Genomic DNA, 60948 nt, shown 5'->3' with positions numbered 1-60948 from the left:
AAGAGTTACTTAATTCCAGACAATGAGACAACCCATCATTCATTTTCAGAATCAATATGATAATTTTTGCATTGATTAAATTTCTACCTGTGGAAGAAAGGCTGTCCCATGACATGATCACTGTCTGTGTTGGGAGCTAGACCCAGGCAAAAAAGAAGGTTGTTTTCTACAACACCACCTTAGAGACTTTGTGATCAGAATTGATGTTCATTCTGACATAAATCAGCACCCCTGCACTGCCTCCTGCTGTGTGCCAGTTCCTGGAACAGGCTGTTGTCCTGACCTAGACAAGAAGGTAATTTCTGCCCCTGGTAGCATTCAGGTACTAGTATCCATGAGTGTCCCTTTCCCCTATATAATTCTCTGGTAACTGCCGAGCGCTGTGGGAAACTATTGCACCTTGCAGCTATCTAAGACATGCCTTGCATGAAAGTTTCCCTTAATAAACTCCATTAGTTCCCAGACTGGAGTGGCCACCCTATTTCTTTGCTTTTTCCTTGCCTTCCTATACAGAGGTAGAGTTTTGGCTTCTGCATATATTAACACTACCTCCTAATTCTATCATTTTAGATGGATGTGGCCAAGAAAGCTTTACAAAGATTTTCATTGGACCTGGGTCTGGAAGGTTTGGGTTGCATTGGGAGAGGCAAAAACCATACTGAGAAAACTTTTAAGGACACTGGTGAATTCTGAACCAAATGTCAGAGACAGGAAAGCCAGGGGCTGGCTCTGGCGCCATAAGCAAAGAGATCTGAGGCCTCAGACTTCAGCGAACAATGATTGGTTGGTAAGGGCAGTCTGGAGATTGAGGTCCAGCTGGGAAGATCTTGAATGTCAGTTCTTTTATTCAGCTGACACTGTGTATAGGACACAGCTCTCAGCCAGGCCTTTGCTGAGCCCTGTCATTGTAAGAGTGGACAGGGCTGGCACTCTCCCAGACCCCAGTAGGGGACCACTTTTGCAGGAACATACATGTGTAAACCTACAGTGTCCAGATGCCCAAAACAAACAAGGTCTTGGCACAATGCAAATAACAGTGTGTGCCAGAAGTGTGTCTTCTCTACTCTTTCCATCCCTTAGACTCTATGACTTCTGAATGATTGGTGGAAAACACGCACTTCGCTTCCCTATGAGATGGCTCACACCCCATCCATCGTGAACATCGTCAGTCACACAGACTTGCTTTACTCAGGATGTTTAGCACCTGCGCTGAAGGATTTGTCTTTTGTTCCTGGGGGCAGGCAGAAATAGGTGTCCTTCTTCCATCTCGGTGGCCTGAGACTCCTACCATCACCACCGTCAGGTATCATCCTTCTCCAAAGCATCTGTGCCAGGACAGGTGAATGTAGCCTGGAAAGCCTCCAGGCCGGAGCAGACCTTCTTCAGCCCCTTTGTGCAGGGGAATCTGTCCGCTTAGCCCCCGCCTTTGGATGACAAACTCTTAAAATGTCGTTGTCAACCAGAATCCAGATGGAGAGGTAGGCCCTGAAACTTCATGGAGACCATATTCTTTAAGCTGCACTAAGGCCCTTAATGGCTGAAATTAAACACTCCTCCCCTTCAAGAAAGTAAATAAATGGAGAACAACAATTAAAAACATTCTCTCCTGTATTTTTTCTTAAATGTTGGTACTTGTCATGATTTCTTTGCTGGAGGTGAAAGCCATGCTTTTTTCACAACTAGTGTGATCTGTTAGGAAGCACTGTAGCACCATTTACTAGATTGAAACTTAGCAATGGACTCCTTCAGTCACACATGCATTTTCAAGGGTGTTGCCCTGTACCTTTCCCACTTGCCATCTTGTTTCTGCTGTGGCTGCCTTTCAGGATAGGGACCTCCAACCATCGTCCCTTCATGGTTTTGGATTCTGAGGGAAGGCGACATTATAATGAGCACTTTTTCTCCACAAATAACCAATTGGTGGACTAGTGGCAGCCCAGACACCACCTACATCTGTTTCTCTGGCTGCACAGAATTCACTGGAAAGGTCTCTGCCAGCGAGTCTCTGTGTTCAGCCTCTGTCTAAAGGGGGCCTGCCCCTCCCAGGCTGCCTGACTGGGACTTGTAGGCTTTGCTGTCATGAGAAAAGAATCTACCGGTCTGTAAACTAACTATTTTTAGGCTTCAGTGGATTTGAGCCAGCTTCCCAAATGCAGTAATTACCCAAATATTTTATTGAATAGGGCCTTGAAAAATAACACGCATCTTAAATCTACTCAGAAATTTAAACAGGTTTAAATTGCCATGCAGTTAATTCACAAATGACAGCCCCCTGGTCCTGATCCCACCTACCCCTGTTCCTCTGCTCTAGTTGCCCACTGGGTGAGCTCACCCAGAGCTGCAGGTTACTTGCCAGCAGGAAAGTGTTCGCTTCCAGACATTCCTTTGCAGACCAACTCGTCTTCCAAACACAGGACTTGTGCATCCAACTGCCTCCTGGATATCACTCCAGGATGTGAAGGGACATCTCAAACCTAATGTTTCCAAAAGAGACTGTTTCCTGCTCCCCTCAGCATGCTTCAACCTGGGGAAAGGAAGACCTCCTTCAGTCTCTCAGTCCACCAACCAGGCATGAACCCCTTTTTCTTCCCTTTGCCTCACTCCTCATTTGATCCTGATGACTCTACCTTCAAACTCCAGGCTGAACGTGCCTCATGGTCCCCCTCAACCCTCTCCCTCTTCCCGCCTTCATACCAGTGCCTGTCTCTTCCTGTGGAATGGCCCTGGGCCCAAACTGGCTTCCTGCCTCCCACTTCCCCTGTCTAGTTACCTTTCACATAGTGTGCTAATGATCTGTTTGAGAATGAAAATTCCACCTTGTCTGATGAGCTCAGAATCCTCCAGTTTTTCACCTCTAGTCCTGGCCTGTGATGAAAGACACTGGTCTATGGGTCCTGAGTGCGCTCTTGTCTCTAGTTGTCAAATGTCAGGTACAGAACCTTATGACTTGAGTGATGGTTCAGCAAGGTAAGAACTAAAGATGCCTCCAGCCTCCTCTCTATGTTCTGGTGTGCTCAACAGAGCAAAACACTCCCAAGGGGGGTTCAGCTGAGAGTAGGGAATAGTCAGAGAAATAGAAAAATTAATTGGCTCATTAGACCTGGGGAGCAGTAAGATACTCAATTCCATCATCATGGGAGCTGGAACCTAAGAGCAGCGGTAGACAGCAGTGCCCTCACTGTGTCCCCCCCTAATTAGAGGAGGAGATAAGCAGGAGACAAAAGATGCAAAGAGAATTTTAACATCACTAAGAACCTCGGAGAAATAACATCAGAAACACTACCTGTAGGACTGGCAGTGTGTGCTGGGCACTCCAGTAAGCCCCTCATGTCTTCACTCAGTGCTAAGCATAAGTTAGAACTATTATCCCCACTCTGCAGATAAGAAAACTGAAACCTTTGAGGTTAATCAGCTTGCCCAAGGCCTCACAGTTAGGAAATGACAAAGTGATTGCAAAGTAAACTGGCTCTGCAGTCTCTGTTCTTAACCAAAGAAACATTTAAGTTTGAGAATGGGCTCTGTGCCCTGATTCAAATCCTGAAACAGAGGGAAATTTTAGCAAACTCCATGAGACAGATAGTCAGGGTTTGTTTACCTAGATCTGCTTCCCTGTACAGAGCCAGGGCTTACTTAATACCTTGGCCTCTGGCAATAAGGTTTGGCATGCCTGCTAACGACCTCAGTGGGAGGGGTACAGCAGCCCAGGGATGTCTCTGGCTGCAGGCAGTATCTGAGATGGCAGCGCCAACTGAGGAGCTGGTGTGTAAACAGTAAGTGCTTCTTGTTGTAAAGGTTAACGTTAGGGTACAAGGAGAAATCATGAAGTGAAGGGGTCTTTACTAGATAAGAATGAAAAGTGAGAATTTTCCTGTTTCATAATGTCTTCTTAAATCATAGGTTTATATTCATTTATATGATCCCATTATATCTATGTAAATAAGATCCCTACCTTCAACCAGGCCCTCCACAATTCCATCTGCTAAGGTAAAGTAAGCTTCTCAAATATATATATATGGAAGCATTTCTCCTATAAATGGAGTGCAGGTCACACAGTAAAACAGGCAGTACATTCTAAGTGTTCTGTGGTGCTTTTAAAATAGACCTACCATCTTCTTTGCTAAGGCAGTGGCTCTCGGGTTGACCATTCAGGGTATCCTGCTCTAAGCTCCTTGGTGAAAACCTGGACACTCAGGATTCTCCCCTTCCTCCACATGGAATCAATTATGGGGCCCTGATGATTTTACCTCTCAAACATTTTGTGGCAGAGTCAGTGCTGTGTTAGTCAGACCCATTTCCTTTTTGTCTGAGCTCTCAACATTTGCTAGCCTCCCTCATTGGGTGGGGCCACGAGTCTGAGTTCTGACAACCGGGTGTGGGATGGAGTTGTGTGTTGGCCTGTAAGTCAGGGGAGCCCCAGATATCTGTATTTTATCTAACCAGCGTATCTAATTCTGGTGCAGGCAGTCCATGTCAGGCCACACTTTGGAAACCCTTTGTGAGAACAAACCATTAAAACCATAATTAATCTCTACTATTACCCCTCCTCTAATATCAGGAGAGAGAAAAGTAGGTTTTGGCCCAAAATGGAAAATGCTGGGTGTGTTGCAACCGTTCAAGGCCTGACAGGTTCATGGTATTTGGGCAGATGGAAGAATATTCACAGAGCCATTGGGATGTCTGACATGCCTTTATTCACGAGTGGGAGGGCAATGCATGCTGCAAGCCACATGCCCCCCTGCATGTCTTCACGTGGAACACGTTGTGGCCCTTGCTCCCTGGCGTGGCACCCAGCAGGTAGTCCCTACCTGCTTAAAGTACTAGAGGCAAACGAAGCCGGGTCCGAGCCAGAAAATTACATAACATAGTATAATTCTGTGCATGTGAGCCTACTTCATGTTATGGGAACAGTTTATCTGGCCCAGGCTCAAGGCTGTGAGAACACTGGTTATTAGGCCCATTCAAGGCTATGGGGACACAGCTTCCCTTAGTTACCCAGATACCTGGGTGAGGAAGCCAGACTGCGTCCATTTACCCTACACTGAGCTTATCTGCGAAACCAGGTAAGCAATGAGAAAGGCCTCTCCTGCCTAAAGTCTTAGGAACTGCATTTTACTCTCAGTAGTGCTTCTCGATTTATGTTAAGAAATACATCACTTCTAAACTACATTAAAAGATTTCTGGCCAAATAAATAAATAACAAAATGCTGAATCTAATTACAAGAAGTTGACTGATAGCTCATGAATCAAACTGAGATTAGCTACAGGCAAACAGCAAAGATGGAACAGGAGACCATAGGCAAGAAAGCTTAAAATGTTGAGAAGATGTAAACAATGACAACCCACGTAGTAGATCTGGAAGCTGGCAAGGCAGGTGCCTGGCCTGCCCACTGGATCAATCAGCAGACCCTTCATCACTATACCAGTGCTCACTGAGGACGCCATCCTCAGGCTGACCCACAGCAAGGAGAAGGACAGATACAAATTCTTCTCTTCGGAGCTTACATTCTAATGGAGTGAGGTGACACAGATGATAAAAAAGATAAATAACATTTATATTATTAGATGGTGTAAAGGGGTTGAATTGTGTTTCCTGAAAAGATATGTTTAAGTACTCAACTTGGGTACCAGTAGAATGTAACCTCATTTATTTTTAAAGATTTTTTAAAACATTTATTTTTAGACAGAGGGGAAGGGAGGGAGAAAGAGAGGGAGAGAAATATCAATGTGTGGTCGCCTCTCATGCGCCCCCTCCTGGGGACCTGACCTGGCCCACAACCCAGGCCTGTGCCCTGACAGAATCAAACCAGTGACCCTTTGGTTTGCAGGCCTGCACTCAATCCAGTGAGCCACACCAGCCAAGGCAGAATGTAACCTCATTTAGAAAAAGGGTCTTTGCAGATGTAGTTGAGTTAAGGTGAGGCCATTAGGGAGTCCTAATCCAATATGACTGGAGTCCTTAAACAAAAGGAGAATATGCAGGCACAGGGAGAACTGCATGCACTGATGGAGGAGGCAGAGACTGGAGATTAGAGTGATTAACCTATAAGCCAAGGAATGCCAAGGATTGCCCCAGCACTAGAAGCTATGAGAAAGCAGGGACAGATTCTCTTCTACAGCCCTTAGAGACAGTGTGGCCCTGCCGAAAACTCGATTTCAGACTTTCAGCCTCTAGAACTGTGAATTTCTGTTGTTTTAAGTCACCCAACTGGTTGTATATTGTCATAGGGCCCCAGGAAACTAATGGAGATAAATGCTAACAGAAAAATATAGTAAGGAAGGGAAGTAGAGGGTGTTGAGAGTTAGGTGTTGAGAGTTAGGTTTGTAGTTTAAATACAGTCACTTGGAAGTCCTCACCAAGGCCTGAGATGTGGAGGTGGTGGAGGTGGGGGGAGCATGTGGATGTCTCCGGGAGGAGTATCCCAAGCATGGGACAGTAAGTGCAAAGACTCTGGGGAGGGTATCAGCTGTGCTGTGGCTGGTGTAGCCTGGGTTAGGGAAAGAGCTGGGAAAGGAGGAGGATGGGAGAGGGAGAACCACACGTCGGGACTTGCAGGTCACAGTAAGGCTGCTGAGTAAGAAAGAAAGCCCCTGGAGAGTTTTGAGCACAAGAGAGAAATAATCTGAAATTTTAGAGTAACATCTTTTAAAAAAAGTATCACTCAAGCTGCTGTTTTGAGAAAATGCCAAAAAGAGACATGGATGGAATATGGGAAACTAGCTAGGAGGCACTGTTTTAAAATAGGCTAGAAAAAGTGGTGGCTTGAAAAGGGTATAGGTGGGGGGATGAAGGGGACAGATAGCTGTTGGGTTTTGGCTCTTTCTTGCAGGTGGAGCCAAGAGGATGTGTTGGTGTGGACTGAGGGGGGCCTGCTATGACTGCTAGGATTTGGGCCTGAGTCAATGGAAGCAGAGTTCTAGAATAGTGACTGAACTTTGTGTAAGTTTCTGTAGTTTATTTAAAGCACACGTTCTAATCCTTGTTATAATTTCTACAGGTACAATATATAACTACTGAAAAACATGAACAAAAACATTAATTTTTAAAAAATATTAACACCATTTGCTGAAAAGCTATAGTATGCAACATAGGATATTTCATGTTGGTACCATGTTTGAAGCGTCAAGCACTTAGCATATGTACTCACCTGGCAGAGGCAAGGAAGAGACGGGGAAGACAGCATTTAAAACAGAATGCTGTTAAAGAGACCTTGCTTAGGCCATGAGTAAACGCAATGGTGCCCCGTGCTGCGGCGCTGTGGAGCAAGGCAAACGGTTTTAGGGTACTGGCTCTGGTTTCTTGAAGTTGGTTGCCAAGAAGTGCATTCATTGGGCTCAGGCCAGAGAGGGCGGGGTCACTGTGTGGTCCGGGAGTCGGGTGGAGACAGTGGTGTTCCTTCATACCCTCTGGGCTTTCCTGGCACGTCCAGGTTTATGTGAACGCTGGCGTTTGCTTTGGACTTCACAGAATGTGTGGTTAGTTGCGTTCCAAATAATATCATTGTCAAATCAGGCTCTCACAGCATCCTCTGGACACCAGGATCTCAAACAGCAGACAACTGGGTGATCCGCTAATTAAAGTCCTGCCAACACTGTGCCAGCTTGAAAAATCGAAGCCACGAGGCCTCGCACCTATGTACACCAGTTATTTCTCTGATGGGCAGCACTGCCAAGTTTAACTCTGGAAATCGCACCAGTGAGCAGAGTTGGAAGTCTGAGTTTCGTGTAATGCACACAAAACCATTTATGTAAAACAAACAAACAAACAAACAAACCAAACCAGTAGGGAGATCGGAAGAGAAGGGCACTGCCAGGCCACCCCCGGGTCCTGCTCTGGCGCAGTGCCACCCAGGCCGTAGCGCGTAAGACCGTCTCCTCCGGGAAGACGCTGGCGAGCACGTGGATGGGCAAAGGACACGAGTGACTAGCGAGACCGGCTACACACAGAAGGGCATTTTTGTCTTTTCGCCGGAGCAGCGGACGCAGCACCGTGAAGCTGGCAGGGCCCTTACGTAAGTTGGACTGGCGGAGGGCACAGCCCCAGGCTGCGTCCTAGGTCCCCACCCGACTGCGTGGAAACTTCCACCCAGCGGTAGCAGCCTCTGGCTTCTGCGCCTGCGCAGCATGGCCTAGCGGATGAAAGGGAGCCGTAGCACAGCGCGCAAATCTTCAAGTCTCCGCCTGAGCACAGCGGTGGCAGATAGGACCGGCGGAGCAGCCGGGCCAAGGGCAGCGCACTGGACTTTTTGATACTTTATCAGCACAGCTAAATCTAGGCTAGAAAGGCCGCACAGCACCACCACTGCCAGCCCTTCTGCTCCTCCCAGTCGCAAATCCTATCGACGCACTGCTCTCCCCACCCGCACTGAGGAGCACCCAGTGCGCAGGCGCGGTAACCAAGGCGGCGGTGTCTAGTGAGGGTTTGAAATTGCCCGCGCGTGCGCACTGACGTGCCGGCCTCGCTAGGGAGGCCGTGCTCCCCCGGCGCCTGCCCCGCCCCCGCCCCGCTTCCTCTCCGCCCCTCATTGGAGCGGAGGCGGCGGCGCCCCCTCCTTCTCCAGCTCCCCGTCGCCGCCGAGAGTGTCTTTTCACCGCCACCGCTGCCGCCGCTGCAGGAGCACGGAACCAGCGGCGTGAGCGTGACTGAGGGCCCGGCGCACAGCGGCGGCCCTCCCTCCGGTCCCGGTCCAGGGTCGCGCGGCGCCTGGGCCCGCCCCCTCGGCCCGGCTGCCCGCCCCTCTCCCATGGCCTCTCCCCGCGGCCCTTGTGGAACGCCGCCGCCGCGGCCCCAGCGCCCGCCCCGCACCGCCTGAAGGAGCCCGACAGGCCCGAGCCAACCCGCGACCTGCTCGGGCCGATCTGCGCCGCTCCGGAACCCCGCGAACCGCCACCGCAAGCCGGCTGTAGCCGCAGGGCAGGCCCGTCTGCCCGCCCGTCTGTCCACCCGCAGCCCGTCCGTCGGTCCGTGCACGGCGCGGCCGGGCTCGGGGCGCGGCGGGGGCGGGGCCGCGGCGGGGCGGGCGGGCGCGCGGGCCCGCGGGGCGGCGCGTGGATGGATCCGCGCGTGGCCTGGATCCAGCCGGAGCAGAAGGGGCCGGCCAATGCCCTGTGGATGCAGATCTGGGAGACCTCGCAGGGCGTGGGCCGCGGCGGCTCGGGCTTCGCGTCCTACTTCTGTCTCAACTCGCCCGCGCTGGACACCGCGGCCGCGGCGGGGGCTGCTGGGCTGGGCGGCGGCGGCGGCCTGGCCGGGCCGGTGCTGCCCGCCGCGTCGCCCCCGCCACCCGCGCCTGGCCCCGCCGCGCTGCCCCCAGCGCTGCTGACGGCGCTTGGGCCCGCGGCTGAGGGTGCTCGACGCCTACACAAGTCGCCGTCGCTGTCGTCTTCGTCCTCGTCTTCGTCCAACGCTGAGTCGGGCACCGAGAGCCCTGGCTGCTCCTCGTCGTCCTCAAGCAGTGCCTCGCTCGGACGAGCGGGCGGCGGGCGCGGCGGTGCCTTCTTCCACTTTGCGGACGGCTCGCCCAGCACTCCCGGCGTTGCCAACGGGCACTCCGGGCCGCGCGGCCCCGCGCCCGCCGGCTCTCCTTCACAGCACCAGTTCCACCCAGGCCGCCGGAAACGCGAGAACAAGGCCAGCACGTACGGCCTCAACTACCTGCTGTCAGGCAGCCGCGCGGCCGCGCTGAGCGGAGGGGGTGGCCCGGGATCCCAGGCGCCACGGCCCGGCACTCCGTGGAAGAGCCGGGCCTACAGCCCAGGCATCCAGGGGTGAGTGCGTGCGGCGGCGGCGCTGGGACTTGGGGCGGGGGAGGAGGAGAGGCAGGGCACCGGAGGGGCGGGGAGGTAGGGACCCCGGCCGGGAGGGTGTGCGATCCTTCGGTAGGGGCTGCGGACGCTCAGACATCCCCTTCTGGGCTTCCGTTTTATTTTAGAGATTTAAGTTGGAGGTTAAGGTTCTTTGCTATAAGGTTTTTATTTATTTTTTAAATATTAATTTTCAGATACTTGGTATTGCCTAGTTGTGTTACCATATTTGCACATCCTAAGACCTTTGAATAAATCTTTATTACTTATTCCTAAAAAATCCAATTTGTGCAAATGTTTGCCTTTGCGTCTTGAGATTGGAAAGGGGGATCAGATACTTACCTTCTTTTCCTCCCCCCCAAGACACACCATGGACCCTTTGTCAGTGTAGGGTGAAGAAAGGCATTGCGTTTTATGTAAGTTGCGCATGATTTAGTATTGCCAGGAAGTTGAATCAAGTTGAAGGTAAATATTGTTAACATTTTTTCTTTTTGGCAAAGATTTTTTAAAAGATGACTTCTTTTTTGGTGGTGATACAATTTAACTAACTGGATTTAGAAGTGACTTTTTGGGGAGGGAGCTTGTATGTTATGGTTTAATTTTGTGCTGAAATTAACATAAACATCAACCGCGGTGTTTTTAAAAAAGTAATAGTGTTTAAATGAAATGAAAATGTTTGTTGCACATACTTATTCTTTGGAAGATGTCACCTTTTAAAAAAATGTTGCCATACCAAATTAAAGAAACTTAGAAGTTCTACTTCAGTTTAGTGCAATTACAGATGACCACGACTGGTAACAACGTGTGTGGTTGGGTGGAGCTGTCCCAGGTGAGGCTGCTCGGGTGCAAATATTACTTACCCAGTCCCTGTATGTCTTTCTGTGCTTTTCTCAGCATCTAGAAATAAAATATTTATTTATAGGTTTTATTTCCATATTTTAAGACTTACATCATAAACTTTCCTTGCACAATTGCATGCTCTTTTAAAAGGCACATAAGGATTTTCCAGGGTATTAGGGTTGTCACAAACATTAGAGCCCTACTATTTCACTGTTTTAGGTATTGGGGTTACTTTTTAAAGGAACTCTCCTTTTTATGGGTCTGGAAATATGTTGGAAAATCCATCAATCCTACTTTAAGGCATGTGTGATGCACACTAAAGCTGTGTGTTTTGCAACTTGTTTCACCTGATTTGGTTCAAAAGCATTACTTTCTTAATTCCCTGAATCGTGAGCATGCACTTCAGACCCAAGTAGGAGCTTAGTCTCCTCTTCCTTACTTCTTCCAGTTCTTGTAGAACTTGCTGAGAAGAGGTGGTAGGAGATGTTTCTTGACATATGACATTATACCTAAGAGTTCTTTGGGGGACTTTCAGGTTTCCAAGTCTGTCTATAATTGGGATTGGCTCTGTGACTTCGTACTAGGAAATAGAAAGATAAGTGGTCTTCACTGTAGAGCATTTTTGGGCCCAGACAGCTGAGAGTCCCACTTCTGAGTCCCACTTCTTCCATTTGTGAGCTTCTAGTAGTAGGAGCATCATGCCCTTGTACAAATCACTGGGGCTCTGCATGCCCTTTCCTTTCTGTAGGTTTCTACCTGGTAAGCCTCAGTATGTACCTTGCTGTTGCTTTTCTTAGTAAGTCCACTGCATGCCAGGTGCTTTGCTAGAATCTGGGCAGGGGTTGGCATGAGAGACACAGTCTTACTATCATCCCCAAACCTAGCCTTCCTCTGAGGGTGCCCCTGCCTAATGCACATGAGCACTGTTTGTCCAATATGTAGATCTCATGCCCATTATTCTCTCTCTTGTGTCCAGTGTTTCATTGCTCTCCTGTTTAATCTCTCTGTATATCATCCTCCTCATCCTTATGCAGACTGTTGTTACCTCTAGTGGAGATTGCTCAAGTAGCTCCAGGTGGTGGGTCGTCTTGCATGAAGTCTTGCTCCTCTGGGCCTTCCCCGGCACTACCAATGCAGTGATCTGCGAGCAGGTTTGATCAGGTCCCATCTCCTTGGAACCCTGTGATAGCACCCATTGCCCTTTGGTTAAAGACTAAATCCTGAAACCCTCAGCACTGCTGCTCTGGACCCTGCTCTGGTCTGCTCCTGCTCTCTGCTGGCATCCCACCCTGCCATCCTCTGTCTTCCTGTTAGATCTCAGTTTGAAGGCCATGTGGCATGGAGCTAAGAGTGGGCCTTGAAGCAGCCAGGAGTTCTCCTTATTTAAACCCATCTAATAGGGGCTCCTGCAGTAATGCTCATGTTAATTTTTTTTTCTCTTTTGCTGGCTACCCTTTTGCCGGGCAGGGTGGGATGTGGTATATGCCCCGAGTACTGACCTTGTTCTATCTGCTTCCTGTTATCTCTTCCTAGAGGAGAACCTGCTAGGATTGCCTGCCATATGCATGGAAGGGCAGGGGTGTCCTCTGCTTGGTGTGCTACTCCCCATCCTTCTATCAGACTGCTGTTTTAGAGGGGCAGGGAGGAGGAATAGTAACCAGAGTAGTGGTTGATTGAGCTGTGCCTATGATTAAAGAAGGAAGGTGATTGGTCATCATTAGTGTGGGGGCCCCCACATTAATGTGGGCTTAAGGGAACTAACCTTTTAATATCAGGAAATAGTTTTTTTCTGGAATTGCTTGCCGCTACCTTACCCAGAGTGATGGGAAAGCTACCAAAAACTATTTACTTGTACCTTACAAAGAGAAAGAACTAAGAGAGCCCCTCACCTGGCCAGCAGGAAAGGACCTGCTTGGTAAGAAGCTGGTCAGACCTACTGTATTGTCCTAGGACAGACATTTCTGGAAAGATAGTGTCTGCAGTCCTCAAGAGAGGAAAAGCAGCTGCTCAGTGTGGTGGGCGTTTGAATAGCATCAACCGAACTCAATTGGGCCTTTGCCTGGTTGTCCATGTAGCAACCTGCACTGTTTGTTCTTTTCTGGAGAGAAGGTTTCTGCTCTTGGAAACCTTGCCTGGTGATCGGACTCTGTGGGCTTGCCATTCTCCTTCCATCCTTGAGTGAGATAAAGAAAAAGTAGGGGGAGACGATAGGAATTAGTGCAAGAACCTTCAGAGTAGTGAAGGTGAAATGCTTGTTTTGGACCTGCCATTGGCTCTGGTTCTTATTTCATCTTTTGGTTGAACTTTGGGAACAGTGTGAGATGTGCTTTATACCTGGACTACTGGCATAGATATGTGGGCAGGTGTGTGGACAGGCTTGTGGGCATGTGCATCCTGGCCTGTGGTTGCTGCCACTTTCACATCCCCTCACCTTCTGACCCCTTCACCTTCTGACCCAGCAGTGCTTTGTTAGTTTTCACCTCATCAGTTTAAAGATTAAGAAAAGCCCTGCACAAGGTAGGGTGGGAGGGTTGATCTCAGGTACTCTGCCACATCCTTAGTGATGCCCTACAAAGCCCCAGACAGGGCACAATGAAACAAGGGAAGTGCCCCAGTCCCTTGGCAGACGCCTTCAGTCCTGGTCTCTGACCGGGCTTCCGCTGGGGACTTGACCTTCTGAAGGTTGTCCTCTCAGGCATGCTTGCAGTGTACAGCCATCATAAGTATATTTTCTGCATGTTCTGACAGGACTTAATCTTTGACACCTTTTATTCCTCCAGAAGAAATTCCGTTTTTTGTGTGAAGTTTGTGAGAAACTGAAAGATGCCACTCATAGTACACAGTCAGCCACATACACTCAGGGTCCCAGGCATGGGTTTTCTCTAATTCCACGTGTCTTCTCTTTCCTCTGTTCTCCTGAGGGAGCCAGGGCCTGGAGGAGCAGCTGGGGTCCCTCCTCTCTGTGTGACTCCGGCCTGACTTGGCACTACCTAAAGTAGAGCCAGTGTGATCCTTCCCAGCACATCCTGGGGGGGACCAAGTGGGAGGGCACAGGTGAGGGGAGAGCCCAGCAGGGCCTGCCTCAGCCCACAGCCATCAGCACTCTAGTTTCTTTTCTCTAACTCCAGTCTTGTCCTACAAACATCATGGATGCAGGGAGGAGTTATTGTGAAATCTGTCTCAAAAGGTGGCGGTGGCACATTTGGGCCTTGTTTTCTGTGTGTTCGTTATCAAGAGAGCTCAGAAGCATAAGGTTGTAGAGGTAAGCAGGAATAATCACACTTTGTACTTACCATTTAAGAAATGAGCTCAAACACTCCTCCCTACCTAATAATAGCATCACTCATTCCTGCCCATCGTACTATACCACCAGTCTCTGCAAATTGAGGGCACGGGCAGGGTGTGACAGAATTGGGGGACGCTATGCCTGTTCACCGATAAAGGAGGTTGGGTGAAGGTAGGGTAGCTGATGCTCGGGGAGCAGGCTGCTGATGAGGAAGAGGAGGGTGAGGGCAGGACAGATGCTGTGGGACAGGAGGATTGGAATTTCAAAGAGGCTGGGAGCGTCCTTGGGGAGAAATGGAGGCTTTGAGTATTTCTGCTTTCTTAACGCTTAGGTCCTAGAAGTCAGAGTGGGAAAGTGGGGCCCTTCTTGCTGCTACTTCATTTGCTTCCTGGAAAGAATGCATGATTGTGGCTTAATGATTTTGTAAGTAATTTTTAAGTAAATAATTTAAATAAAAAGTTAGTTTTTCATAATTTTAATTTCAAGGTAAAGTTTCAGACCTTCTTTTGTTCACCCATAGGAAATTTTGGTCCCTGTTTTAAATGCATTCCTCCTATGGGAGGGGAGATAAGTTATCCTGGAAAATGGGGACCTTTTGTGCCTTGGTTAGGTCCTTACAGTTTAGGATCTGGATTTTTTTAGTGCAGTAAAAGACTAGTCAAAACAAAACAAAAAAACCTCAAAACCCAAAAAACTTTGTTAATGTTCAAATTCAGAAACTTGATTTTGATGATGCTAACAGAATCAGGCTCACAGGAGAGGGGTGACTGAATCACACTAAGCAGATCCGTTGGAGATTGTGCAAGCCACGGTATCATGTAGAAATCGCCACCGGCCAGTGTGACTAGAGAGGCCTGTCTACCTAGAAGGCGCCAGTTAGCTTGTCAGTGGTTTCTCCTTTCAGAAGGCTGCGAGCGAGTGCAGCACCCGAGTGAGGGGCGGGGATGTCACCACTGTGGTGGAGACAGGTGTTCAAGACCCCTGCCAATGTGCCTCACAAGTGAGGTGGTCAGGGCCCATCTCCCCCAACAGTTTGGGATTTGTACTACAAACGAAATGTCTTACTCTAAGATGTCCACGCTGCGCTACTTTTCTGTGGCTGTGTAACAAATGGCCTGAAATTCAGCACCTTAAAACAACACTTGTTTACTGTCTCATACTTTCTGCAGGTCAGAAGACAGGGTGGCTAGGTCAAAGCGAAGGTTTTGGCTCCTGTATTCTCAGTTGGAGCTCAGGGTCTTTTTGCAAGCTCATTCCTATTATTGGCAGGAATCAGTTCCTTGCAGTTGTTGGCTGAGATCCCTCTTCATTCCTTGCTGGCTGTCAGCTGCAGGGCCTCCCTCAGCTACTTCAGGCCACTTGCATTCCTTGGCTTGTGGGCCCTCCATTTTCAAACTGGCAGTAGCTCCCTAAAACTCTCTGACCATGTGTTCGGCAGCTGGAGGAAGCCCTCTGCTTTAAGGGCTCATGTTGTTGGGTCAGGCCGACCTAGGTACCCTCTATCATAAAGGCATGTCGCATTAGTTTTTTTAATACATTTTATTGATTATGCCATTACAGTTGTTCTATTCCCCCCCTTCATTCCCCTCCACCCTACCCCCATCCCCCACCATTCCCCCCCTTTAGTTTATGACCACATGTCTCAAGTTCTTTAGATTTTATATTTCCCATACTATTCTTGCCCCCCCCATCTATTTTCTACCTACCGTCTATGCTACTTATTTTCTGTACCTTCTCCCCCCTTCCCCTCCTCCCACTCCCCTGTTGCTAACCCTCCATGTGATCTTCATTTCTATGGTTCTGCTCCTGATCTAGCTGTCTTCTTAGTTTGCTTTTGTTTTAGCTGTGGTTCTTAATAACTGTGAGTTTGCTGTCCTTTCACTGTTCATCTTTTTTATCTTCTTTTTCTTAGGTAAGTCCCTTTAACATTTCATATAATAAGGGCTTGGTGATGATGAACTCCTTGAATTTGATCTTATCTGAGAAGCACTTTATCTGCCCTTCCATTCTAAATGAAAGCTTTGCTGGGTAGAGCAATCTTGGATGTAGGTCTTTGGATTTCATGACTTGGAATACTTCTTTCCAGCCCCTTCTTGCCTGTAAGGTCTCTTTTGAGAAATCAGCTGACAGTCTGATGGAAACTGCTTTGTAGGCAACTGTCCCCTTATCTCTTGCTGCTTCTAGGATTCTCTCTTTCATTTTAATCTTGGCTAATGTAATTATGATGTGCCTTGGTGTGTTCCTTCTTAGGTCCACCTTCTTTGGGACTCTCTGAGCTTCCTGGATTTCCTGGAAGTCTATTTCCTTTGCCAGATTGGGGAAGTTCTCCTTTATTATTTGTTCAAATAAGTTTTCCACTCGTGGCTGTTTCTCTTCCCCTTCTGGTACCCCTGTAATTCAGATGTTGTAATGTTTAAAGATGTCCTGGAGGTTCCTAAGCCTCTCCTCATTTTTTTGAATTCTTGTTTCTACATTCTTTTCTGTTTGGTCATTTTTTTTCTTCTTTGTGGTCCACTCCTTTGATTTGAGTCCCAGTTTCCTTTCCATTACTATTGGTTTCCTGTGCATTTCCATTCATTTCAATTAGTTTAGCCTTCATGTGTTCCTCTAATTTGTGACTAAAATCAACCAGTTCTATGAGCATCCTGATGACCAGTGTTTTGAACTGTGCATCCGAAAGTTTGGCTATTTCTTCATTGCTTAGATTTATCGGCTCTGGGGCTCTAAGTTCTTCTTGAGCCATGTTTTGATGTGTGACCGTGGTCAGCCCTCAGTGAGTCTGCTGCCCCGAGCCCTCAGTGAGTCCACCACCTTGTGCCCTCAGTGGGTCCTCCCGCTTCTCCACACCTGGGATCCGCCTACAGCTGTCTGCACACCTGGGTCATGTGCCCAGGTCAGTCAGGTGGATCTTTCCTGCCCAACCCTGCTCTGCTGCTGGCTCTGCCCCTCTTACTGGTTTGGCTGAAGGGTTTGTTGTTGTCAGACTTCTGTGAAGTTCAATTTTCTGGGGTTTTGGCTGCGTTTTTGTTGCTAAAACTTTGTTGTTTTTAAACTTGGTTGTGGGGGGAGGCACAGTGCTTCCACCTATGCCTCCATCTTAGCGGAAGTCCCGGCATGGCACATTAGTGATGATGATCTCATGATAGTCACAGTTCCAGGGATGAAGGTGTAGAATTTTCTGGAGCTTTGGGCTGCATGCAGGCATTCTCCTGTAGTTAGACTTCTCCTGCCATGGTGAAATGGCTGGTGAGGAGGCCCTGTTTTCTTTTTCAACACTTCTGTCCCTTGAGTCCAACCCATCAGGATGTCTTTTGTTGATTACTGGTTTTGTCCTCTGGCTTGATTGTCACCATTGGACTCAGGCAGCCAGAGTGACTATTGCTAGGAGTTCTTTCCTGTGCTCTATTATGGGGACTGTTCTTAAAGTTTGTCACCTAAGAAAAGTTTGCATGAAAGTCATATGAATAAATACAGGAAAATTACAGTGATTGAAAAGTCCTGTTCATGAAGTATTCTGCAGTGATCAGACTAGGAGAGGTGTCATTCCTCTGCTGGGAGCCAGGGTGGTCGGGAGTAGTTGGAACCAGGATTGTGGGAGTGGGGGCTTTGCAGAGCCCCCCTTCAGAGCCCTGTGCTTCCTTCAGGAGGATAAGAAAGAAGACTCTTGCATGGTTCTCCCATGGTCCCTTCCTCTGTAGTTACTGCTGCTCTTAGGAAACTGACCACTGCTCCCCGTGTTCCCTCCGGGAAGGAGGAGCTGTGTCTCCTGCATTTTCACAGCTAAGCACATGTTAGCAGCTACCTCTGAATAAGTGTTGGATAGATGGGTGAAAAGAAGAAAGGCTCTGTCAGCTTAGATGAGCAAGCGAAGGGTGGCAGGTCTACATAGTTTAAGTAAACCAAATTGTTATTTGTCTTATAATTTCTAAACATTTGATTGTTATCTCTAAAGTTATTTGAATGCAGAATATTTAGAGCTATTGCAGTTTATTTGCCTGTTTTCCTGAAGAGTGTGGTTAAGGCAGTTTTAACCCTTGCAATATCAAATGCAAAACAAAACATGAAAAAAACCCCAATACTGTATTTGAAAGGTTTACCCACTTAGTTTTAATTGGTCTTTTTTTTTCTTATAAAAGTGGTACTAGCATGAAACATTAAAAAACTTGGCCATCTGGTAAGTGACCAGTGTCTGCATGTCCTGGGCTTTAGAGGTGTGTGTTCCTTTTGCTGGCCTTGAGGAGGAGGAGGCAGGGCCTGAACTTGGTGGTGGGCTAGGGGGTTCTTTGTGCAGAGATTTATCCATCTCCTACTGACATGTGGACTAGGTGGGGGTGGCACCAATTTCCCTTTGGCAGGGAATGTCTTTGATTAGGAGCAACATGCCTTTCTGTTGTGTGTTTCTGCTCTCTTTAATTATCAAATCAGCTGCTCTGCACAATTACTTAGGCTTTTCTGTGAGTTAAGATTGTAGTTAATTTCCTAAGTGATAACATGTGAGTCTAGGTACTTTGTATCTTTCCATGTTGGAAAGATTTCAGACTAGAATGTTTCTGGGCTCTTGGGGATCTGAAAGAATGGTTAGGATGCAGGGCCTGAAGGGCAGCGAAAAATTAAATTATTTCTTTTTTTTTGCTTTGAATCCTTTGGCTGGCATTCATTTCCCAGCATTGGGAAGCAAGCATATACCCTTGAGCTTGCTCGCACCCAACCTGCATCATGCACTCTCATAGTGTGGTTGACAGGTCTGGTTTGGGCTTTATCCTCAGTTTCCCCATCTGTGGAGCGGGGCCTTGGACATCCTCCTCGAAGGGCGGATTAAATGTAAGAGACTTGGAATTGCTGTGTGACTTGTCACATGAGGGATTAGACAAGCTTCTGCTTTCCTTTTCTTCTCTCTGAGGAAAATGAAACCAAAAATTGGGTTGTTCCTGTTGCCAGCTGGAAAGAAAAAGTCTTTTGCTTGGTTTTTGAAAGTATGAACAACTTTTCCTCTCAGACCGAAAGTTTGTCTTGGAGAAACTATTAAAGATTGAAGTTCTGAGTCTTCAGAGAAAGCTATGGACACAGCTGGAGACCAACATGAAGCTTCAGAAATGCTTTCTCCCTTTGAATCCAGATATACTTTTCTATTTTTAAAAATTTAAACAATGCCTAAGTAATGTATTCTCTAGTTTTTTTTGTTTGTTTGTTTTTTTAAATAAGACTCTTACCTCCCCAGAGCTTTCGGGCTACTCCTGAAGTATTTTACCAGCTATTTGTGTGTGGCTGTATGTAACTTGTTTAAAGTTGTTCCGGAGGTTTTCTTTGGTTTTGTGCACGTGATAGAAGTGCACGTCGTGTTCTTTCTCTGAGCTCTGTGCAGCTTCTAACATGTTCTGTGTACAGTGGAGAAAACAAAAGCGAGAGAAAGGGAAAGTTGGAGGTTCCAGCAGCACTGTCTGGTAGATGGTCTGTGAAGGTGGGGGTTTCTGGTTTTGTGCCGTCCAGTACAGTAGCCACTGCGCACTTGAAATGTGACCAGTGCAACTGAGGAACTGGATTTTAATTGTAATTAATCTGAATCAAAATTTAAATAGCCTTATGTTCGAACAGCATGAACTGGAGTAACTTTAGGCTGTATTCAAAACACAGTGTTTGATTCAGTAACTATTGCCTAAATAAATTTGAAATCAAACAACAGCAAAAGCTGTGCTAACCAGCAAGTCACCACTAGAAAGCTCTAGAAATTGTTTCTGAGTTTCTAGTGTAAGCCTGAGTTTCTAGTGTAAATCTTTTCAAAGGGCTGCTTTTCAGTAACACTCTAAGCATAAAAATTGGTTCATAGCAGAGTGCGACCTGGCACAACTTTTATGGCTTGGAGTGCCTAGTCCAAGGATGCAGGTGATAGGTCTTAGCACTTTTACACTCTGGGTTACTGACACCATCCAACAGTGTCTACCTGGTCCTCAGTCACGCAGCAGCAGTTCACAGTACACGGAGCTCTGTGGGGCTTGGTTCTGCCTTAGTGTCCTCCCTGAGTTTGCAGAGCAGGCTCATGAAATCTGCAATGTTAGCCCTGTATGTAGACACAAAACCAAAGCCTAGACAGGCTAATGTGATTTGGCAAGGTGCTGCACTGGCAAATGTCAGTCCAGTGCTGAGGAGCTCCAAGCAGTGTTAAGTGAAGAAGACATCCTCAAGGTGTGGGGGATGGAAACTAGCAGCTAATGCGACCTGCAAACCTGCTTTGAATGTGTCTGTAGAGACCTGATTCAAGCGGGGTGGGGGCTACCTCCTCTTGGAAGGACTCTGTCAAGTGCAAAATGAAGAAGACCGGTGCGGGTGGGGGAACGGATTGCAGGAGGATTCCAGGATCAGGAAGCCAGTCCTGCACTGTAGTACACTGGAACCTCCTGCTTTCCAAGGCATTCCGGAACTGCCCTGGAGGGAAGTTGGGGTAGAGGGAGCAGGACCCCTACCATCTAGATTGTTCTTAGAAATTGCACTCTACCAAAAAGGGAGAATTAGCTGAGTTGCTGTTTTATCTGAATGCAATTTAAAGGCCACCAGCAGGACCAGCGGGCATTTGCCAACTGCCTTCTTGGTATCAGGTGCTGCACTGGTGCACAACTGCATTCTCCTCATTCTTCTTGACAACAACTTGTTTTAAAGAGAGGCAAGTTAAGCCTCAGTAGATCTAAGGATTTTACTTGAGGTGCAGCCAGAAAATATTTAAAGGAACTGGGCTGGAGGGAATGGAGGCCTGCTTGATGAAAAAGCCCATGCACTTCATTACTGCCTCCTCAAGGAGGGAATTAGTGCCCTTGAGTTAAGAGAGAGAAGCAAGAACCTGGCGAATTGGTACAGGTGGGAGCGGAGCCATGGTGCAACGCTCTAAAGAGTGTTTCTGTTATGGGCATCTTCTCTAAATTTAAGCAAACAGATTGTTAAGAATTGAAGGACAAGTCTGAAGTGACAGCTAAAAATACAAAAGTGAATAACCTTGCATGGCCTGTGAGATGTAAAGAAATTCAGAAGTAGTATTATAAGTTATCTCATGGAAAAATGCAGAAGATGACTCTTGTCCAAAGAATTTGTGGCTTTATCAGAGACTGATTCACAAGAGACTGATGCACACACCTCAGTATAAGCCTAAACGATAGGAATAAGAATATAGAACTGAGATCAAATTCCAAAGAATGGGGACCTGTGAGGGTTGTAACAGAGTAAGGCTTAGAATGAACTGAAGTTTGCAAAACTGTTCAGAGTTACAGAGGACCTTTTTGGGTGAGTTTTAAAGGCCAGAGGAAGTAAAAGGCCTGTGGATGGGGAAGAGGGCTCCTTGTGCTCAGCACCTTCCTTATCTAGTGGGTGCTTCAGCTTTCCTTTAGCTCTCAGCAAGTGAGAGAGTTCAGCACCTGTCCCAGTAACAATCGTCACTGGCCCTACCAAGCCCTCACCTTCCACCAGGGCTGTCCAACCTGCATCCTGTGGGCCACATGCTGCCCAAGATGGCTTTGAGTGCAGCCCAACACAAAATTGTCAATTTACTTCAAACATTAGATTGTGTGTGTGTGTGTGTGTGTGTGATTATGTGTCACAGTGTATTTAATGTGTAGTCCAAGACATCTCTTCTTCCAGTGTGGCCCAGAGATGCCACAAGGTTGGACACCCCTGGGACTATGCAGTGTCTCCTGCAGCCCTCCCAGGACAGGGAGAAGCTCTTTTTTTCACCTAGCAGAATGCGAAGGGAGGCTTGGTGAGACGGCCTGCCCAGGCTCAGATGTTGCTGGTAGGTGCCCAAGTGGCGCTGGAGTCCAGGTGGTCTGATGACCCACAGCCCGTCTTTCTAGCCACTGGACCTGTGGAGCAAAGAGATAAATAAGAAGAATACACTTAATTACACTGAGTTCCAGTTCTTTACTGATTAGTCTTGGTTTTGTGTTTACAAAGACTCCATGATCCCCACCCACCAGGACTTTTACGGGGACTTCTTCAGATCACAAAGTTTTTTTTGTGTGGTCCCTGTTCTTGCAGGGCTTCCTGAGGGTGTGTCTTGTCTGGCAGGGCTCCTAGGTGTGGTGCTGTCTTCATTGCCTTTGTGTGCTGTGTCAGCTTTGCAGGGTCTTGTGCCTTCCTCGCTCTCAGCAGACAGTGCTCTGCTGGCTCTGACCTTGTACCATGCTTCACTTTGACCAGGTGCCATGGTCCTCACACTGAGACCTTCCAAGTTGCCCGGGGCCTGGGCACCCGTCCAGCTCCAGCCCTTCCACTTGTCAGTATCTTTTTGTTTTGTGTGTTAATCGGCCAGTTTTCTAAAGAGGAGCTAATTGGTGCCATATTCCCTGAAGCCTGCCGTGTGCCTGTGACAGGTTTCTCCACCTCAGAGCTTCTTCATGTCCCTGGTGTTTCTGGCTTTGAACGCTGTGGAGAAATCTAAAGCAAGTTTGATTTTCTCTTTGGGAATATCCACTGTGTGCATATCCACAGGCACCTAGCACTTAACCTGGGTTTTATTGAGTGCTTTTCCAGTTTTGGTGTTGTGAAAGGTAATTGTCAGCACCTCCACCACGGGTGTTTCATGGGCTTTCCTTCTCTGAGGGGCTTTGGGATGGACGACTTGTCCCATCAGGGGAGCAGCAACTGGCCCTGGTAAGAGGCTGTGCCTATCTCATTTTGCTATTAAATGGTCAGGGCCAGGCAAGTCGCTGGTAGGGAAGGAGCAGCTTACCGCGGCAGAGGTAGAGCAGGTTCGGAGACCCGGAGATCTGCAGGAGGCAGACCGGGAGACTCCATGGAGTGCTTTCAGCAGCAGAGAGACACGTGCTATAGCAGTGCCATCCGCTCCACACGTGCTGCTCAGGCAGGACGTTTAATCTCTGAGCTGTCTGTAAATGGGCGGTAACTGTGGCTGTCCGCGCATACTCTGGAGTGTCAGGTAGTGCCTAGACAGAGGAAGCAGATAGTACTTCTCAGGTGATAAGAACGTTGATGATAGTGTCACTAATAAATTTTAAGTTTTCTTCTACTAAGTCTGACTGCAGTCTCAGAATTATGCTCAGCACAGCCCTCTGGCAGCAGTGCCTTCAATGAGAGCTGGCAAAGGAGAGAAAAGCCTGTTTGTTGTAGCTGGTGTGGCGTGGCCAGAGAGATAGGGTGCTGGAGAGAACCCCCTGAACCTTGCTCACTCACATCTCCACTGGTGTCTGTCTTCTACATCATCAGAGATTTTTCTGGGATTGTGAAGTAGCTTCTTCAGGAGCTGTCTTCTTTGTGGGGGAGGTGGTGTATGCTGCTGTGAGGGATAGCTTACTAAACCAGTAACTAAGGAAGGGAGAGAGAACATGGATTGGTTGTCTCCCATGTGCACCCGGACCAGGGATCAGACCCGCAGCCTTTTGGTTCCTGGACAGTGCCCCAGCCCAGTCACGCTGGCCGAATTCTTAAAGAAGACTTAAGATAAGCACTGCCATGTCTGCCCTTTGACCTTGGAAGGTAAGGTCAGTGTTAGTAAAGCTGAAATGATAACACTTTGTTTTGGTTATGATTATAAAAGTAATAATATACTTACTGAAGAGATCTGGAAAATACAGAAAATTAATAATTTTCCTGCTAGCCCTTGGGCATATTTTGTTGTTATTTTAATGGTTCTTTAAATATGTCGCAAAGATATCATTTTGTGGGTTTTTTGTTGTCATTGTTTAAGTCTAACTCTAGATAGGTAGTTTCTCCTGTTATTGAAAAGCTATTATACACATGTTTTAAAAATATTGTATGGATGGACATTATTTATGATAAATAATTAGGAGATTATATTTTTGACTTTTCACTCTTATAAAGGGACTATAGTGAGCTTTTGCACGTGTTTCCATATGTTGGGTCACCTAACTGCGGCTTCCGACTCTGGCTGAACATTCGAGTTGGAGAGCTGTACAGCCCTGGCCATGGGATCCTGGGTCAGTTACCATTTCATAAGTAGTCTAATGAATACTTAGTTTGTACATTGGAGACAATAGTATTTGCTTCAAAGACAGTTTGGGTGGCATTAATGAAAATGCTGGTATAATGTGAATAGTAATGTGTAACATCTCAGAATATTGATTTTATCAGACTCTTACTACATCTTGCTTTCTCAAAATGTTATCCCAGCTCACCTTCCCATCTAGGGTAAGGATCTCAGTAAAGATGACAGAAAATAAAACAATTTTCATTTCAAAACCAGTTCAGCTACTTGAGGAGGTAGGAAGCAAGGCTTGGGGACCCTGGTTTTCAGATGTAGCCGTGTGGTTCCCTCTGAGTACCCCAGAGGTGGCCTGCAGTGGTTTGTAATTGTGCTGTAAATGACATGCAAGGCTGGGTGGCAGGTGGCCTGAGCCAATACAGGAGGAAGCCAGCATACTGGGTTCAGCAAAGTGACTTCTTGGTGCCTTCCTTGTGCCCCAGCAGCCGGCCTGGCTATAATTCTCTTCACTGCATTGTGCATTCCTTGAGGTACCACTGTCAGGAGACTTAGGTCCTTCGGTAATTTTTGTCCCATGGCGGGTTGGGGACATGCTAAGCAAATGGGATGCTTCTGCTATGCGTGCTCTGGTGGGTGCCTGTGGCAGGGGGTGGTCCTTGGGGTTAAAATACAAAATGGCAAAGTAATGATTCTGAGCAGTTGTAACCCCATTCTGCAACATTTGCTCACTTAGTTTGTGAGGTGCTAGAGTGGGCTTCATCCTGGTCTGTGGGAAGCTCCCAGGTGCTTCCCCGGAGTTCTTTCTGTAGAAATGTGTCAGCACAGCTTCTCTAGCACTGGTTCAGAAGAAATGCACTCAAGTAAATACTCTGCCGTGGCTTAATCATATGCTTCAGGTATCTGAGTTCCTGCTTTCTGTTCTGAGGGCAAGAGATTGTTTCTCTGGTCTCCAAGTGGATCCAGTGTGCCTTTGGCTGGCATTTGCAGTGCTTGGGTTTGCTGTGCTAGGGCAGAAGGGTGTCACTTCCTTTGCTCCTGTCACTTTGGGTTCTGAAAGGCCCTTGGACATCTCCCTATACCAGGAGTCAGTGTGATCCCAGGAAAGGTCTTGAAGGGAAGGGGAGTAAGCTCACTTCTGCTGGGGGCTGAATTGCGTGGATCAACTGCATTGATGATTCCAGAGCTGTAGAGCCCTTCTGTCCTGTCAGTGTTGTGAATGCTAGTTGGTGAAGCCTTTTCAGCCTTGGGGTTAGCCTTGCCCTCGCCTTGCTGGGCCCCGACACCAGCATTGCCCTCCCAGCTCAACTCCTGCCAGCTTCTCTTGCTAGGAGGTGCACCCTCCTCCTGTCTGTTGTTTAGCTCTCAGCCCCCCCCCCCCTTGCAGCAGCTTCTTCTGAGGGCCTCATTTTTCCATTAACATTGTAAAACTGTGCACACTTATGGCTTTGTTGAAAGCCCCTCTGAAGAAAGAGGTGCACAGGTCTGTGGGGAGTGGTGAGAGCTGAAGCAGACTGAGAGCGGGCTGATGGGAGCCCTGGCTTGGCAGCTAGCACACTACAACATACTAGGATGCTCTGGAAGCACATAAGGCCTCTAATTTGCCGTTTCAGTTAGTTTCCCTCTGCTTTTGAATTTAGCTTTAAAAAAAAACTTGAAGGTGTAATGCAGGGTTTTCTAGATAATTGGAGCAGATACTAATAGATTAAAATAAATAAAAGTGATTTATAATTAGCTCATTAACTGTTTTAGTAAATAGATACTTTAAAGAGGATGGCCTACCCCTGAAAATAGAAGTGGTTCAGCCACTCATACCTCGTTTGCTTAGCAGCCCATTCTTTCTGGTCAGTGAAGAGGGTGCTGACCCAGACTGTATCTGTGTGGTAGACTGGACTCTACTCTGTCCTCTCTCTCTGAGTGAGTACATCGAATTGTGCTTTGAAAGTTATAAAATTTTAGTAGGTAACTCCAAATATTTTAACTAAGGCATGGTTTTGCAAAAAAAGACAATGAACTTTGTGGAGCCTGAGGGAAGGGCTCAGAAGGCACCAATTTCTGAGAAATCACTGGCGTTTTAAAGCTTTTGACGTTTTTAAGAGTGGTTGGAGGAAGGGGAGAGGGAGAGTCACAGTTGAAGATAGGTTCTAGTATTTTCTGTTGCCTTTTACATCATAATGGAAAAGTTTGCTTTCCCCCAAGCCTTTCGAATTGACCAGGTTCATGGGGGATGTTAAAGGTAGACCACCTCACCTGGTTAACAGGATGACACGTGATTAAGAGTGAGGACAGGGACTGTGGGGACCAGTGTGGTGAGTTCTAGAGTTCAGCGAGGTGGAAAGGTGTTGGATGTGTTACTTCAGAGCACAGCTCCTATTTAGTGGGTTCAGGTGCCAAAACTTCTTGTGAGCACACCGGAGGAGGTTCATTCAGCTGGCTTCTCTTTCCTTAACAAAATGCTGAATAAAATCTGAGCTCTGAACGTAGTTTTGCTCAGAAGCAGCCATGGGACTTACAGTCCAGATGAGCAGGCAGACCCGCCTGTGCTTCCCCCTTGCTGAACAGACCAGACCAGCATTCCTAACTGATTGGAGTGTTTCCTTTGCCCCTTTTGTTCCTGCAGCTTTATTATAAACACATGTTGTTGTCCTCCTTGGTCAAGTACAAAGAAGTAACCTTTAAACAGCTTACAGATTAGAGGTGGGAGCTGGGAGGTTGGCATCGGGAAGCTAGCTCTACCTGGGGCTGGATACCAAGTCTTCCAGGCGGGGGGGTGGTCACAGAAACAGGGAAAAATAAGGATGCTTCCCTTCCTTGCACCCCTTCAGAACCAGCCAGACCTGCTTTGATTCCAAGTTAGACACTGTTGGGAACCATGAACCCCACCAGCTAAGCTTCTAAAATCAAAAATCATCCCCTGAAATGGTCATCCGTTTTCATCAGTAGCTTCATTAGCTATGAAATTAGATAATTTGGTTCTCTAACCAATTAATCCATCTTGTGCTCTTTTAAAACTGCTCTCAGCTGGAAAGAGGTATTCCAAGTCATGAAATCCAAAGACCTACAACCAAGATTGCTCTATCCAGCAAAACTTTCATTTAGAATGGAAGGACAGATAAAGTGCTTCTCAGATAAGATCAAATTCAAGGAGTTCATCATCACCAAGCCCTTATTATATGAAATGTTAAAGGGACTTATCTAAGAAAAAGAAGATAAAAAAGATGAACAGTGAAAGGACAGCAAACTCACAGTTATTAAGAACCACACCTAAAACAAAAGCAAACTAAAAGGACAGCTAGATCAGGAGGGAAACATAGAAATGAAGATCACATGGAGGGTTAGCCACAGGGGAGTGGAAGAAGGAGAAGGGGGGAGAAGGTACAGAAAATAAGTAGCATAGACAGTAGGTAGATAATAGATGGGGGGGGCAAGAATAGTATGGGAAATATAGAATCTAAAGAACTTGAGATGCATGGTCATAAACTAAAGGGGGGTAATGGTGGGGATGGGGGTAGGGTAGAGAGGAATGAAGGGGGGAATAGAACAACTGTAATGGCATAATCAATAAAATATATTTAAAAAAACTGCTCTCAGGCAGCTTTTATAAATATTTACTGCAACCATATACCAGATACGTCCTAGGATAGATACTAAAACATCGCTGATCTTGTATTTGCTACTAAAAGCAGAAATTAATTTAGGAAATACACCATACTAAAAATTGAGAAGTTGGTCATTACCTTTTGAATGGGTCTGTATTCTTACAAAGGAGCCATTGTAGATGAGAATGTCTAGTTTTAAAAAAATAATGCTTCAGAAGTCTATTCTTCAGAAATTTTGTGATTAAAACAAATTCACTGAAAATCTGGTCTCGCTATTTTATTTTATTTTTTATTTATTTTATTATTTTTTTTTAAATATTTTTATTTATTTATCTTTAGAGGGGAAGGGAAGGAGAGAGGGAGAGAAACATCAATGTATGGTTGCCTTTCGTGCGTCCCCTGCTGGGAACTGGCCTGCAGGGAACTGGTCTGCAACCCAGGCATGTGCCCTGACTGGGAATCGAACTGCGATTGTCTGGTTCGCAGGCCCGCGCTCAATCCACTGAGCTACACCAGCCAGGGCTCTGGTCTCGCTATTTTAAATAATCAGAAAGTTAATCATTCAAATCTGTTTCCATCATGACATGTCAACCTGAGATACTTCCAAATTGAATCTCAAAGTCATACCTGACCTGTAAGGGCAAGTAGTCATCACTAGAATCTCAGAATTCCCCTTCTGAGGCGAGCCATCAGAGGTGAGCTGTGCTCACACATCCCGGTGCTGGCCGTGCCCCTTCGTGCACATGACAGCAAACCTTCCCCCCCCACCATGCGTGTCCACATTGGTAACCTAAGATGAGGCCAAAGCCATGACTACAGAGCATTTGGAAGCTCTGCTCCCCTGGCATCGTCTCTTTCAGCCCTACAGCAGTCTGTACGCTGGCCTTTCAGCCTTCAGTGTGGTTTGTGAGTTCATGACCCCATAGCTGGAGAGTGGCAGGGCAGGCCTCACCCCAGTGGGTCCTCGCTGTTATTCTTGCTGCTTCCCCAAGATGCCTTGTGGTCAACATCTAATTCCCATATTTTGTTGGATCTAAAGTGCCATTGTTTGCAAACAGTTATCTATTTGAAATTGTGTTTAGTGGGTCAGAAATAAAAGTTTCACAGAGACAACTTCCTGTAGATCAACTGATGTTAAAAGATACATGTTTATGAAATATACCATGAAGAAAGAAAAGCATGTAATTTTAAACTGATCTGATGCTCAGCCATTGATTGTTCTCATGCATGTACCTGAAATCATACATGACATGTTTAAATGTTTTTAAAAAAGTGCATTTTAGTGATAATGGAAGAATAGTCTGTGCTTTGCTTAATTCTCTCAATTACTTTGGAAAGTGTCTTAATTGGGCGCCACTGTTAACTAACATCTAGTTAAGCTGTTAAACCATAGTTTCAAAATTGTAGCAGTAAGTATTGTGTTTAAATTATATCAAAACTGTAATGCTTATTAATTTTGACTCACATGACTCTTGTTTGTCCACATTAGGTCTGAGGTTTTAAAATGTTTATTTTAGAGAAAGCTTGGAGAGAGAGTCTCTAGACCCACTAGAAAGTGTTTTTTCACTTGATTGGTCTCCTCGAGGGTGTGAGCAGGTGATGATGAAGGGTGCTCACGCAGGCCTGCTGTTCTCTGTGGGGAGCTACTTCCTGTTTTCTTGGCTTCTCTGCTTCTAAGGATGAAAGGAATGAGTGAGGATCTGGGAGAGGAGTTGGAAGCCATTCATGTAGTTTGGAAAACTACAAGAAATGTAGTGTGTCAAGGGTTGTTAGCCCCTAGCAGGGCTGTCCAGGTCAGCCTTCTTTTGAGTGCAGAGTTACTCTGCTGTCCTGGGTCGAGTTAAGGAAGAAACGGCCAGAACTGTGCTATCCCAGATGGTAGCCACTGGCCACGTGTAAATGTTTAGATAAGGACATTAAAAATCGAGGTCCTCAGTTGCCACATTCCAAGTGCTCCATTCGGGAAGTCCTCTTCTCAGCACCCTGCTGGATTCACATGGGTTTGTCTGTCTCTTCTCTGTGGCAGCCCTGCTCACCTGTGCGTTGCTGCTCACCTTTTTGCTAGGGCCTGGCCGCCATAATCCACACCCAGGTGGAATGATTGTACTCTGTCAGTGCACGGCTTTTTATGAGCTGGAATGGGAAAGGGCATCAGGGGTTAGAAGTCTGACTGACCTGATATTCTTTACTTTTTTTTTTTTAAATTAAGGTATCTGTAGTCATTGTTAAAATTAGAAAATGCATATAGCAAAAAGGATACCAAAACCGCAAGTAATCTTGTGATGTAGAATTATAGTTGACTTGTTTCGTGTTGTATTTAACATTTTGCTATTTCCAAATGTTAAATATAAGCAATGATGCAATGAATATTCTCATGGGTGAACTTCTGCATATGCCATTATTGTTTTTTTTCTAAAAAGTATAATTTTTTCCTCTTCATTTTTAAATTTATGTGTATGATGAGTACATTCTTGTAAAAGCAACTCGAGCAGTCCAAAGGTATCTGGAGTAGGAAGTGCATGTTCTCTCACCCAGCTCATCTCAGTTCTCTCACCCAGGAAGCCCTATTGGCATGTGGTCTTTTGGACCGCTGGTGTGTTTGTGTGCATATGCGGCTGGACATTCATCTGTAAATGGGGCCGTGTCTTCCTTTTGTCTTTACATGGGGTCTGTCATGAGATGGTTCATGTCAGTGCGTGCATCTTTCTTGTTCTTAATGAGTGGACAGCATCTTTTCATGTGGGAATGTCCTTATGACCTGCAGTGAGCATGCTGTACAGATTCTTGTGTATGTTTCAGTGTTTTGTTAGCACCGGTTTCCAGAAGTGGAATTGCATGGGGCTCAGAGATGGGTAAATGGCCAACTTCCCCTAGAGTGTGCCAGCTCCAGGTCTCCATGCACTTTGTGAGATGACTGTTCTTTCTGCAGAGTCGCATCTGCCCTATTTTTGATATGTGTAGTTGCTTTTGAATTTGTTTATGCTCAACATGTTTTATGATAAAATTTCTTTGTAATTGTTGGAGTCTATCAGTTTTTGCATTGCGAATGTTGTTTTTCAATTGCAGTTGGGAAAGTCCTCATTCAAATTTGAGGTAGCAGCTCAAGGTTCCCTGTGGTTATTTTTTTCTTCTTTTTGATTTTCTGCAGGTAAAAATTTTAACTATGAGTCTGTAACATTTTCAAATGTAGAACAAGGTGGAAATCTCACTGTGTTGTTTTTAGGCTACTCAGTGGGGGGTAGTTTTGGCTACAAAGAACAGAAGTAATGGAGTAATGGTGATATAATCCCATTGGGATTTGGCTTGCCCACTGGCTGCGCACCTGACCTGTTCGCAGAGCCACATGGGGATTGTGGTTCTGGAGTCCAGCCATAGGTCAGCGCTCCAGGACTGAGGAAGGGGAAGGTGAAAGGGCTGGGGGGACTACCTCCTTAAGAATCCTTTTGAGAAAGTCTTCTGGTAGCTTCTGCCTGGAGCTGCTGGAGAGGACGATCCATGTGTCTGCCCTCTTAGCACCCCAGGTGGGCAGTCTGCAGCCTCTGCCCCCGGAGTAGGGTTGGAACAGTGTCCCAGGGCCTCCGAGAGACCATCAGAGGTTCTGGCTGGTTTTGAGATGCCATCTCTGTGGTTCATGTTAGAGATTTCTCTGGGATGGTCACAGCCTAGAAAGCCTCTTGAGAGATTTGCAGATTGAATTCTAGTGCACCGAGACTGAGCTATAAGGATGATGACTAAATTGTCTGTGGGTAAGGTGACTTAATGTAGTTTTTATGAGATATCTTGTCAGCTGTGAAATTCTTTTGAGGTTTTGATACGTGAGAAGGGTAAGCTTCCTCGTTTTTGTTTTTGAGAAGAAATTATCAAAACTTTTTATAGACATAATTCTGTGAAACTGGGAAATCGAGCGTATGGGTATATTCAATATGGGAAGTAATAGATTAATAAAATGACCAGTGTCGTATCTGATGCTGGTGGCTGGACGCATGGCTGATAGCACCCAATTCTGAAAGTGTATTGTTCTTGCCCAAATATGCAGTTTCTTAAAGTGATGAAAACTACTTGTAATGTTAGTATTGAATAAAGTAATCCAAACTGTTTTATTTAGCACTGTTTATATCTCTCAAAGGACAGCTGGCCATTTACATAGGTTCTCCTAACAAATCAAGTTAGCCACTACAGGCGTAAAATACTGTTCCTTGGAATGTTAATTTTTGATGTCATTTTGTAGGGAATGTAGTTTTAAATGACAAGGTCATAGCAAAATATGTGTCAAAACTTGATTTGATTCATTCCACACATATTTATTGAATGCCTGCTGTGAGCAAACGCTGTTCTGGTGCCGGAGACCAGGCAGTGGGCGAGTGAGCCCTTTTTCTCCTAGAGGTCGGTAGGTTGCCTTCCTTGGGTGGAGACAGACTCTAGTCCATTACCACCTACTTGGCCCTGAGGATTGCAGGGGGGTGGGGAGAAGAGGGAGTGCTGGGCTTGGCCAGGAAGAGGGCACTGCATCCCCTGTCCTGTGGCTTCTGCTGATTGCTCTGATTCCACAGCTCTTCTGGGGCTGAGCAGCAGCCCCCCCCTCACTGCCAGATCTCCCTGCCTCTCACCCGTATGGGTCCTTTCTCCTTTGAGGGTTCCACCTAGAGCCCCAGCAGGAGGAGGCAGCTGTGTCTGCCTCCGAGTGTGCCGAGAGGTCACGATGGCCGTTAGGCCTTCCTTTGTCTTTCTGTACCGAAGGTTTCATCACAGTCCAGAGCCACACAGTCCTCTGGTGAGTTCAGGAGTCACACAGTGCCTTCAAGGCCCCAGCTTGCCTTGTGGTAGGGCCTGCAGGTCCAGCCAGTTACCCAGCAGTATCTCTTCTATTTCCAGAAGGCAGAACCAAAATACTCTAACATGTAGTGTTTGTTAGAGCAGTTGCCAGCTGTGAGAGCCACATTAGTACATATCGCAGATAGGTGTATTGTCGGTGTGTATTACTGGTCAGACACGCCACTGAAATCAGGAGGCCTGTGTGTCCCACTTGGCACCTTCCTGCTCTGGGAATGTGAGCATGCTGAGACCCCATCATTTATTTATCCTAAAATATCAGGGGGGCGGTGTTAGATGACTCCTGTTATGTAATGAGCCCGTCAACAGACTTGAGAAAACGGACTGTGCTGCACAGATTGGGCAGTGTCTGCAGCATGGCAGACTGGTTCCCTTCGCACCTTTCCTGTCCTGTACATCCAGGGTCCCAGGAAGCTGAGGATGGCCTGTCTTATGTTGTTATTTCAGAAGTGTATACCTTGAGAGAACATTGACAGGATGTTCTACTCTGCAGGTGCAGACCTGCGGTGACATTTGGCAAATTGGAGTGCCCTGTTGACAAGATGATTTAATGTATTGCATTTGTGGGACATGGAGAGAATTTTAGCACACTGGTCTTACTGTTGTCTTCCATGACTTTGGGCCCATATCTTAATTACTCTAGGCCCATGTCTTAATTTTTGTCTCTATATTTCTATATTCCTGTTGTTATCAGACAGAACTAAGAGGTGCAGGGGAGCATGTGCCCTCAGTGCTTCAGGTGTACTAACTTCTCACCCAGGGCGACAGCCGGGTCGGTGGCACAGACTGTTCTTCTTACTGGGAGCCCAGTGTACCTCCCAGACGGCTCTCTACAGCCAGGTCCTGCCAACAGGGGAGGAGTCACCCATGGCTCTTCATTGGTGTGGGCACGAATCTGCTAACCAGATACATCTAGACCTACTAACAGCATTTCCAAATGGCTGGGAATTTTAGGTAACAAACACCTCAGACTTCAACATGTCTGCTGAACTGCTGGAAGAGAGGTGGTTAAATGCTTGGTGTACAGTTGGTGTTCAGTAACTGTTGAAACAACAGAAGGTTTACCCTCAGTATCTTGGAGTTAGATATTTTGGAAAACATACTTGCATGTTAGATATTTTGGAAAACGTAGTTGTATGACTTTCTACTTTTCTGGATTTTAAAAAACTGGATCCTTGCTCAGTAAATTGGTAGCATGCTTGGGTGAGGTTTTTGTTGTTTTCTTTTAAGTTAAATATGTTGAACAAAATTAGGGTCCAGTGATGGCCTGAGACTGCAGACGCACCATGAACGAGAGCGTTGAGGATTCATTTCCTGCTGGAGTTCCCTCAGTGCTTTCAGTGGCCTCGAGTAGCCTTCAGACCTGCTGATAATGTCAGGGATGGTCACTGCAAATGAATTTTGGGGGTGGGGGAGGCAGGATTTCAGGTAAGAAAATTGAAGTCAGACTTGAACAATAGCCCCATATAATACATAAGATAACATGATGCTCCTTACCGTTGTAACTTGATATTAAAGAATTACTGTTAAGAATATTGCCTGCTGTTATGTAGACTATTTTGCTAGCTATTGAGCTAACATTATTATAATATATTATAATTATAATATAACATAATATATATTAAATATAATATAATATCGATCTACTTTTGTCTTTTATTTGCCTTTATTATAATATAATAATATATAATATTATAATATTGAGCTACTTTTGTCTTTTATTTGCTTTTCTAAACGAAGTTGGAAGCAGGTAAATTTGATTTCTCACAGCTTCTAGGATTGGCTCATTCCCCTCCCTTTAATTAATCTCTAAAAGAAATGGAGGATGACTGTCTTTCCTTCCCCCAGAAGGACTCTGTGGAGCAGGTCATTGGCCCTGAAACTTAACTCCGCAAGTCATTGCCACCCCCACAGGACTGGCTTTTTGCCCATGGGGCTGAGAGTGACAGAGTGACTTTTGAGGCAGAGGTGAGGTGTTGTAAGGTGGCCTTTGGAGCTCACTCCTCTCTGCTGAAGACTTTCGTTAGGGAAGGAAGGGGGGGCCGTACCTCTCCACTTGCGTTTGGTTGTTGACATCCTTGCGTCTGAGTCGTAAGGAGAGAACACTTGAGTGTTGAGTTAAATGGGGCTTTTCTGCCTCCAGGGACAGTGTCTGTGTAACAGGGTTGGGAGGCACTGGGCACTAGATCCAGCGCATTGTCAGCGGGTGGGAGGGCAGAGCCTGACTGCTGAGACTTCGGTCTCAGGCTTGCTGAGCGTGCCTGTCTTCCTTGTCTTGCACGTCCCTGTGCCTCTCCAGTCTCAGACCATCCATGCTTAGCATGGGCACCAGAGGTGCCCACCGCTCAGAGCACATCAGAGTCAGCGGGGTAACGTGCCTGGGGGGACGTGCTTTACTGTGTCACATCAACTGGAATTGTCTTCCATCTTTCGTGGGTGGAATTCTGTTTCTCAATGTAAGGTCACTGAAATGATTCTTTTGGATAATTCTTAAAATGCCAACCAAAAGTTTTGGTAGGTGGTCTTAACAAAGTTCACTCTTGTTAATCTGGGGTGCCAAACAACTGTGTAATTAATTGGGCCATCACAGAGTGTTCATTTTGTACTTTCAGAAGAGAAGAGAAACTGGGTTGTAAGTGCCCAGAAATATATTGTAGTGTCATGCTGATTTAACGAAAGGGTGAAAAGTGTGGTTAAGTTCCATTGTAACTCTAGCATGCCTTCTCTTTTGTCTACAGACTTCATGAGGAAATCATTGACTTTTATAACTTCATGTCCCCTTGTCCTGAAGAAGCAGCCATGAGAAGAGAGGTGGTGAAGCGGATCGAAACTGTGGTTAAAGATCTTTGGCCAACGGCTGATGTGAGTATGGTCTTTGCACTCGTACATACGTGAGCACCTGTGATTGCAGTGTGTCTCTCGTGTCTGTGCAGACCTGTGTCTCCTCACTGGCCCAAGGCAGGGACTCTCCAGATGTGGTCCTGGGCCAGGTGGCAGCACCTCAGCCAGAAGTGGGTTGGCAGTGTGCCTGCTGAATCAGACCCCAGGGGTGGGGCGGGGGCCTGTGTCTGACTCACCCTTCTGAGTGTGGTCCTGATGCATTTAAGTGTGAGGACCACAGGTCTCGTAGAAGGGTTTTTGGAGTGGTGTGATTGTTTTTCTTTTAAATTTACCTTAAGGTTAGACATTTTTCCCCCTCCACCACCACTCATTGTAGTGTAAGTTAATTTTTGTGAAAATTGAAAGTATTTCCTCACATACCACTTGAACAGTAAATGAACGAGTGTCCATTGAGGTGAGGGCCACTGGCATTTCTATGCTTGGGCGCAGGCACTGAACACGTCCTCTAACCAAGATAGAACAGCCTGTCCACAGTCTCCTGTCCTAATCAGTGACCAGTGACTGTTACTGCTGACCTAGCAGGAATGGGAATGAGCTGGGCTGCTGAAAGGGCACACGTGCCCCCAGTGAGCCAGGCAGCAACTCGATTTCCCTCCTGTTTTAAAGTGACTTACATCCTAGGCTTTAAACTTCAGTGCCCTGGGATAGTCTTCTGCCTCTGTGTCCTAGCTTTGGGTTTGAAAATTGTTGGAAGGCTTGAGCCAAGTTCCAAAAAGTCCTTGGCTTTGGCAGGTGTCAGTGAGGCCAATACTTGTTTTGCTTCTTAATTTTGAGTTTTAAAAAATTTCTTCTCAGGACAGGTCTTCAATTTAAAAGTGAAGGCGATCTCATTGGGTTGTTTTTGTGTCCCCCGATGCACAGGGCAGTTTTAACTTTCCCCAGGAGTAGGAGGGAGGCCTTCCTTGCAGTGAGAAGAGGTGGCAGGATGACTGGGTTGAGACACCTGTTTTAAGACAGTCATTCTCTTTCAGGTCCAGATATTTGGCAGCTTTAGTACTGGTCTCTATCTTCCAACCAGGTGAGTGCCTGTTGTATTTATGTTTATGGGGATGGGGGATGGTGGTGTCTCTATCTGTATTCAGGGCTCAGAATAGGTTCGTTGTATTGAAATCTAAGGCTAGAAGTATGAGCTGAAGGAAAGGACTATGGAACAGGGAGGGGAAATTGCAGGAAATAAAATTTAATTTACCATTATGATAATTGATTGCTTTGTATTTTCCCTCTTGTACTTAGTTCGATGGGGCACCAAAGTGCTGGGCACTAGAGACATAAAGGAGATGAGTAAGAAGTCTGGGGGGAAATGTAGTAGAAAACATTCTGCTGATATTTTTGGATATGTCTTGAAAAATTGATCTCCTATTTTAATGAAGATTCAAGCAAAATTCTAATTAAACAGCACTTTGTTAGGATTTTTATTTAATAGAGAAATGTCGAACAAGTTTGCATTCTAAAGTCATTCTCCAGTGTTTCCCCTATCAAGGACTCTTTTAATATCCAAATCAGTTTTATGTACATTGTTTCATTAAAAGTCTATTCTTTTTGTTAACCCATTGTTAGCATTTGGAGACTAAAAAGGCTATAATCTCAGGCTACAATCTCAGGGTTGGCGTTGGCAGGGCCGGTGTGGAACTGAACAGGTTCGAGGTGTCCAGGATTCCCGGGTCAGCAAGAGTGATCCAGTGTAGACAGCACAGAAGTAAGGACACAGAAACCTCCAGAGGGGCAGGCACTTTATTTCAGTCCCTTATTACTAGTAATGTTGGGAGACTGTTGTCAGCCTTTTTGCTACCAGTCTTTATGTTACAAATCCTTCCGTAAGCTGCATTTCCTCTCCCCTGATATGCATAATGAGATTTCCTATGGCCCTTGAAGGAGGTGGGATCATGTGCACCGTGGCACCAGCCAACCCCAGACACCTGTGTTCCTGAGTTGCAAGGTAAGCAGCTCACAGCTACTTTTCTTTTGTCCAGTGACATTGACTTAGTGGTCTTTGGAAAATGGGAGCGTCCTCCCCTCCAGCTGTTGGAGCAGGCCCTGAGGAAGCACAACGTGGCTGAGCCGGGCTCCATCAAAGTCTTGGACAAAGCTACAGTAAGTGTGGGCCTGCCCCGATGTGTGTCATTCACTGAGGTTGTCTGTAACAGGTCTTGGTTACATTGCTGAAGACTTCTCTATTTCTGGTTTAAGCATGCTTTGGCGTTGTTTTGGGTGATCCCACAGTTGGGATCACCGTGTTCAATGACAGTCTGAACTGCAAGCCAAGAGAGCATCCTGCTGCTCTCCGCACTAGAGCAATTGCTGTTGACCTGTTAGGGTGTGGAAGAAAAGGATGTTAGTATCTGAAACGAGACATGTGCAGTTGCTGCCCTTTCTGGAGTCTGTAGCTGAACGACTAAACCATGGCCAAGATTACTGTTTGCTGAGTTAGACTTCAGAAAGAAAAACTTGCCTGTTCCTTGCACTGTTCTAAAACTATAGATTTATGAAAAACCTCGTATTGGGGAGAAGTTGGAAGATGAGACTGATCTTGCAGTGTACTGGTTAAGGTTCCTTTAAGTCCAAGATTAGAGACGGTGCAGGAACAAACTTACTTGCCTGCGTGTGATAGTTGTTAGCTCACCTGTTCTGCAGGCTGACATTTCATTTTTAAGTTTTGTTTCAACCTATGTGAAGTCAGAGTAAATTTTTTCAGTTGTAAGATTGTCAGAAATTAAGATAGGAGCTTTCTCTTGCTCACATAGTGAAACCGTTTGCTCCCCTGCCTTCTAGCATCATGGATTAGTTTGAGTCAGTTTTAAAATCACTCACGGGTATTATCGAATCCTCCACGCTGGTCTTATTGGCCGAAACTATCTTGCACTTTCCAGGTGAGGAAACTGAGGCACAGAGAGGGTGGTAATTAGCCCAGGGCAGGTTCAACAGCCATATCTTTTCCTGGGTGGCCAGAGGTCCACTCTCACTGGGGTCTCCTTGGCAGTGGCCCCAGGTGAGCATTCAGATCAGGCTGGAAAGTGTTTCCGATTGATTTCTAGACCTTTTAAACCTTTAACTAGACCGCAGTTGTTTTGGTGAAGGGAACTTCTTTTTTATTCCTTAGGGGCTAAATAAACAAAACATTAACTTTTCTTCTGGAAAACCACAATTTTTGACGGGGGAGGTGATCTGAGTAGTTGCTTGGGCATCTTTGATGAGGCCAGTTTTGAGTGCCTTTTGGTGATAATTTCAGTTGATGAGTATTTCCAAAATGGCCTTTTATTCTCTAATTTTTAGGGAAAAAGTTTTTTTTTTTAGTTTGTTTTAAAGATTGAAACCTGAAGTAAAATTGTTTGGAGAAGCAACATCAGTACAAATTACAATTTTAAAAGTGGCTTTGAAGTTACTTTGAATGTTTCCAGAAATTCTAGCTATCATATTTTGGGGAACAGGAGTTCCTCCCCACCGCCAGGCACTCGCGGTGGAACCAGGACTCGGCTGGCCTCTCCTCGTGGCAGGCAGGCGCGTGTGGCCTGGGCCTTCCTCCCCTCTTCCTCCTTCCCCCAGGCACCTGTTCCCCTTCGCCCCCACCCCCTTGGCCGGAGCGTACGGTGTCTGTGATTGATGCTCGGTCACTGGCGAGGTGCTGAGTCATGCCAGCAAGACTGGCAGAGCTGTGGGCAGGACTGAGTGGTAGTCTTGGGTTCCAGGGACTAATGAGGTTAATCCTGGCAAAGTCCCTTTTCTTTAATCCCCAAGCCCACTTTGTGAATAATATTTCAGAAGCATGTGTGTACAACTTTGGAAACATTTTGATGCCTGATTATGGAGACTGCTACATATTGAAGCATGGTTTTTCAAATTAAATTTTTGCAGGTACCAATAATAAAACTCACAGACCAGGAGACTGAGGTTAAAGTCGACATCAGCTTCAACATGGAGACTGGGGTCCGGGCAGCAGAGTTCATCAAGAATTATATGAAGGTGCTGCTGTCAGCAAGTTAGCACAATAAAAATAAGGGACTTAAGATGTTAACATTGGGTATTGTTTCTTCTATAAATGTCAGAAACCTTAATCTGTCAATTATAATAGAGACTGTGCAGTTGAATTACTTATCCTACAATATTATTCTAGGGCAAGAATATTGAATAATAACCTTGAAACTACTTAGCTGTTCTTCTGATTTACTACTTTCCTTGCACAAAATGACCACCCTTGCAGCTCTTTGTGCCTGATTTGCAAGGAAGTCCAGGGGCCCACTGGACAGTAATGCATCATGACGCACTTTAGATTTACTTACTTAGTCTTGAGCCTGAGGATGGCAGAATAGACTTGTTTATCAAGGGGACCGATTTTGGATGCCGACCAGTTAAACAAATGGTCTTTCCTCCTGTTACAGTGGAAGTGGTGACATCCTTGATAGAGGCCACCCAGCACCTGTAGTCTGGGTACTGCCTCTTCCCACAGTTTGTCAGGGACATTGCTCCTTTTGTTTCCCTTTTTTCTGCATCATGTCCTGTTTGAAGGCTTATTTCTACTTCAGCAGACTTGAAACAACAGAAGTTTCCGCTGTCCCCCACCCCTTGTCTAGTGTCTGCATTTCCTTGTTATCTTCACCCTGCTCTCTGCACAGGAGGACTGGGCACTCATCCTACTGTTGTCCCCTCCCTCATGAGCCGTCTCCCCTCCACCCCTTCTTGCTTTTCTCTGAGTGCCTCTGGGTGCTGAAGGTTCTTGTTCTGTCCCAGTACCTTCCCTCCCTCACCGCTGCACCACCCTCCCGACCCCTGCGCCTGCATGGACCTCCACCTGGCATGCAGCAGGCTGTAGGAAGTACTCGAAGGACTGTGCTCATTCATTTTCCGAGTTTCTCTTCATGTAGAGTAGCCCGCTTCATAACCCAGGGAGGGGCTCCTCATGGGATCTTAATGAGTCCCCCATATAACTTACTCTCAGGCTCTCTGATTTGAGGATGATTAGCCTAGAGGTTTCTAAGGGGCAGGAGGATGGAGGAGGGTTTCTTTTCTACCATGTAAGGTTGCTCTGTAAGAAGTTTTCAAAGGTATATGAACTAACCAGTAAATATTTTTTCTTTTGGAATTTACAGAAATATTCATTGCTGCCTTACTTGATTTTAGTACTGAAACAGTTCCTCCTGCAGAGGGACCTGAATGAAGTTTTTACTGGTGGAATTAGCTCATACAGCCTAATTTTAATGGCCATTAGCTTTCTACAGGTGAGTGTGCTTTCTCTCCAAAACGCTTACAGTGAGACTTGTGTAGGAGTAGCTTCCTCAGTGTTGGCCAGCTGCTGAGCGGATCCTGGCAGTCCTCCTCTCCCCTCACTATTCTGTTTTGGTTTAGGAGAGATGGATTTCTAGTTCTCATAAGAAAACCCTATTTTGATTAATACTTCTTTCTTATAGTTCCTTTATAACTTAGTTTGTAGCTGATTTAACTGTTAGAGGAGGGAGGACTTATCTGGTTGTCAGTTAAGTGTATGTTAATCTAAACTTTAATATCTTGAGAGACAAAACCTTCATACCTGTATAGACAATAAGAAACCATTTTTCTTGGTCCTTGACTATACTGAAAAATCTGTCTCAGAAAAAAAGTTTGAGCCTTGGATAGTGTGGTACAGTGGATTGGGTACTGGCCTGTGAACTGAAAGGTTGCCAGTTCGATTCCTGGTCAGGGCACCATGCCTGGTTTGTGGGCCAGGTCCCCAGTTGGGGGCATGTGAGAGGCAATTGATTGATATATTTCTTGCAAACATTGTTTTTCTCCCTCCCTTTCCCTCTAAAAATAAATAAGTCAAATCTTTAAAAAGAGAGAAGGAGAAAAGTTTGAGACCATAAATGGTAAAAAATATTGAAAAGAGCTTTTCCCCCAGATTGACAGAACTTCAGAATTTTGTCTTGAATTATATATTGCCCTTATTTTGTTGATTACCAGGGAAAATCCGTCAATAGAAAACCTATCTGCATGTTAAATACTGTCATATACTGATAAACTATACTCATAAAACTCTTTAAGTTAATTGAAATACTATCTTATTTATATTATTTTGAATGAAGGATTCTGTTCTTTACAAGATATTGCCTCTATATTTTGGCTGTACAACACTTTCCCTCCAGGTTTATTATTAATTTCATATTTGGGATTGGGCTTAAATGAGGGTTTTATGTCCAGAATTGATCATTTTCTCATTATCAGGAATAGTGCTAGTAGCACAACTCCTGGGTACACTACTTTCAGTATTTTGACTTCCTTGACCTGTCTTTGCAGAGATGCTTTAAGAATGGGGAAGATGGGCCCTGGCTGGTGTAGCTCAGTGGATTGAGCACGGGCCTGTGAATCAGACAGTCGAGGTTCGATTCCCAGTCAGGGCACATGCCTGAGTTGCAGGCCAGTTCCCAGCAGGGGACTCATGAGAGGCAACTGTACATTGATATTTCTCTCCCTCTCTCTCATTCCCTTCCCCTCGAAAGTTAAATAAATAAAATCTTAAAAAAAAAAAGAATGGGGAAGATGGAATTCCATGTGTTTCATTACAAGATTAATCCTGTTGCCTTGTTTTCTAACTCTCCCCTCCATGATGCTGCTCTTACAGCCGTTCTTCCCTGGTGTTTGGACGTGATTTTGAATTAAACACAACCTTCTCTTCACTTACTTCCTCATGGATTACTGATGTGAACTATTTACCATTCACTCTTATTGTTCTGGGCCAAGTGCCTCCTGCTGAACTACCCATGGGTCACCCCAGGCGCTTGCCCCGCAGGGCTGGGGCTGCCGTTCATGCCACATCCCTTTGTGCTTTGCCCCTTGTGCCTCAAAGCTGTGACTGTTGTAGCACCTGAGTTCATTGCACAGCTCATTGAGGTAAGAAGACCCAACCTTCCCTGGGTATTTCCCAGGTGTTTGATTTTGACTAGAAGGCGAGGAATAAGGAAGGGAGTAAGATGAGACAAAACTAAGAAGCTACATTTGTGCTTCTGGAACATGCACATCCCTAGAAGTCAAAGTCCTGAGCCCTAAAAATACGTCTAGGATTTCCTTATGGAGCTCTGTGCTGTAAATTGTACTTCTGTCAGGACTTTGACTTTCATGTGCTGCCCAGTGTAACTCAATGCAGCTGGCAGTATTCTCTGTCCAGTCCAGCAAGGTAGCCATGGGCCACTGGGCTGCAGATGCCTGTTGAGCCCTTGTCAGGTGGCTAGCAAGACTGACAAACAGAATTTTTAATTAATTGTCTTAATTTATTAAAAAATATATAGCCACATATGGCTCATGGCTATCCTCCCAGGCAGCACAGGTCTGCGTTGCTCAAATATGAGTCTCTTAAATCAGTGACTCAGGAGGGTGTCAGTAGACAGTGATTTGGGTTTGGAAGAAGTCCTTTGCCTACTTAAAGAAGTTGTGATGCTCGAGTGAGGCTGATGCCAGTGTCTGTGACAAGCAGGGATGTCAGTTTGGTATAAATTCAGTGATACAGCACTGATTCTTACACATGCTTCACATCCCCTCGCATTCTGGTTTTCTGTGATACTGTCAATCTAATACCGCCCCCTATTGATTGTATTGTGGAACAATGGAATTAAGATGAGAATCTTTAAAATTACTTCTACCATCTAGATCAGTGACTTTCAGGCTGTCCCATCTCCTGGCAAACATTAACTAATTACTAAAATTCTGCAGCACTGCAAGAAGTATAGATTTGGTCAGTTTGACCCCCGAAAAGGCATAATTTTGATTCATTCACACCAGACGGCTAGTGTTATGTTGGCTGTTGTCATTTTTTTGACATTCTAAGGGAAAAGAGGTCAGTGCCCCTGACTAAGTAGTAGGGTGATGGCACACTTTCTTATCAGTAGTTGGGAACTTGTGGTTAAGCAGATGTCTCTTTGTAGGAAGTTGCTGTGTGGATTACCAATTTCAGAGAACTCAAGTGTATTACAAACATGCAGGTAGAAGGTTTCCCTTCTTTTGAACCCTCTTTGTTGAGTATGACCCTCCAGGCTCTGGTAGTGCCTCCTCGAAGCTGCTCTGAGCCTCGTGTGACGGTGCACGAGCAAGTGCCAGAGGAGACCACAGGGTAGTAGACTTCATCGCACACAATCTTCTTTAGAAATGACTTCAATCCATTGCTTTTACAGTTGCATCCCAGAATTGATGCCCGGAGAGCTGATGAAAACCTTGGGATGCTTCTTGTAGAATTTTTTGAACTCTATGGAAGAAATTTTAATTACTTGAAAACTGGCATTAGAATAAAAGAAGGAGGTGCCTATATTGCCAAAGAAGAGATCATGAAAGCCATGACCAGTGGGTACAGACCATCGATGCTGTGCATTGAGGACCCCCTGCTGCCTGGTAAGGGCACCTGGCTCAGCACTCGCCCCAGGCCATGTGGGAGTATCCCTTCCCTGGTGCGCTGGTGTGGTGGTGGTGGTGGTGTGTCCTCGGGCCCCGTGAGCCAAGGGCAGTTCATTGGCTCTGATGCAGACTCCTACTGTCCTATCAGTTAGTAGTGACAGTTTGCAATTCCTTATTTATGCTTCTAATTACTTACTGCAGAGTTGCGGTTTTGTTTATATTCTGTAGTCACTCAGAAAATGGAGATGGTAAGAATAAAGGAAAAAAGTTTACTTTTTAATTATAAAACTATTACTCATGCATCATAAATCATTTAATTCCCAGGAGTACGTAACAGAGAAAAGTGAAGTATGCCATAACCCCTCCCATTTTGGTGTGCATTCTCCCATTTTTTCCTAAATTGGTATTAACATTCATTATTGTAGCCTTATTCATTAATAAATGGCATCAGGTAATAAGCAGATTTGCAACTTGTTTTTTACTTAAAAGTATATCCGATATATCTAAGATCACTTTATTATGTGTGTAGGGTCTACTCCGTAACAGGGTTGCCACCCTGAAGAACCCAGGGCAGGTCTGCAGGTGCTCATATTCCCAGCCCTTGGTGACAGTCTTTTAAGTCTTTACCAAGCTGATAAAACCATGCAATATAAATTTAATTTACATGGTTCACATTTCTTTAATGATAGTGAGATTAAACACATTGTTGTTTATCAATTCCACGAATGTTTATGGAGCATCTATTAGGTGAGACACTGTTCTTACTGTTGATGATAAAATCAGTGATGGGCAGGTGACAGCAAAGGTGGTGGAGCTGTCAGCCCCAGGTACACTGCCCCTTTGTGTTCTTTTTGTCTGAGTTCCGTGCTTCGTCCATTTGTCTGCTGTGCGGCTCCCTTACTGACTCTGTGACGCCTCTGTGTGTCAGGGAGCCTTTTTTGTTGTGCATACTGTGCTTTTTTTCTCCTCGGTTTGTCATTGGCATCTGGATTTGATGTTTTTTAATTTCTCTCTATATTTAATATCCTCATATTTAATAATTTTTGTTTTATGGCTTTTGGGGTATGAACTAAATTTCTTAATTTTTGTTCCAAAGAAAACATACTGTTCTTTTCTGTTGTTGTTCGTAAATGACATGACTTATACCTTTTCAGCAGCCGTTTCCCCAGCAGCCTGGTAGGACAGGTTTTCATCATCTGCTGTCTGTGGCGATACTTCTATTGTCTTTAGTGTTTGCTGAAATGCACTTGAAAAACAAAACCCCACCCTATCACTGGGTGATATAATTAAATCGGGAAAAGAATATTCCAATATTTAGAACACCGCTTCTAAAAAAAACTTGTGAAAAAGTTTAATGTAAATTAAAATTAATGTTAAGCTCCTTAACTGTGGCTTACTTGGTGACTTTAGTGGTGGCTTCATTTGATTTGCTACCCAAACCTGGAGTTCGGACCTGGAACATTCTATCGTAGAGGATTTGCTCTGCAGGTCCCATTGGTGCTGACTGAACTGTGCTGTGCTCAGGTCAACTGCCTGCGATAGTGAGCTCTCAGTCAGCACAGTGGCAGCCTGATTCAGGTTGCTGCTTTGACTTCCTTGTGTTTTTTTGCCACCTGGGGAGTTACTTGACTTTTGTAAACTGTCACTCCATCTCGGTGAATGGCATCTCTCTTCGTGGGGGTAGACCCTGGTCTGGTGATGCAGATCAGGGCCCTTGGCCTGTGAACACTGTAAGAGGCATGTGACAATTAGCTAAGGTGTATTTGCAGGTCCCCAATTCGGCTTTGTTCTTGGGGTCTGGACGTGTTTGAGTGGTGAGGGCCCACTTCAGAATAACTTCCGTGAGAACATCAGAAACAGTTGATGGCTCCAATGTTCAGTAGAGTTTTATAGCTGCCTTTCTGTTTCAGGAAATGATGTTGGCCGAAGCTCCTATGGGGCCATGCAGGTGAAGCAGGTTTTTGACTATGCCTACATTGTTCTGAGTCACGCCGTGTCACCACTTGCGAGGTCCTATCCAAACAGAGATTCCGAAAGGTAACAGAAGTCACTCAACACCTCTGTTGGGCTCCAGGGGCCTGGCAGTTGTACCCTCATTAGCCTTTGCCTCTGTCATTTGCTTTCATGAAGTTTAACAGATGTGCCATCAGATTTTACTAAAACTCGAAAACATCAGTAAAGGAAGACCTTTTGGGAATTTAGGATGGTCGTATTTGATTTATTCCAAGGTTAAGAGTTGAAAATTTCTTATTTGAGGAGTGAGCATTTCTTTTTTCAGAATATTTTGCCGGGGGTGGGGGGCGTGATTCCTGGCTTGTGAAACTTTACAGAAGGTGCCCTGACCAGTGTGGCCCAGGCAGGCGGTTGCAGCGTCATCCTGTGCACCAGAAGGTGGAGGGTTTGTTTCCCAGTCGGCACCTGCCTGGGCTGCAGGTTTGATCCCCGGTTGGGGTGTGTACAGGAGGCGGCCGGTTGATGTTTCTCTCACATCACTGAGCGGTGTTTTTCTCTCTCCCTGTCCCACTTCCTCTTTCCCTTCCTCTCTCTCGAAAAGCAATGAAAAAATATACATGGGTGAGGATGAAAAAATAAAATAAAATAAATATAAAACTTTGGAATATGATGCTTTTTCTTAAGGTAGTCTTCAAAATGTGAATAGTCAGCTCTACGTGGATGTGTATTTGAGTCCACAGGCCCCATCCCTTTTCTCTTAGGCACAGCAGCCCATCATTCTCCATTCTGAAACACTTACAGTGTGCACGTTCATTGCTAGTGAGAAGTATTTATTTCTAACCCCGGAAATGGGGCGGCAGGGTCTCCCCAGTGCCTGACTTTGGTGAGAGATTAATTCACTTGCATTATCCTAACCACTTATGCAGGAGTATCTCTTTGCTCCCTAATGGGAAATTGTTCAAACTAAGAAAAATACCTAGTTTTTTTTGTAAGAGTTTGATTTAAAACTGTAAGACTCAGGCCAGTGGTATCTAGAAGAAATACAGTATGGGCCAGATGGAATTCCAAAGTTTCTAGTAACTGCCTTAATACTGCTGTGGTGGAGGTGGTGGGACCGGGGATGGAGCGAGGAGGTAAGGGCAGAGCGGCTGCAGAATGGTGCAGTCGTCTCTGTTCCTGGCCCGTTATAGAATAAGTGGGTTGTGGGCCTGGCGTCAGGGTGGTGGGGGTGGAGCTGTCATGGGTTTGTGGCCTCCGTCCACTCACTGTTTTCAGGCAGCGGTGTAGGCCCCACGGTAGGTGCTCTGTCTCTCCATCCCTGGTGGAAGTGGGAATGTCAGACCTTCATGATCATGTTGGTTGGGAAGGTGGACTTCCCTACGCAGGTGCTTGATTTAAGCAGTTTTTGTAGATCAGTTTAGGCTTAAGGACTTCTACATAAGCATCTACTTTTATTGTACTGTGATCTCAAAGTACGTTTGGGTTTGAACATCAGAAGTCATACATATTTTGTAAAATTATTTAAACTTTTTCCTGTATTTCACTTAGCAAACAATATATTGGTAAAAGTATAAAGTAGCTGCTGGGGAGGGTTCATGGGCTTCACAGTCCTGCTGTACTGTGTTGATTTCCCTCTTCGTCCTTTTGTAGTACTTTAGGGAGAATCGTCAAAGTAACTCAGGAAGTTATTGACTACCGGCGGTGGATCAAGGAGAAGTGGGGCAGCAAAGTCCACCCGGCACCCGACCTTGGTGAGAGATCATTCCCTTGCATTATCCTTCACCTCCCGAACACTCACACAGGGGTATCTCTTTATCCCTTCATGGGAAATTGTGCAAACTAAGAAAAATTTCTAGTATTTCTGTGAGTTTAATTTAAAACCATAAGATTTAGGCCAGCATTATCTAGTAGAAATATAAGGTGTGTGCCTCATGGAAATTTAAAGTTTCTAGTAACTGCCTTAAAGGTGTGAAAATAAACAGGTGAAATTAATTTTGATAATATGAGTTATTCAATTTAGTGTACAAAATATTAACATTTCAAGATGTAATCAATATAAAAAGTCATTGAGATACAAGATCTGTCCAGAAAAAGTCCAGCCATTGTTAACATGTTGAGAATGGTTGACACGACATTCATGTGACCTGGCAGCCAAGGAGTGGACTGGAGTGCACGTATGTGAACAATGATGACCTCACTGTAGTAGTCAGTGGGGGCAGTAGATGCCATTGAGTGAGCTTGTGCACTGTGTGGGTGTCACATGCGGAATGACTGAGTAGAGCAATATATCTGCATTAAGCTTGAATACTCCTCTGTGGAAACTATTCTTACGGTTCAGAAGGCCACAGCTAAGGGCATCTGGTGATTGGCAGCTTCATCCCGACGATGCAGCCACTCACGCATCACACCTCGTGCAGACTTTTTTGGTAAAACATCAAATCACCCAGGTGACTCAGCCACCCTATATCCCAGATTTGGCACTCTGTGACTTTTGGCTTTTCCCAAAACTGTGACTTTTCCCTTTGAAAAGGCAGAGGTTTCAGACTGTCAATGAGACTTAGCAAAATGCGATGGGGCAGCTGATAGTGACTGGGAGAATCTGTGTGAGGTCCCAAGGTGTCTACTTTGAAGGGGACTGAGGTGTCATTGTCCTATGTATAATGTTTCCTGTGTCTTCTTTAATAAATGTCTCTTTTTTATACCACATGGCTGTATACTTTCTGGACAGGTGTCGTATTTTGCAGCTGCCATTTGTATGAGATCTGAAATCCAGTGTTTATTTATACTTGTAGTACATTGTAGTTAGGATGTTAAATTTCCACCAGAAATACTTGATCTGTAAATTAGATTTCATAAGATGTGCAGTTGAAAACTATTTACATATACAAATTGTTTCAAATATATTTAAATGTTTTCCAATAGCTGAAACAAAATAATTTAATAATTAAATAAAATTAGAAATTCAGTTTGTCAGTCTCATTAACATCATTTCAGGGCTCAGTCATACCTGTGGCTGGTGGCTGTCTCCTAGGACCCTTCTATCTGCGCTCCTTGAAGGTGACTCACCTGTCTGTGTTTTTCTCTCCACAGACAACAGAATTAAGATAAAAGAGCGAATCAGCACATGTGATGGGGAACAGCCCCAGTGCCGAGACCCGGAGCCATCCTACAGCCAGCGCCTGACCTTGTCTCTGCCCAGCCCCCAGCTTCTCTCCTCGGGCTCCTCTGCGTCCTCTGTGTCTTCACTTTCTGGAAGTGACATTGTGAGTGTGTCTGTGTTTGTGCAAAACGTCCACAGCAGGGATTTTTCATCATTCTCTGTGTGTGTGTGAGACCACCCACGCGTGCGCGGTGCCCTCTGCTGTGAGTGCCAGTCTCAGTGGCCCACGTGGCCTCCTGTGGACACTGATGCCACTGACAACAGAATTGCAGTACCTCTTAGATAGTTTCTAAAAACCTTATTTGGAAATAAAACATTTAAGTTTAGGTGTCCCATCTGTACTTCCTTTACGTTTTCAGTTTGAAATGAAGGATGTGTGAGTGGCTTTGGGCTGCCTATAGTTGAGCAGCAGCAGTGGACAGATTCTAGCAGCTTGGCACAGTGAGTGTGCTGCAGGCCTTTCTTTCCTGACTTTAAGAAGCCGTGCACCTCCTCGTACAGCCCTCCCTGTTCTTCCTCCTCGCAGGATTCAGACACGCCACCCTGCACGACACCTAGCGTTTACCAGTTCAGTCTGCAAGCGCCCACTCCTCTGCTGGCCAGCTTGCCCACCGCCTTGCCCATCCCGAGTGGCAAACCTCAGCCCACTACTTCCAGAACGCTGGTCATGACGACTAACACTCAGGTATGTGGCTGCTGGAACACTGGGCGTAACAGTTAAAACTCAGGTACGTGGCCGCTGGTGCCCATCGTGTGATGGGCTGTTGGGAACCATGTAGGAGCGGCTGACACCTTTGATTTAGCAAGAGAACTTGAAAAGTCTTTGGAAGATATGTTTCTGTCTTTTAGGAAATTTTCATCTTTTTCGGATGTGATAGCGTGTAATTCCTGTCATTCTTTAAAAGACAGTGCGTTCCAGGTCCACCACGCAGTGTTGCCACATGGGGGCTCAGTTCTCAAACACTGCAGTGGCTTTTGACAAGGTCCAGTTGACTGTCATTCTGCAGATCGCACTGCTCCACAGTGTGAGACCGTCGTCCTGGGATTGCGTTGGAGAGAGGGCTTGTCCCCAGGCCGAAGTGGACATGTGCTCCTGTTTCCATCTGATCACAGTTTTTACATGCTTGTGTGGTCTGATGTAAACTTCGACTTTTTCAAGTTGATCACATTTTTTCACATAGGCAGTATTTATAGGGCTTTTTGTATTAGAATGTCTTCTTTTTTTTTTTAAGTCTAAAAGACCATTTCAAAAATATTAAATTTTGTACCTACTTCCCAATTATACATCAATTGAATATACAAGGTCTGTCCAGAAAGTATCCAGCCACATACTACGAAAAATAGAAATGAAGATGAAATAAACATTGTACACAGAACAATGACATCTTGGTCCCCTTCAAAGTAGGCACCTTGGGAGCTCACACAGATTCTCCCAGTCACTATCAGCTGCCCCATCGCATTTTGCTAAGTCTCATTGACAGTCTGAAACCTCTGGCTTTTCAAAGGTGATTTTAGTTTTGGGAAAAGCCAAAAGTCACAGAGTGCCAAATCTGGGATATAGGGTGGCTGAGTCACCTGGGTGATTTGATGTTTTACCAAAAAAGTCTGCACGAGGTGCGATGCATGAGGGGCTGCACTGTCGGGATGAAGCTGCCAATCACCAGTTGCCCTTATCTGTAGCCTTCTGAACCGTAAGAATAGTTTCCACAGAGGAGTGTTTAAGCTTAATGCAGAATTTAATGCAGATACATTTTTGTGCTCATTCAGTGCACAAGCTCACTCAATGGCATCTACTGCCCCCACTGACTGATACAGTGAAGTCATCATTGTTCACCCGTACGCATTTCAGTCCACTCTCTTTGCTGCCAGGTTCATCGATGTGGTGCAAAACATTCTTTTCATATTAACAATGGCCGGACTTCTTCCAGACAGACCTCGTATATATGTATAGAACCATCACATTAATTCACTTTAAAAGGAAAGCCAGTCTCTACAGCGTGGTTTGAGTGTAAAACAACATAGATGATGTGCAGGGAGGGCCACCATCACTCTCCAGAGATCTGTGGGGCAAAGGACTGCAGGTGTGAACAGTGGTTTTCGAAGGTCTGAGGAGAGGGGTTCACCCAGTGTCCTGCGCTGTGCGGGGATGGTGTGCAGACAAACCGTGGAGGAGGCAGCCTTGCCTCGGTGACCATCTGCAGGCTGTCACTGCTGTGGGCTCTTTTTAGATATTTGAGGGACAGTGACTCTGATGACTTTAGGGTTTTTTTTAAATTGTTTGGTCTTGTTTGTCTTAATAAATACTGAAACTTTCTCACTTTGGTTCCTATTGTGATTGCTGTTTCAGAACATAAAATGTTTCTGATTTGTAACAAAATCTTGGGAGGCTATAGTCAAACACAGACCAGATTCATGAGCCTTTTTGCAATTGGCAGCCTTCTGGTGCTCAGCCCTGGAGGTGGGGTGGTTGACCTGTGTTGGATGTGTACCTTATGGCTGTCTCTGGTGGTTCTGTCCCTAGACCAGGTTTACTATACCTCCGCCGACCCTGGGGGTGGCCCCTGTTCCTTGCAGACAAGTTGGTGTTGAAGGAACTCCAGCACTGAAGGCTGTGCACCACATGTCTTCCCCAGCCATTCCGTCCACGTCTCCCAACCCACTCTCCAGCCCTCACCTCTATCATAAGGTAGGTCTCCTGTCCAGCCTAGGCCCCCGGCACCTGCCAAAGCAGGTTCGAGATTGGCAGTGCTTTCTTTGCCAGAGAGAACTTTCCACAGACTTTTTAAAATGGAATTTGTCTTCTGGTTGTTCAGCTTCATGTTTTCCCTTGCAAAACTTTAAAAGTGGTAAGAAATTATTTCAAAATTTGATATAGTTTAATTCCTCTCATTATATATTCCTCTTAATTTCTCTGTTGAACTTGTTAGCATAATACTGAAGTTTGAAATAAGGTTTGGAGTAACTATTATTTTGTTTTTCTGTTTATCTGTTAATTTATGTGCTGACAACTTCGGTGTTCAAGAAGCAAACAATCGGGAAAAATTTTGATGTGGCCCCGGCAGTGTTTGCATTGCCACAGTGTCACTCCCTTCCCAGGGCTTTGCCCGGGCTCCCTGCAGAGGGCCAGGTGGGCTGGCAGGGCCCGAAGTTCATGTGCTTTCTAGGTCCTGGGGGTCTCTGCAAATGTGTTTTTCCATTTTCCCGAGGCTAATCTAAGCCCAGATCGCACACAATAGACAGGGGAGTCAGACTCATTTTCACCGGGGGCCACGTCAGCCTTGAGGTTGCCTTCAAAGGGCTGAATGTAATTTCAGCTCTTTAACAGTTAAGGAGTAGTTACATTTATACAGTCCTAAAATTATTTTGGACACCCTCTGAAATAACACCCTCCATCATTGAGGTCTCTCCTTATCTTAGCAGCACAGTGGCATGAAGCTGGCCATGAAAGGCTCTCACAACCACAGCCAAGGTGGCAGCTACAGCTCTGTGGGCAGCGGAGGTGTGCGCCCCCCCGTGGGCAACCGGGGACACCACCAATATAACCGTACCGGCTGGAGGAGGAAAAAACACACTCACACGAGGGACAGCCTGCCCGTCAGTCTCAGCAGATAATAGCTCCTGGCGGCACCTCCTGGCCCCCACCCTTCCAAGACTGACCCGGGTGGCCTCGGCGCCCGGCGGGAACTGAGACCAGCATCTAGCACATCAGCCGGGCCTCTCGAACGCCCGCCGCTGATCACTCTGCATGTTCCTTGTGTGGTGGTCACGTCCATCTTAAAGAACAGCTCCTTGTGCTCATCTGTGAAGCCTTATTCAACGTGGACGCTGTTTTCTGCCTTCCCAGGATCCTTCCAGAGGCCGGTCTGGACCTGGAGCTGCAGGGGGTGAGGTCGGCTTTGGCGTTTGTTTCTCAGTAGCCGCGTCTGTTCCTTTGAGGCTGGGTGTTTTCACTTTATGTTTGTCAGAGCCGCAGAGATCAACCCCGCACTCGGTTCTTCCCTGGCGGACAGGATGGGAGGTCGCTATTGTTTTACTGCCCTCACATTTTGTTTCAAAATTCAGAACTGTTTTTCTATGTAAATATTGAAAACTTATGATTTGTGCAATAACTCAGATATTTTTTATTTAATTTCATATTTTCATGTAAGTTATATTTAAGGGAGGAGGGAATTTTTTTAAACGAGCTTAGGTCCTTTCCCAAGTTGCATTTTCTAAGTTGGGTTCATCAGGTCGGCCGGTTGTCTGATGAGCACCGCTGCCAACACCGTGAGTGCGGGGCTTGGCTTCATTGTTATGTTTGTTCCTGGGTCGAGGGGAGGCCTCTCAGTTCGTGAAGAAGCCAGGTTGCCCCCCAGTTTTCTGAAGGGGCTCGGCCCCCAAGTCTTCTGACCAGCTGCCTGCCGACTCTGCCGTCCGGCCTGTCTGTTGTCTCGCTCTGACCATGGAGTTTTAATGTTTTGGTTTTTGGTTCTTTTAAACTAGACAACAAATCCAGCATTTAAAGTGCCAGAAGTCTAACTTTCTAAGGGGAGAAGAGGTTGTCACATTATAAAATCTTTAAAAAAATGTGAACTTCTACATGCTTCAGTCAGTTTTAGTAACATCGCCTGTAGTGATGGGTCTGGTGAATATCATTGCGGACAACGGTGCCCAGTTTTAGGAATGTGGAGAAAGGAATTCTGTTGATTCCATTGAGGAATCTGTGTAGCAGTATGCGTTCGTTCTGTTAAGAGCAAATATACGAGAAGTACTCGAGCTGCTCGGCGTGCCGTAGGGAGTATTCCTAACGTATTGCAGGAGAGCACAGCCCAGTGTTGGGCCCAGGGAGCTGCTGGCGCCCGGCCTGAGAAGCATACAGGTATACTATGCAAGTGTATTCTGCCATGACAACCACTGTCTTTGTTACCTTTTTTTGATGAGAATATATCCATCTTGTCTAACCCTGAGTTTTTGGAGCACTACAGTTGTCCTGGGAGTGAACTGCACCTCACGGGCCGTCTGACTTCCCATTTGTAGCCTGGGGCGTTGGCCCTGCTGAGCACGGCAGGGAGGCTGGCCTTTGAAGTCCACTAGTGGAGAAAGCCGAGAGGAGACACTTAGTTTAGCCATGACACTAGAGAGACGTGTAGAGGAGGTCTGAATGTGATGGACACCCAGCGAGGGCAAGCTTTAAACTGTCTATGGTCCGTTTACTTTTCTTTTCTTTTTGTTAGCAGGACTGGCCCACTTTATCATTGAGAGCTGCCAGCTGCGACTGCAGGTTGTCTAGGAGGCATTCCAGAATAGAGTAGCACATTCTGTCTGCAGTTCTTAATGACTGAAAGCTATCAAAAATATTTAAAGATATTTAAATTGTGAACCTATTGATAAAGAAATATTTATAAAAATTGATACGTAGGCCTGTACTAATCTTTACGCATTAGCAATATTGACTGTTACACTACATCGAGGACACCACTGCGGGACGGCGGCGGGTGTCCCGCGGGTGCCCCGTTTTAGAGCCCGATGCACAGGCGCAGGCCCCGTGCTCCACCGCGTCATGGTGAGCGGAATGAAATTGGCCTGGCTACCACTGTGGTCTCGCGCTGCAGGTTTAACGAGAAGAAATCATGTTTTGATTTTTTTTGTGTGTGGACAACAATGTGGAAGCTAAAATTGACATATTTTTATGTAAAGTTTTTCTATTCTTTGATTTTTAATAAACTTTGGAAACCAAGTAGTGTTTGAGTGTGGTCTTTCAAGGGGAAGGGCGGCTTCTACAGTTTGGCATTCTTGAATTTTCTAAATTAAGGCATTGAAGAATGATTTCCTTGGGTCAGTAAACCCAGAACCTACTCGGGGTTCCAGGTTATGTACGAGAGAGTCGGAATTGAAACATAGTATTTGCTCTGTTGCAGTGTGATGAGGTTCCAATAAAACCATCTAAATGATACTATGTCTGTGGTTTTACAAACCGATACTAGGGTGGTATGTACTTCCCAGCCAAACGTGTTTTCTCTGTATCACTATTAGGTCAACATTTATATTGATACCACTTTAAGAAGACACATTTTAAGCTATCGATCATAATGTATCTTGAAATTTAACTTATGTGTAGTCTTTAAAAGGAAATTTATAAAAATTCTTACAAACCAGTGACCGAGGCACAGAGCACCATGTCTCAGGTTGCGGCCCCTTAGAGCATGCATTTCAGAACCACCAACAACATTGTAAAGGCGGGTGTGGTGGGTACAACCACACACTCACTCGGTCCTTTTCCACAAAAGGTGTCCGAGGGTTCTCCTTGCAGGTGCTGCTGGAAACCAGGGAGGCCCCCCTTGCAGCACTGCGCTCCCGTGAGGTTGCTGGAAATCCCAGTGTTCCTGAGAAAGTGCAGTGGCCGGACACAGAATGACCTGTGCTGATGCGTTTAAATAGTTATGAGAATACTGCTTGGCTCAGGGAACGGGGTGATTTCCTGTTGGACTGGGTTTTCGCAGTCAGTGTTTGGAAGTGCTGGCCCTCATCTAGACAGGTCCTGGAGAAGTGCGCTGGGATTGTTTTAAACATGCACTACCCTCAACGTCCCTCAACGTCCGGTCAGTTCAGCTCCTCTCTCCCTCATCCCACTAAAGGCTGTTGGGCCTCCTGTTCTGGCCTCCCTGCCCCCTGCTGCCTCCTCCTCCAGCTGCATGGCCTGTGCTTCACACACCTGCAGCCCTCACACTTTCTCTCACTTGCTTCTCCTGGCAAGACCGTGCGCTCTCGAGGCCCCTGCTGGCCCTGCATTCCAGGTAAGAAGACTGGCGGCTTTAGCCAAGACCCTGTAGGTGGCACCACTGAGATGAGCCTGACATTGGTAAGTGCTTGGTGCCGGCCCTGTGGCACAGGTATGGTTCCCATTTCTAGGTGAATAAACTGAGGCATGGGGCTTGAGTAACCAGGTCAAGGCTATTCAGTAAGTGTCGCGGTGGAGATGAGACACGTCTCCCCATGCCCTCAGCACTCAGGTGTTCCTTGCCCTTTCCTGGTGATGGCTTTTAACCCCCGCTTAGTCCATACTCCTTTCCCATCCCCTGTTCCCCTCGCTCCCTCTTGGCCATTGGCTTTGCCTCCCCTTAGGAAGGAAGCTCCTCTGTCTGCTGCCTCCGTCAGATCTGGATCTATGAACCCCTCGTGAATGAGGCCAATCCGTCCTCCATCCTCATAGCCCTGGGCTCGTCCTGGCCACCCATCCTCGCCTCTCTCCCAGACACCACACTGCCACCCAGGCAGCCTCCTGTCCTCACTTCAGGGTAACACTGGCCAGGGGAAGGGGGTGCAGCCTTCATCACAGACCTCTGCATCTTCAGCCCCTGGAAAGCTGTGGCCAGGTGGTGGAGCCACCAGCCATGGCTCCTGTGGGTGGGCCACGTGTCCCTTCTGAGGAGGAGGCCGCGAGTCCCCTTGGACTCTGAATGCCTCCCAAATGGTCTGTGTCGAGGGTCTTGTATACTTTTTAATATCTCATCGGTCAGGTACCAATTTGTCATGTACAATAACATGAAAGAGTGAAATGAAGAAAATGAGATACACAAAACGAAAGGCCACGTTGGAACTGGATTGGACAGACATGAGCCATGTTATCAAGAGTTGCAGGTCTCTGTGCTTCTGGTCAGTGCCCACATTCCCTGGTGGCCATGACTGGGTTTCCGGGGCCCATCTGGCCCCATGCTCTAGACAGCAGCTCCTACATACTCCCCCAGGCCCGCCCTCCCTGGGAGCACCCCTTCTGTGGCCTTGGAACTAATGGCCAGTGGACCTCATGGCCCCAGGACAGTCCCTAACCACTGCACTATCTGTGCCAATTCCTCTCTGCAAGTAGCCAGTGGGAGTCCACCCTAAGACCTGTGTGCGTGTCTCCTAGGAGGTGTGGCTGCTGGGCTCCTCCTCCAGAGCTTTGAACCCCTCACTGTGGACGGGTCTGCACCTGGGAACTTGAAGCCCCTGTGATTCTCCCGGGTGGCCAGGTCTGAGAGCTGTGGCACTAAAGCACCGTATTTCATCTTTCTCTGATGCCTGCTCAAAAGTGGTACATTTTATTTGCAACCCTGTGCGTATATGTGACGGTGCCACTCCTACATATGGTGCCTATTCTGTTCTCTTCCATTTCATGAAGCAACAACAACCAAATGCTGATGAGGGGGGACGGGGTGGAGGCGGTTGCCTCAGATGAGAGACAGGAGTGGACAGAGCCTGCCTTCTTCCTCTGGGGTCTGCAGCCTGGCCAGCACCCTCTGCTGCTCGGCAAGAGATACTCAGAGGGGTGGGGTGCCCAGTGTGGCCCTTTGATGAGACACATCTCACTGGCTGGAGGTGGCACTGTGTGGTCAGGTCTAAATGTCACTGCACTTTGTCCTGGGCGCAGAGCAAAGGGCAGCTGGACATGTTTGTGGCTGGTCTCCTCTCTCCATGTCCTGACTTCCCAGCTCGTTGTGAAATTTGGGAAGCCCTGGGGTAGGTCTGGCACGGGGAAGGGGGTCTGCCTCAGTGCGGGAGTCCTAACACTGCTGGTGTCCACCTGTGTGGCCCATGTCCCCCTCTGGGCACAGGGTGAGGGTGGGCAGGTATGGGGGATAACCCCTCTTTTTCCTGTCCACCTTCCTCGGGCCAGCTCCTTTGTCCGTGTCTGTGGGGTCCCTCCTCCCCTCGGAGCCATCTGGAGGGGACTAAGAGGTGGTTTTCCTCTTTTTCGGTATTGGGCCCAGAATCTTCACTGGCCAAACAAACAATCCTTGATTTTTTGGGACAATCAGTGTATCGTGGTAAGAAAGTAATATTTCTTCTATGTTATTTAACTTTACATATTTATCTTTATTGAATAGACAGAGTTTTCCGAGGCGTGCGTGTATGCGTGAGCATGCGTGTGTGGGTCCCTCACCAGCTCAGCACCAAGCTGGACCCCCAGAAGTTGCTGGACATGGGTCTGTGGGATGCATCCTGCTTCCCTCGCTGCTGTTATCCCACGCCAGGTAAAGTCTGGAGCAGATAAACTGCAAAGCTTCAGTGAGTTTTAAAAAAAAATTACATGGAGAAAAGTAGCAGGAAATGGAGTCAAGACTCCAGTTTCATTTTTTAGGAATATTGGAATTTAGATATGTACTAAAAATTTTTTTCAGTGTTTTATCCTTCTCTTAGCTGAAATGAAGCCCATTCGGTTGTCCCCCACACTGGAGAGTTCAGTTTGCTGTTTTTTTGACAGAGTTCGATGTACTCAATTAGCATAGGAGGAAGAGAAGTCCGAGCCACGAAGAAGCCTGATGATCGGCAACATTTTGCTTTGCTGTTTTGCTTTGTTTCATTTTGTTTCACTTCAAGTTCCTGGGTGCACCAGGCCTCCGTCCTTTCCTGCTGCTGACTGTGCAGAAGATCTCCGTGCTTTGACTCAGGGTCTGCCAGGGGCCCTGAGGGCTCCCTCCCTCCTCATCCTGCCGTCCTCTGCAGGCCCTTCTGGAAGTGCAGGCTGCTTGGAGTCTCACCGAGAGAAGACAGGGGGCGCTCTTGCCTTACAAACAGATTCTCTTGCTCTTAAAACCTCCCACACTGTGGATCCCTCCCTCCAGCAGGGGTGGAAGGGCTACACATCACTGAGGGGCAGGAGGGTCCCTTCCTCCTGAGAGGATGGCTAGCCCCTTGAGGTAGGCTGTGAATTAAGTTAGTAGTTGAAAACCCTTGTGCTCAGGTTTAAAACATAACACAGGAAAATGAGGCTGCACTTTTTCCAGCTACTGACAAAAAGAAAGATCTGTAAAATCCCAACAGTGACAATGAGGGTGAGGCTGCAGGGTCGGGGTCCAAGCCACTACTGTTGCCCCAGGTGTTGCTGAAATCAGACTTCACTCTACCTGCAGAATCCGAAGGCCAGGCTGTCATCAGGGTGCCCATGTGCCGGGAGGGAACCCAAGCTTAATTGGTAGAGGGGGCTGTGTCCCAGGGACCTGCAGGACCTGACCCCAGCATGCCCGTCTTTGAAGGAAGGACTCAGGGTGGGAAGGGGACAGGAGCTGCTTGTGGGGTGAGGACTCTGTCCTGTCTCATCTCTCCCTCATTGTGGGCAAGGCAAGTGACCATCGGTCTGAGCCCCTTACCCACATGTCCACTTCTGTGCAAAAGCACTTTGTAAACTGCAGCTGCTCTGCAAAGGTCCCTCATGGAGGCCTTCTCTTCTGACCCAAGGCCTTTGGGATGCAGGATTCCTTTGCTTCCTTCTCTAGCCCTCTCCCCTCCTTGAGGCTCCCTGTCCAGCTGTGTGGGGGAAACTTTGCACGCAAGTCCCCCCCCTCCGCCACTGGTGAAAATAAAACTAGTAAGACATGATCTGCTTGGGGAGGAGAGGTGGTCAATCTCTCAAGGGAGAAGGACCAAGAGGCCCTTCCTCAAGGGCTTTTATTAGGTTGTAATACACAGGAATACAGGTAAAGCTCATCAATCAATGTCAGGCAGCAAGGATCAAACAATAGATAACATTTCAAAGAAATCTGAGGGCTTAGTCTGAGTCAGTGTCTGTCAGGTAAGGGGGTTGCAAAAACTTTGGGAGACATACTCATTTCCTGCTCGGCCCCTTATCATATGAATGAAAGCACTCTTAGAAAGGCAGGTTTCACAGGACTTTAGAAACTCTTTCTTATGCCCAATCACCCTGGAATCGCTCTAGCCGGCAAAGGGTTGTACCGCCTTCCCTGTCTTAGGTTTTTAGGCTTAAGTGGATTAGAGCTAGGAATTGCTTCTCCCAGACGGAAATGGGGACTCAGGCTATGTCAGAATAGCCGAGGCGTGAGGGCCCATCACCCCCTCTTTGCTGCAGCCCCCTGAGTCCTTCCTTGAAGGCCTCCCAAGGGATCATGGCTGGCTTAGGTTGCCCCTCTTCTGAGGAGTCTTACCCATCATGGACTAACTGACCAGGTGTTGGGGGCCAGAGATGAATGAAGCAGAAGCATCTCTCCTGCCAGAGAGACAAGCTTTGTCTCCTTAGTGGCTCACAGTCCAAAGGTTGCTCACTCAGCCATATCCATGGGGGGCAGTTACAACTCCTGAAACCAGGCAGGGCGGTTCCCAACACAGCTGCCTTGCACTGATTCCCTGGACAGGTCTCTGCTTCTGGGAGCTGCGCAGCACGTGTGCATTTATTTACAAGCACATAGAACAGAACACGTGGTTAGACTCAACCTGTCAAAAAAAACCCTGGGGGCCTTGTGATAGGGCTTGTTGATTTTACCTTCTTATAATTACAGTTTCCCCTGAAACAATTTTCAGTTAAATTTCTGTTTGTCAAGGTACCAAGTGAAACACATCAGACCTAGAAAATGACAGAAACATCTTAAACCTTCCAACTTACCCTTTTCATCCTGACTTAACCTTTCTCTTCTAACATGAACAAAGAAATGAGGGCTCTTGACTATTATGATTTGAGGAGATTAGAGGCACAGCTTTGGAGAATTTAGGGGAGTTTAGCCCTTCTTGGCAGCTGAAAGAAGTTGCTCTCTATTTGGGGGCTCAGACCTCTGGGAAGAAGTATTCAGCCAAAAGCACAGCCTTATTCTTGGCTCCGGAGGGACAATGCTGACTTGGCCTCCTCATGACCACTGTTAGGACCAGGTGAGGACGTCGACTCATTGTGTGCCAGGCCCCGCCCTGAGCACTTGGCGTGTATGTGGTGCTTTGTTAGGGTGACCCTGGGACACTAGCACAGCCATTGTGCACTGGCCTTCTTCATCTGGGCCATCTGCTGGCTCAGTCTTCAAGCCGATGGACTGCCAGCTTGGATGGGCAGCGCCCCTCTCCCGCCCGCAGTGCTGTGCTGAAGGAACAGGGCATTTCAGAAGGTCCCACAGACGCGGGCCTGGGCTGGGATCCCACACTGCCCTGCTAGTGGGGGTCTCAGGGAGTTCCTGCCCACCTGCCATGTCCTTGCTCACCCACAACTGCTGATCATGCCAGAGTCCCTCTCCTGGGGTCTTAGGGGCGTTAAATAAACCGATACTTTAACAAGTACTGTGTGCACTGGAGCAGACATGGAGAGGAGAAAACGCACTGCATTTTGCCTCCTTTTTTTCATTCCTATTGAGTTCATAGTGTAAGAAATAAAAATATTTTCTTTGACTTCTGTACTGCCAATGAGATGAGGAAGTCACGTGAGGAACGTACTAGAAAAGAGAATTCTCTCCATATCCTAAAGAAAATCACTGTGTGTGTGAGCATGCACTTGAGAGTCTGCACAGGTTAAGGACAAGAAGGAAAGTACATGAGAATCTTTCTGTTGGAGCCTCGAACGAGCCCA

At 46.5% G+C, this 60948-nt stretch overlaps 1 protein-coding gene across 2 annotated transcripts; it reads left to right on the top strand.

The window, feature by feature from the left end:
• Positions 1–8099: 8099 nt before the first annotated feature.
• On the top strand, positions 8100–54369 carry TENT4A (terminal nucleotidyltransferase 4A). Of its 2 annotated transcripts, none has more exons than XM_037137653.2 (13): positions 8100–9765; positions 35032–35155; positions 36166–36212; positions 37165–37285; positions 39044–39151; positions 40276–40404; positions 43324–43537; positions 45451–45577; positions 47144–47244; positions 48584–48756; positions 49180–49338; positions 51175–51339; positions 52074–54369. In XM_037137653.2, exons 1-13 carry the CDS (start codon positions 9050–9052, stop codon positions 52263–52265), a joined length of 2376 nt encoding a protein of 791 aa, XP_036993548.1. In that variant the 5' UTR covers positions 8100–9049; the 3' UTR covers positions 52266–54369. The 2 variants fall into 2 exon arrangements, with proteins under 2 accessions (XP_036993548.1, XP_036993547.1); XM_037137652.2 differs by having other exon boundaries at positions 8101–9765; positions 52071–54369.
• Positions 54370–60948: the final 6579 nt, after the last annotated feature.

Source organism: Artibeus jamaicensis, unplaced genomic scaffold, assembly GCF_021234435.1.
Source record: "Artibeus jamaicensis isolate MK-2021 breed Jamaican fruit bat unplaced genomic scaffold, CSHL_Jam_final scaffold_369, whole genome shotgun sequence".
Classification (NCBI taxonomy): domain Eukaryota; kingdom Metazoa; phylum Chordata; class Mammalia; order Chiroptera; family Phyllostomidae; genus Artibeus; species Artibeus jamaicensis.
The sequence above is the reverse complement of the archived record's forward strand: the minus strand, read 5'-3'. Positions and strand labels throughout refer to the sequence as shown.

What these genes read in the sequence shown, in the direction of transcription:
- TENT4A (XM_037137652.2), top strand. Translation starts at nt 9,050, where the DNA reads ATGGATCCGCGCGTGGCCTGGATCCAGCCGGAGCAGAAGGGGCCGGCC. An exon ending in ATCTTTGGCCAACGGCTGAT is followed by an intron (nt 35,156 to 36,165) that starts GTGAGTATGGTC and finishes ATTCTCTTTCAG; the next exon opens with GTCCAGATATTTGGCAGCTT. An exon ending in GGTCTCTATCTTCCAACCAG is followed by an intron (nt 36,213 to 37,164) that starts GTGAGTGCCTGT and finishes TCTTTTGTCCAG; the next exon opens with TGACATTGACTTAGTGGTCT.